The sequence below is a fragment of the Glandiceps talaboti genome, chromosome 16 (assembly GCF_964340395.1).
Source record: "Glandiceps talaboti chromosome 16, keGlaTala1.1, whole genome shotgun sequence".
NCBI classification, from domain to species: domain Eukaryota; kingdom Metazoa; phylum Hemichordata; class Enteropneusta; family Spengelidae; genus Glandiceps; species Glandiceps talaboti.
This window is the reverse complement of record NC_135564.1, coordinates 2,056,894-2,110,099: the sequence shown is the minus strand read 5'-3', so window position 1 is coordinate 2,110,099 and position 53,206 is coordinate 2,056,894. Positions and strand designations below refer to the sequence as shown.

Here is a 53,206-nt window from a genome sequence, read left to right as displayed (position 1 = left end):
TATTTAAGAAGTCTGAGAAATAAAGATAAGTCCCTTCTCAAGCACACAGTACACTATATCACATTGCAATGCCAGCAAGAATTGTTCCAGGCTTTTTAGGAAACAATCAAATATATAATATACCCTGAAACTGCAACATACATCAACACAAACATCACACAAACAAAGACTTTATGTCTTTATATCTTACATACTCTCTGATATCAGAACTGTGTTTGTATAACCTTACAAGTCAGGTTTTGCAGGTTATCTATATATGGAAGATTACCACAAGCAACTGCAAGTCGTGTATGTTCCTGTTTTGTAACTGATCAATTCTCAATACCTTCAATAGAATTCTACCACCTAGGTTTGTCATAAAAATAACGACTATTCGATTTCTTGGTTGACACTATAACTTCCGCTCTGTGCGCTACACATGCAATTACTATAGGTGCACATGAGAATAAGTCAACCACCTTTTTCTATTTTGACCCTCTAGCATGAAGTAAAATGCTATTGCAGGTCCAGAGAATTGTTGTTTATGAAGTAATTCAATCGCCAATCAAGTACTGCAAGGGAATATTTTAGAAGTTAACGACATAATAAATATGAGAAATATGGATACCGCCGATGATCTTAGATATAGTATTATGCTCAATTCATCTAAAGAATATCATTTTTTATTCTGATGAGGATCGTCGACCAAGACTGATCAAAAACTCAATGCTAAAAACTTTGAACTGCTTGTGTGTTATAACCTTTGTAAATCATCAGTTTTAATTATGAACAAATATCCTTCAATTTATGAGGAAACAGTGAAATGTAGAGTGTAAAAATAATGATGATGAAACTCTATTGTCTTTATATCTATGTTACAATTACAAGTTATTCTAGACACAAAAGTATGTTAAATGAGTCAGAAGTGGCTTGGTAATTAAATATTAATTGAGATTATTGATTGTAAACGCAGATAAGTAACTAATTGGAAGTCTTTCCACATCAAGTTTGAATAACCCCTGGATTCACATACCTTTCAGTGACAAACCTATTTTAAATGCTGCAATATGTGCTAAGCAGTTTAGTATCCAAATATGTATATGTATGCATTATACTTACATGTAGGCATATGTATGTACTATCTGGGTGCCATCAAAATTTGGATGAACCCCATCACAAGAAACATTAAGCAACTATTCATATGTAAATACTTTGGAATACAACGTTTTCATTTCCATTTTAACAACATTATTTTCATTCAAGATAGTAAATAAACCCCTTTACAAATTTCTGTTGAAGAAACTTTAAAAAAAAAAGTTTTTCATGTTCAGAAAAATGGTCACCAAATCTTTGATAAAGATCACTAAATTTCATATTCTTTTTTGACAACATTCTGTTGCTATGTTTGGATGTTGCAAAATGACAAAAAGATGACAATTCTTAAAAGATACATGTAATTTTGGTGAGAAAATCACAACACTCAAGAGATTTCAGTTGCATCATCATCGAGATAGGTGATAAGATGGACTACATAGTAATCTGCTCATAGATTTAGTTTAAAAACCGACTAGTGATGCCAAAATTGAAAACATTTTGAAGGAAATAAACAAGGAAAACATAGCACTATTGAATGCTATCTGAGAAGGTTTGGATCAACTTATAGTTTTCTCTGTAATCAGAAAATTTCAGTATTTTTTTTAAGAGGGAGATTTTTTTTAGGTGACACTCTCCTATCTTTAACCTTGAATCAGAGATTGGCAGAGCTTTACAAATGGAATTGGAATACATTTTATACATTATAAAACAGAATGGCAAATATCTTGGTTCACATAATTTCAATATCTATGTTATAACTTAAATTGTATCAACTAGGAAAACTTGGATAATACATTAAATTTATCCTACAGCATATTGTGTTCAAAAGTTTTCACTAAATGCTGACTGTTGTGAAGACTTGACTCCACCCCCAACCTCTCCCCTCTCATCTGGTAGTTAGAGTTGGTTGATTCCAGACTTAAGTTTTGACCCTCATGCTCCATTCATTTCCTTGCAACATTTTTTTCCCAAATATTCAAAAACAAAGGAAAATATCAAACTTCATAATGCATGGATTTGTTTAACTTCATGTTATTCTCCTAAAACATTTTGGTAAGGAATTTGTTTGCCAGCAATTTTAGTAATGAATACTTACACCATGCCAATAAAATGGCTTGAATACAATAAGTGCTGCAGAATAAAACAGATTTGGATCTGTCCAATTTATTAGAGCTTCCATGTCTTCAAATATTGTCAGAGATACCTGAGAATAAAATAATAATAATATTTAAATAATATTATATAATAATAAACCATTTTTAAACTCAATAGCCTCATAGGTATAAATGCCTTTGTTTGTGAGGGTCGAGCTATTATTATCCCTTGCTAATACCTAAATCTATACCAGGTTCCCAATTATACAGCTGGGTTGACTGAGGCACAATCATGGTTCAAATCTTGCCAAAGGACTTTAGACATTCTGAAGCAAATGGCATCGACGGGGCTCGAACCTGCAATCCACAGATTCAAAGCCGGCAACTCTATTAGACTATCCACCCATCATAACTCCAAAAAGGGTAATGATTTCTCTTCACAAATAATGAACAACAAATTATCAGGACCTGAAATTTTCAATTTCACACGACTTCATATGAGACAGAAGGATGAAATCTATGTAAATTGTGTTATTTTTATCTATAAATTATTATGTAAGAATGATGCAAGTTTGGCTGAAGAACATACAATGGTACCCTTGCTTGTTATTTTCTTTGAATATTCAACTTGAAGCTTTTTCCATGCTTATATGAAAGGTTTAGTTCCACAGTTTATGTTTCCTATGCTTTTTTCAGCAGCTATATAATAATATTGGCATATTTCTCACAGGTATTGTTCAAACTTCAACTCAACTAAAATAAACTTGTCTATAAACAGCGCCCTCTGTAGTTTATAACCTGAATAGACAATAACAAACCTTTGTACATGTACTATGGTAGGCTATCACAAAATCCTTGAAAAGGAACAATACATTAGACAAAGATTAAAGTGCATCTCTTAATACCGAACTGTGAAGGAACGCACTTGCAGTGTTTGCAGCACACTAATCAAATGTCCCATGTATAAATATTGAATTAGTGATAAAGTTGAATGTTTGTTTTATGTAATTCAATGTAACATTAACAAAGTAAAGGTGGCCTAGTCTTGGTCTTCCTTTAAAAAATAAAATACAAAATAATCAAACACAATGAAAAGTGATTGTGAAGAGTTTGACTTGATGATGACCTCGATTAGAAGTAATATGCAGACAACCATTCTGGCCAATACTTTGAAATGTAAAATAAAATCGTATGTACTCACTGTACTGGTGCATGGTGTAATGTACACTATATGAAATGTGATTACTCCTTGAAATGTAACACTATGCCCCCCCCTAAGGAAATATCCCTGCAGACAATTGTATACTTATATACCCCTGCCCTGATTCAAACTATCTCTAAAAAGACTCTATCTTGGTTTATGTACTTCGTATACCAACAAACGCCACAGTGTACAAGATGTACCTCGTACCGTACGTAGTAGACGGATTTATCCTAGCTAAAAAAAATATGCAATGTTTTCACCTTGCTTAAATCCAAGCGATCAAGACCTTCACAGCAACCTAATCGCCAATCTGACATCGGCCAAAATGACGTACCAAATATCTCGTCAAAGTGCTTGATCACTTTCAATGGACAGCGCAGCACGTACTCGTAGCAGACGACTACTCAAAATGTCTATCACTTAAGAGGTGAAAGGTCACACATTACCCATAAGTCCCCTGGAGAAAAAGCGGATCAAGTCACGCACTTGCGCAGTTCCATGTTGTCAAGGTCGCATCACGAAAACGATACCCATGAAATCTATCCGCCAGGTGCCATGACGGAACTTTGTTTCCACAATAAATCCATTCATGTCATATGTAGCTGTATACGTTGATGGATATTTCATCGATTGGTTAGAATAGGTGTGTAATTTTGAACGACGGGTTTAAAAAGTGTTACTTTGAGAATATATTTGGCACTATATTTTTCCAACTCATAAAGAGAGAATGGTCCAATGAGTTAACAGGCAATATTACCTGAATCCAACATGGCGACTGTTGTCGTGGATTGAAGATTGTTTACAGAAGCAATTGCTGTGGCTCCGATCATCTAAGAGAAAAAAATCATCACCAGAATGAGTACCAAACTCAGCAGCAAACCATCAAAGAAAGATCGTCCCAAATCAACCGGTTAGTTTTTGTAAATTTAGCAAATTGTCCGCCTTATTATTTGAATGACTTGGGTTTGTAAACTGTTATGTTTATTTTTGACAGGTGTGATGCCTGAAGTTCTTGTTTTACACGTAAAATATACCAATTATAGTATTGTACCACTTGTAAACGGTATCCATTCGCATTTAACCATCACCCTGTAATGTTATTTGTCACTTTCACATGGTTTTAACATGGGGCCATCAGTGAATGTTGTCCACGACATCAATGCCATGGGCCGAAAATGTTAATCTTTACAACAGAGCTTGTAACAAGTTTTATTGAAAGAACGTAAATGACATGCTGTGATAGTTGTGACAACTGGTTATTTGATCATCATAATATTTCAATCAAGCACATATACTCCTAAACTCTTTTAAAATGTCACCAGTTTGATTTGATCCATGATCGTCAAATAGAATAGTTGTACACAGTACAGTATTGAATCACTGAACCAGTGTCTTGTATAAGTTGTAACTGTCACGGTACATGAAGTACGTTGCATTGTACATTTACAACAGTATATTCCTTCTCCATTCAAGAGTGTTCACTCCATTTCAGGCTATATATGAGAGTGCTGAATTACATCAAGTTGCACATTCATCTAAAGTTAATCACAAGGATATCTTTGAAACTTTACATAATACTTTCTGTAATAATTTCTTTTTCCAATTCATACATACGTGTTATGTTGTACACATCACCAGAATGTTTCATTTTCTTCACTTGTAAGATATTTATTTATTATAAGAAATTGACAAAGCTTCCTTTGGCGCCCAACCCTGTGAAATGGTAGAACAAAAATTAAGTCTACAAAAAGAAAATGGGACTAAAAGAACATGAACTCTCAAGGCATGTAGTGTGTGTTAGTGTTTCTTTTCAGATAACTAAATTTCTGGGAGCTCGGCAAATACTCAATCATGATCAGGTTGGTGGGGAGGGGGGAGGGCAAAGGGAAGTAATTGTTTGAGCACTTTATAATGCAGTTGTGTGTCAACATTATGATTTTTCCACATGCAGGGTGTGTTCAATTGGTTCTTTCAAGTTTCATGTTCTGTAATTTACTAAGACCCAATCATTTCTACCTGTGAAAGTCTTTGAAACAGTAAATATTCATGAGTACGTATATTTATCTGAACTGACAGTAATAAGAACTTAGGAGTCATCAATATTTATTGTTCATCCAATGCATATATCAGCATGTCTGCTGACTCCCATGAGGCAACACTGGACCACTGCTACAACAATGAATATAAAAACAAGTTTTATTTGTGTTTCTTAGCGATTGCATGAAATATTTGGGATGTGAAATCATGAAATTATTCTCAAGAACCCAAAGTTGACAAAAATGCCATAATGTCCTAAAGTACTGTTCCCCTTTAATTTTACATGTAGTTCATATGTGTAATTTCCCAAACGGTCTTCATTGTTGATCAACTTTCCCCAGAATTTGGCAGAAGAAATATACTGCTATTTCAAAGATTTCAGAATATCTAATTTTCATGTGATGTTATTCTTTCATATCCTATCATATTGGGTCTGTGACTCAATCATTTATTTTATTGTAACAATGTGGATAAACTTTCCCTTAAACAAGAATGCTGTTTCATAGATGGAGTATCTAATTGCTATATATGTGTCATCTACAGCCTTATCTATATCTCAAGACACAGGTTGTTGCCATAGCAATGGCTACACCTAATGAAGGCTGTGTTTGTAAACAGCGAATCAAAGACGGGATGTACTGGATATGACCTTTGACATAGGAAAACATAAAATCCCTATCTTGACACTTTCTTGTCCTATCTGAATACATCTATATTCAACTGAGATTCCATTCGTGACTGAGCGTTCAAATAATTTTCCACTTCTTGCAAAAAGGTCACTGCTGTCGAGTAACAACAAGCAGTTTAAGTCTATAGTGGAATTCCTTCAATACCAGCTGCTCAGTTGTGCAGTTGGGGTAATTTCATTTCTTTCACGTATATTTAATGTTGTTTGCATTTCTTTACATCCATTGTCAGTAATCTCTAAGCTGTGGCAAGCTACACATGTATAATGCATCAAATCACTTAAAGTCACTTATGAAATGTTTGATGGTCACATGGTGTATGCTATGACCTCTGACCCCATTAAGTTGTAATTGTCATGACGTCCATGTCTTTATTTCCTTTCTATGCAAGACAACCTCCAAACATATCTAACATCATCATCAATATTCTTACCTTGTACAATTGTGAATGTCAAGAGGTCCAAAGTTCCGGGGTTTCTGCAGAAACCGAACTCAACACAGAACATGCTACATTGGTTGCTAACAAACGACTAGACTATTTGATTTGCAATAAATACTCCTCCCTTCATACTTCTATGCTCGGGGAACTGAGTAAATGATTTGTGAACAACAAGTGTGACCTGAATGGGAGGTATAACTATTTGACAAACATCGCCAATACTCATGAGCTATTCAGAGATCTTAAGTAAACAGTTCATTAAATCAGTCACAAAAGCCAGATACACATATAAACGCACATCATTACTGCTGTAACTAGGATGGACACGGGTCGCCGTCGAAGCTCTCTCACTGGACTAAAGGATATACATAAATTTAGAGAACTAAATCAAAAGAGACGAAAAAGTATACTACCTTTGGATATTATCCAAGAAGGTAAGGTTTTCATGATAGACAGACCAATATCGTATATTTTAGCTATCAATGTTTTGTCTTACCTTAGATTTTTGACTGTTGGCAACAGAAGGTTGATGAGTAGACTGTCATAGGTTGAGTGGTGTTGTGGGCAAAGATCTTGTTTTTCACAGACTTGGTTATAAAAATAGTTGAGAAACAAGAGCACTTGTTTTGTGGTGCCATGGTGGTGTATTATCACCTGTAAGTGATATCATTTTCTCAGTTCAAGTGGTATCCGTTCCGTTCAAACTTTTTCACCAGAACAGGTGAAGCATGACATGCTGGTAATCTGACTAGTCGTATACTAGAGAGTAAGACAAGTGTTCTCTAGTGTAGAATTCTTGAGGTTGCTATTGGTTACCGTAAAAACACACAGGTACAAGGAACCAGGTATTCTGTGATACTAAACTAATCTAGCATCATGTCTTTGGCTGCTCTCAAGCTGAAATCTGCCATTGCTGCAGTAGCTGAAATTGGTAAAACACAGGCTCTCATTAGTAAGTGTCTTTGAAAGATTTGTGACTCTTATAAGTTTGTTATCTTTATTGGAATTCTTTTGACAACATGGTCACTGTTACTGCTGTAGTATAAACAAAGTTTTCACACTCAGCGGAAAACACGCAAGAAAATTGTACTTGAATATTCACAATCTTGTAAAAGAAATTGTCTGAAAACTTAACTATTTGTTAAATTAGTTCTTGATTTAATTTAAGACTGTTTTTTAGTAGAGGTTTACGATTTAATTCTCAAACTACATATGTTTACCATTATTTTATAAAACTTTAACCACCTCAGAATATTACATAGCTGAGTTGAATGGACACCTTTTTTTGTTGGCAAGGCCACTTATTTGAATTGTATTTATAATACTTAGTTTCTGTAGTACTAAAGTGTGTGAACTGAATTGAAATAGTGTTATATTAGTATTAAATAAATGTGCATGCCTGTCTACATGAGTTGGTAGGTAAGATGTGTAGTTTGACTTGATGTGATTTAGGATTTATTGTATGATTTGAAGGACTTAGGTTAATCCTATCCTGAGAGCCCAAATTGTTTGTTAACTATTACAATGTCATGACAATGGCATTATGAAACGATTCATAGCAACATTTTGTTTTTTGTTTTTGATACAGTATAATCTAAATTTCATTTCTCATATATGTGATAACAAATTTTGTCAGGTTTGTATCCAGGAATAAATCTTTTTTCATTAATCACAATTTTTGTCAGTATAGTTTTCGCAGATTTAATTCCACAGGTGTTCACAATTGTTGATTAAATACACATTGTAATCACATTTTATTAGTGGTAGCCAAGTACAAAGTTTTATGAGTTATTGTGTACTGGCTTGAGACTTCAATTGAAAAAATAGTTTTGGAAAGTGGAGTGTCAGACTGTCCTTAGAGAGTTTACTCTCTGTTTTTGATATATAACACTAAACTTATGGCAATCTTCAGGCCTTTTTGTGGCCGTTGTACTAAACTAGTAACTATGTGTGCTAATATCCCTCCATAGAGAAAGAGAGAGAGATCATAGAAAATGACCGCATATAATTACTAGACTAAAATTATACAACATGGCATCTCTATTTTGTTGTCATTTCACCAAAAAAATATGCTCTGTCGTGTGAGAATTGCCAATTCAAATAAAACTTTTGATGTTCATATTTTGAAAGTCTGTTAATTATACTTCACCTAAACTTAATTGTACTTGGAGACCTTCTCTTCCGTCCCACCCCATGGTTTATGAATAGTACAAGTACTACAACTGTATACTTGTAGAGTGGTGAAACATTCACAGAATCACATGTGCTGTTGTGTGTCCAAGCATGGATATACGAACTTGTTTATTTTATATGAAAGGACTTCTGTAAACTTTTGAAAAGCAACAGTAAATACACTAATTGTGCACTGCAAATACATTGTGTCTTATATCAACTGAAGGCTTGCAGCATATACATGTGATGTTTGTTGTGAAGTGAGGGCTTGCTATCAAAATATAATTAGTATGGAAAGCCTTGAAAAGAATGCAAAACAGTTATACTTTATTTCTGATGACCTGTTGGTGAATGTTAATTAGTGAATGACATTGTGTGTATGTATGGGTTTTACATGTTCCTGGTATTCTGCTTTTGCAGACTTTCAATTTGACAGGGGGACCAGAAACTTCGGTTTCTAAGGATTGGAATTTTATTAGTTTGAATTTTTTTCTTGCTTTAATAGGTACGAAATTAGTCAGAAATTCTAGCCAGTTTTGTCTTTTCAGTTGCCAGAGTTTGTTTCGTATAAAGACACAAGTAAAACAGGGTTCTGACCACCCAAAATTTTGTTTGATTTTGCTACCTCAGTTCGCCAAACAATTACATGTTAAAAGTCTCCGTACACTGTGACTCTGTCTGGGCTATTATGTGCACAACTTTACTTATAGACTCAAATTTGCCTGGGTAGAGAAAGATTTAGAACTGATGGCGAACTTAAGTTGTAAGTATCACATTGATTTCTAGAGGATATGAGACAAGTATGGACAGGTTTAGTTTGATCATGTTCACTGTTTGATTTGTGTTCATTTATGTGTGTATTGTTGATAATTTAGACAAGACAATGTCATATATGAAGTTGTTAGTTAGTGTAGTACATAGTAACCAGTATAGATCAAAGTTTTTAGTGATTTATTGTGTTTGATATATTGACCAGGTCATGTGACTCCATGATATGAAATTGTAATATAGTAATACAATAAGAAACGTATTTGTAAACAGCGCCCTCGTGAGACCATGTACTATCTTCATAATGAATCTTTGCTTGCTTCTCTCTCATGGCAGTAATGTACGACAGACATGTGTAGACCATGTGAGTCAGATTGTGATACAGAGGTGTGATAAGAAACCTCTTTGTAAATAGCGCCCTCACAGACATGTACTGTACTGACTCTTTGAAGTGAATATTTGTGTGTGTTTTTCATGGCAATCATTTGTATGTAGACCATGTCGACTTTAACGAAGTGGAAATCTGTCTGTCTACTTAAAAGCTAAATGGGATTACTGTTTTGTCGTAATTGGTTCTCCAGTATCTGTGCTGTTAAGAATTAACGGAAAAGAAAATCTATTCTGTGCTGTAAGTTTGAGGATGCTATTGGTAGTCAAACAGTTTAATACTGATTCATGCAAACATGTCATATATTGTGATAATACTATACAGTCACCCAGTCATATAGTTGTTTCTTTAGGGATAATCGCTCAATGTCGCACAAGCTCAAAAAACGAACTTTGTTCATGTAAGCCAAAAGCCCCTTCCCCTAAACGAACGTTCACAAGTGCGACATTGACATATGATGTAAACCATGGTGAAAACTGTATCGTACCACTGCTACATTCGATACAATGTAGAAATATGGTATACACATTAAAATACAAACCAGAAACCCAGCCCTGTATATCACATTAGCAATAAATTCTAATCAATGTATCATCTCAGTAGTAAATACAGAAAGTTTTCTTATTGAAAGTGTGAAAGTTTTGGTTAGAAGTGCAACAATGAAGTTCAGCAAACACAGTGCCACAAGATCCCCTCCACTAAACGAACGAAGTTCAGTTATTGAGCGTAAATGAAATTGTGCGATTGTCCTGTTGTCTTATTAAAAATGCTTACAAAATTTAATTTAATTTTATAATATGTTAAATATACATGTATGTAATACTATACTGCAAAATTATATGGTGTCTAAGACTGTCTTTCAGTTCTTGAATTGAGATACCCCTCCTATGTCTTCATCCCTTGCACTGAATGGTTTCATCCTAAACTTTTCATTAATAATTCATCAGTCAGCCAATAATCTAAAAAAAGTCCAAGTAATGAAGAGCAGTTCTCCATCATTCCATTTGAAGAATGCTCATTAACTTAAAGTGCTATCTCTCTCAGACTCGGCATACTTCATGGTTACCATAGCAACTTGACAACTATAATTATAATCTAGTCTATGAGATGATACACCCAACTTGAATAGACAACATAAAAGTGTGTTACCGGTAGTAACTAACTGTTTCTTCAGAGATAAGATAATATTACAAGTCTATTTACTGTAATTCACAGCCATTCACTTTTGTTGTTTGTGTGATAAATAACAACATTAGATGTTTTAAGATAATTTGGAAAAGAAAATCATTTCGTTAATATTGATGCTAGAAAGAGTTATTTTAGCAATAAATCTTTTGGAAAAAGCAGTCCCATTTTGTTTTTCTATGTGGATATAATTTGCCAGGTAAAATAAATGAAATTCTTACTTTGCTATAAAAAAGTGCTTCCTTTTCATGACAACGAAAAGTAACAGTCGATGTAGTACAACAGTGTCTTATGTTACCCTGGCCTAAATACATAACATCATTGATTTATACAAAATGAACATGTACCGTTATTGACATTTGAAACTTTATAAAACTTCAGGAGAAATAGAAAGTATGCAATGAACACTATCTGTATGTATCATTTTACTAATTCTAGTCGTATTACAATTTACATATATGTCTGAGTACTTTATGTCAAATTTGACAAAGTGTCCCTCAGGTCGAGTCCCTATCACTAGTATTATTAATGCATGTATATTAGTGCTTCTGTGTACACTTTAATACCAGGTATATAAATACAATAGCTTACCGCAAAGAAATTGACATTTTCTGTTCCATTTCATTATGTTAGATATTTTTATCCCAATCGTCATTATTTCTGGGTCAACATCATGTCACTTTATTTCGTAAAATGTCATACATGTTTGAATAGTGTCAATGCCTGTATTTTCTCAGCTATTTGGACTCCATGAAGCAAAAGATAACATAATATGTAGAGATAACCTATTGGCTACATGTATGTATGATTCGCTCTGCTGTGACTTATAGTTCGATAAAATTGCGTTTGGAAAGCAAAACCTAAAGTATTAATTTTATACAAGTAAATTATTACACTACTTTACATAAAATTGTATCTTATGATAAACAAATTGAAAAGAATTATTTAGCTGCATACATGACTAACATGTACCATGTCAGGATTTTATTTCACACATTCTTTTACTAATTTAGCATAAATTTTATTGAGTTACAACATAAAGATAATTGTGACATCCTACAAATGTAGTTTATCTGTTAAATGACATGCAGACAGGGAAGGATAGACAGACATACAGACAGAAACAAACAAACAAACAAACAAACAAACAAACAGAAAGACAAGGACAGACCTACTGACAGACAAACAAACAAACAAACAAACAAACAAACAAACAGAAAGAAAGACAAGGACAGACAGACAGACAGACAGACAGACCAACAGACAAAGACTGATGAGCAGATAGACAGACAGACAGACGGGAACAAAAAGACAGACAGACTGCAAAGTGTACATTTATGTGAGCATGAATATTCATAGACATGAACACCTTATTTGTCAAATGATGTGGAAACATATATGTCTGGTACGTGCTTGAACCAAATCATTTCCAACAATAAAAATGATAGAAATAGAATGTTCGCCTCATTTCCAGGAAATGAGGTCATTTATATTGATCCATCAAAGTAATAAAGGATATTTTGAAGTGAAATGAACATTCACAAAATTGCATTTTCTTCATAAAAAATTGTTCAGTGAGTTAGAAGATTATTTTTCTCTTGAATTTCTAGACAAATACTTTCACATAAAGTAACACCAAAGTCATCATCTGTTTGATATATTTTTTATGTATGCCATTCGCCATGGATAAATGTTCTTACCTTTATGGTCCATGCATGCTTTATTCCTCTGCTGAGAAATTTCTTTCAGTGTTTTTCATTGCTCCCTGAATTTTATCTGCTCCGGTGCTTTAGTTCTGTTGCCATGACGATGTCACAATCATTTCGTTTGATTTGCCGACATCTTCCTTCAAATCTGACAAGTGTTCGTCAGTAGGGCTATCCCTTCAGGGTGTAGACAAGTTAAGATTTCTTTAGATTACAGTAATCCAGTGTTGACATTTGGTCTTACTTTATCATTACCATGACAACATTAATCTAATCCTCTCCATCAATACTGTCTCTCTCTGATATTTGTAAGTTCTACAGTATATGCTATTCATTGAAGGATTAAAACATAATCAGAAATACAGAAATGAATACAAATTAATATCTAGCCCTAGTTGAGATGTCAGAATGACAAATAGATTGTCATATTTTGTTTTCAAGAAACTCTTTCATCACATGATTTCATATACAGAAATACAGAAATGAAAATGACAATCAATTTTTTCTCATTGATTTGTTATGGTAAGAAGCACATTTTTTTTTCAATTATTTCAAAGAACTCGTATCATATGATCAAAATTGTAATTTAAAAAAATTGGAAAGAAAAGAACGCTTGGGGCAGTACTCTGTGTGTATATTTCTTTGAAATTTGATTAATTTTAGTCGATGAGAGTATAATATTGGTTCTGCTTTGTCACTACATGTGTCATCATCATCTATACCTGATTATTACCAGAATATTATCATTGAATTTGACATCTCGCATGCTATACTACCATAGCAGTTCAATCAGTTTTTGACTCATTTACCTTAAAATGCATAGATTTGGGTCAAATGTTATATCAATACCTTCCACCTTTCATCATCATCATAGTCATCGTCACTGTCGTTGTCGTGGTCATCATCATCATTGTTATTGTCATTGTCATCATCATTCTTCTTCACATACAATTTCAAGTTACTATAGCTTGATTGAAGACTACAATATTTCACAAGGAGAATTCTACTCACTCTACATCAAACACAAAAAAATTGAGAATTCTTCTACCTCCTGTACATTTCCTTTTCATTGAAATTGTACTTGCTGATCAATATCACTCTTTCAGGTGAAATAAAATCATCATTATCCAAGCAGGTGTACATGTACCTTCTACATACCTTGTAAACCGTGTCCCAAATACATCATTCTTTAGAAATCCTCTATTATTCAAACCACACCATTGCTGCTAGTTGTTGTATTCATATATGTATGATCACCCTATACAGTATTTCCATCACAGGTTGTCATTTTAATCTAGCAGAGTATACAAATCTATGAATTAGTTCTTTGCATTGTATGAAATAGATTGGCTTGACTAGTGATGTGTGAAACTTGACACTTCATAAAATGGAAAAAGTGGCATTTCAAAGTAAATATTATAGCCATAAATATTGTAATGAGCCAAATACCATACTGTACATCATAGTGTAATATAAATATATGATGAATGGAAATTGCAGTTTGAAATTATAAAACATGTTGTGTGTGTAGATCATTATCTTGACATATTTTACATCTTTTGCATCATTATTGCATAAATGTTAGTTATTATTTATGGGATGATATAAAATGGAAATTAATGAGAAAATATATTATGTTTATCTAGTTGATTTATCATTAGTGTGTCTGTCTGTCAACAGCCCATTTATCTACAGTTTATGATCACCAGCCTTTGAAAATATCAGAATACCACACTTACATGTACTGTATGTTTCTGCAGTGACTCAATAATCTTCTTCAAAAGTTTCATCAATAGACAATTTACAGTGTAAGATATGTCATTTTGTTCAGCCCTATCAGTACTGGCTGATAGCGTGGCATGAATGTCTGTATCTTATAGAAGATTTAGTGTTTTCATGGAAAATAATTGTACATATCTTCTCATGTAGGGTTGAAATATTCCACTGATAGGACAATACTAGTGCAAGAATCTGGAATTGAAAATGAAACCCAGGCTTTTAACTTAAACTTTGGAGTTACAAAAACACAAATGAAATCTGAATACAAACAATGTAGTCTAAACTAAACTCAACTCTAAGGGTTTCCAAAAGCACTGACAAGCTTTCACCCAATAATAGAGCATCATGAAGCCAATTGAAAAATATACATTGATTAGCTACAGTTATGAAAGTATAACAATTCAAAACATATTTGATAATATAATACTCATAATATTATCAGATTGACAGGTGATATTGGTGTACCAGATGTATATAATTACTATATACAAGTTTTACTATTTATCACACAGCAGCCATTCCTAACAAGCTGACTACTAATCTTCATCGTTCCAATTTCCCTCCTATCATTATGCAGACAATAGATGATAATACAACAACTGGTACTTGTAAATGACAAATAATATGATTTCACCTAAATCATCTCCTATGGTGTGTTATTACATAGTTTGTATGTATAAATTGAATGATTGCCTGGGCTTGCATACCAGTGGTGTAATTTGCACTCACTGCATGCATAACCCAAATCAATTACTATACCACATACCTGTATGCAGCTGAGTGTATGATCATTCCATGTACATGAAACTACATGAACACACAGTTGCACTTTTTATGAAATGCTGTTTTTGATAATACATGTATGTGATAAAAACAGAACCCCATCACATCGAAGTACCAGAGTGGGGAATTGAGGTATTGCTCTTGTGCTTGCTGTGTTTTCTGCAGCACTTTCACTCACTATGCTCATGAAAGTACAACCACAGAAAACACTATGGGCACTCCTGCAAACACCTGTGTATGCCATACTGGCACTCACACTTCATGATTTTCTGTCATAATATGTGCCTAATGTTAATATTACCATTATCAATACATATCCAGGGGCTATAAACTGGATCATCAAGCCACTCACATGCATGTAGTTTTCCTTCAAGCATGTTACATTTATTGTCCAAAACGTTTCGCTTAATGGTACAGTCACTATTAACACAGATCAATATTTCATTTTTATTACGAATAACAAGGGATTAGAAATAATATTTTTGTAACACCCTGTGTACACATATTAAATTCCATTAAATGTACATGTAGTGTCAGGTGACAAAACCCTACAGGTATTGATGCAGCCATCACATTTACTTTGCATAGTTGACTGTGTGATTCATAATATACCCTCAACAATTTTAATCAGGAAATAGGTGGACAATGTCACAAGTTACGAAACAGAAAATTCAATTCTTTGATAATGAAATGTTCATTAATACTGCAAAAACAAGTGCTATTTTGTTTTTTTAGTCAAATCTTGATATTTATGTTTCTCATTACTTTTTCATAGCAACTATGAGTCAGCCAGTCAATTTAAAGAAAAAGTAAAAAAATAAAAATCATCTTCTTCATATTTCTCTGCCTCTCCTTTTCCTCCTCTCTATCTTCTTTTTATTGGATTCCTGGTAACAAGACCTTTCCCAACTTCTCTACACAATGGCATATTCTCAGCCCCACTACTTGAATAACTTCCATCATGAAAGGAATGCTCTGTTCATGAACAAGTGTTGTTGTTACCGCCGTGACTGAAGAGTCACCCTAACTGTTTTCCTAACATTTCTAAATATATTTTTCTCATTAACAAATTGCCAAATTGTGATGCAATTCATTTGCAGTAATTTCTGGAGGAACAAATTAAGCTGTTTTGAAATTGATATTTTAATTTCTCTAGGGACAAAGCTAATCAAATTGAGTAGATAATGTGTGGTCAAATTCATAATAATGTTGATTGCTTGTAATTTGTGTTTTACCGGCAAATATAACATTACAAGTTCTAGCTACATTGTATATTTTGTTAACAGAAAGCTTAAGAATTGGGTAATGTCTAGTTGAACTGAGAATACTTTGAGAATGCTGGTACATTTTATTTGCTTACTGTACTCAATGCCCCAAATAACTAAAAAGATAATAAACAACAAATACAGACAAGCCACATTCACTACTTGAGCAGAAAAAATGTACCAGTTAATTATAATCCACAGATAATGCAATTAATTCAGACTCATCTATTTGAAGAAGGGTAGTATGCAGAGGTTTTCTGTCATTCCTTATTGTGCCAGAGATGCTGCTATCCCTATTATCAAAATAGAACGATCCATCTATTGTTGTCATAGTAATAATATGAAAAAGTGTCAGTTGTGAAAGGATGTGTGTCGCCAGGAAATTATAGCCCAAATCGGAGGAAATGTCACTGGGTGAAGAATGTGGATACGTACATGTTGTGTGATGTGAATATACTGTGAAGTGTTATCATCAGAATTTAGTTGTACTAAACTATACCAAGGCAGTACCTGTGATATTCCTCATGTTGTGAATATGTTCTACAGTGAGATGACACAATGTATTGTTATATACCTGTAAAACAAGATACTGTGTTCTAGGTATGTCACTGTATCAGATCGTGTGAAGTGTGTCGGACTCATTTAAACCCGTAACGTTAACTTTTTAAAGACTTTAAACCAACTCACACTGAATGCAAACATCTTCATAAACCACCTCTTTATGACAGCATTAAACAGACGTCGCATTGTTGCATCACTGGTAAAATGTGCCCTGGCTTGCGAGAATGGAACACAAAGTGATCATATGATTGATATGTGATGAGCATGTCTTCGAGGAAGGAGGAATGGATGATACTTTGTTGCCTAGCAACTTGCTGAAATATAAAACAAGGATGATGTGTCGATGTTTTTCTTCTTTGTGACACGGATCATGAATTATATATCTCTTTTGCCACATTACTTCATCACTTCTAAATTACATCAAGTATAACATTTAGAATCGACAAACTTAAAAAAATAGCAAAAATGTGGCGGGTACGTTTACAAATTCCTGGCACTGAAACTGACGATGATTCAAGCAATGATGACCCATCTGAAAAACAGCGTTCCGAAGAAAACAAGAACACTGCAGCACGTAAACCAAGTGCTAAATCGCCACCAAAATCACCTGGCAGTAAATCACCTAGGAGATTAAGCATGACTAGAAAAGCATCAATTTCAGAACGAAGCACTGGCAGCAGTCGTGGTTCTACACCTTGGAAAAAGATCCGTGGCATCACACTTCTTAGTATGTATTACACCTATTTTTCCTCACTCACATACTTTCTATGTGATGTTTATCAAATCCTAGATTGATCTCTGCTGACCAGCTTTTCTTTCTAATTTCCCCAAATCTAACTTATGAGAGAAACTCTATTTCCTTTTGTGTATTACATCCAGGGTTTTAATGAGCTTTTTCATAATAAATTTCCTTCCTTCTTTAATATAACATTTTATGTTCGTTTCTATAAGCACTAGTCTTGGCATATTCATTCCTTATTTTCATATACAGTAGCATAATTTTGCAATAGTCAAGTTCGTCATTAAAAGTCAAATTTTCATCACTTTACATTTGAAATATAGGCTCTCTCACTCTTTAAAATAAAATTCCCCCATTTAAAAACCTTAGTTTTACACAGCAAAGCATCAATTTGCATCAGTAAAGTTCATGGAGTCGTATTTTCTCATTACTTTGTACATGTGAAATGTCGGCGTTCTCGTAGTTTAAATTGCAATGTACAAAAATATACCTTAGATTTGCAGCATGCCACAGCAATTACTCACAGAGTCGTATTTTCTCATTATTTTGTACATATGAAATGTCAGCGTTCTCCTAGTTTAAACTGCAATGTACAAAAATATACCTTACAGTTTTGCAGCATGCGGTAGCAATTACTCACAGAGTTGTATTTTCTCATTTTGTACATTTGAAATGTGGGCGTTCTCACAGTGTAAAATACAAATTCACATTCATACCTTGTTTTACACAGTTAAGCAGCAATTTGTATTTATAGTCAAAAACTAATACATATGAATACATGTTCACTGAGTCGTATGTTCACATTATGTTGTAGTACATTTCAATTTTGAAATGTCGGCCTAGCTACTCATAGTTTGATAAAACACAAATCATTTGATTGGGACATGATTTACATGTATTCACACAGGAATTGTATTATTTCAAACCATACAATTTAATGTAATGAAAGTTTCCCATCAATATTATATCATAAAGTTTCAATGTATTTTTACATCAGTGTACCTTCTCAGCCAATTTGACATGTCACTGACCAGTGTACCTTCTCAGCCAATTTGACATGTCACTGACCAGTGTACCTTCTCAGCTAATTTGACATGTCACTGACCAGTGTACCTTCTCAGCCACTTTGACATGTCACTGACCAGTGTACCTTCTCAGCCAATTTGACATGTCACTGACCAGTGTAACTTCTCAGCCACTTTGACATGTCACTGACCAGTGTAACTTCTCAGCCACTTTGACATGTCACTGACCAGTGTATCTTTCCAGCCAATTTGACATGTCACTGACCAGTGTACCTTCTCAGCCACTTTGACATATCACTGACCAGTGTGCCTTCTCAGCCACTTTGACATGTCACTGACCAGTGTGCCCTCTCAGCCACTTTGACATATCACTGAGCAGTGTGCCTTCTCAGTCAATTTGACATGTTACTGACCAGTGTACCTTCTCAGCTAATTTGACATGTCACTGACCAGTGTACCTTCTCAGCCACTTTGACATGTCACTGACCAGTGTGCCTTCTCAGCCAATTTGACATGCCACTGACCAGTGTGCCCTCTCAGCCACTTTGACATATCACTGAGCAGTGTGCCTTCTCAGTCAATTTGACATGTTACTGACCAGTGTACCTTCTCAGCTAATTTGACATGTCACTGACCAGTGTACCTTCTCAGCCAATTTGACATGTTACTGACCAGTGTACCTTCTCAGCCAATTTGACATGTTACTGACCAGTGTACCTTCTCAGCCAATTTGACATATCACTGACCAGTGTGCCTTCTCAGCCAATTTGACATGTCACTGACCAGTGTACCTTCTCAACCACTTTGACATGTCACTGACCAGCGTGCCTTCTCAGCCACTTTGACATGTCACTGACCAGTGTACCTTCTCAGCCAATTTGACATGTCACTGACCAGTGTACCTTCTCAGCCACTTTGACATGTCACTGACCAGTGTACCTTCTCAGCCAATTTGACATGTCACTGACCAGTGTACCTTCTCAGCCAATTTGACATGTCACTGACCAGTGTACCTTCTCAGCCAATTTGACATGCCACTGACCAGTGTGCCTTCTCAGCCAATTTGACATGTCACTGACCAGTGTACCTTCTCAGCCAATTTGACATGCCACTGACCAGTGTGCCTTCTCAGCCAATTTGACATGTCACTGACCAGTGTACCTTCTCAACCACTTTGACATGTCACTGACCAGCGTGCCTTCTCAGCCACTTTGACATGTCACTGACCAGTGTAACTTCTCAGCCACTTTGACATGTCACTGACCAGTGTACCTTCTCAGCCAATTTGACATATCACTGACCAGTGTACCTTCTCAACCACTTTGACATGTCACTGACCAGCGTGCCTTCTCAGCCACTTTGACATGTCACTGACCAGTGTACCTTCTCAGCCAATTTGACATGTCACTGACCAGTGTACCTTCTCAGCCACTTTGACATGTCACTGACCAGTGTATCTTCTCAGCTACTTTGACATATCACTGACCAGTGTACCTTCTCAGCTACTTTGACATGTCACTGACCAGTGTACCTTCTCAGCCAATTTGACATGTCACTGACCAGTGTTCCTTCTCAGCCAATTTGACATGTCACTGACCAGTGTACCTTCTCAGCCACTTTGACATATCACTGACCAGTGTACCTTCTCAGCCAATTTGACATGTCACTGACCAGTGTACCTTCTCAGCCAATTTGACATGTCACTGACCAGTGTACCTTCTCAGCCAATTTGACATGTCACTGACCAGTGTACCTTCTCAACCACTTTGACATATCACTGACCAGTGTACCTTCTCAGCCACTTTGACATGTCACTGACCAGTGTACCTTCTCAACCACTTTGACATGCCACTGACCAGTGTGCCTTCTCAGCCACTTTGACATGCCACTGACCAGTGTACCTTCTCAGCCACTTTGACATGTCACTGACCAGTGTACCTTCTCAGCCAATTTGACATGTCACTGACCAGTGTACCTTCTCAGCTAATTTGACATGTCACTGACCAGTGTACCTTCTCAGCCAATTTGACATATCACTGACCAGTGTACCTTCTCAGCCACTTTGACATGTCACTGACCAGTGTGCCTTCTCAGCCACTTTGACATGTCACTGACCAGTGTGCCTTCTCAGCCACTTTGACATGTCACTGACCAGTGTACCTTCTCAGCCACTTTGACATGTCACTGACCAGTGTACCTTCTCAGTCACTTTGACATGTCACTGACCAGTGTACCTTCTCAGCCACTTCGACATATCACTGACCAGTGTGCCTCCTCAACCACTTTGACTTGTCACTGACGCACAACAATTTCATGCGATACACCAAAATTTGGTGATCTCTTACATACTATGGTGACTCAGAAGAATACCTAATTTTTTATCATTTTTACCTAAAGTATCAATGTTTATCTTTCATGAACTGAAGGCAAACTAATTTTCATCAATGTGTAAAAACGTGACATATCTCATGAATTGTAAATATACACATAGAATTTTCATTTAAAAACACATCATATTCATAAATCATGTCCTGTATATTAATTATTACTTGAAAAATGACAAGTCCTGACCCAAATTTATTTTTCAATTCAATTTTTTGTGTATGTCATAATGTGCATGTATTAGAAAATTGTATAGTACGTTTTAGTTTATGACTGTACTTCCATGTATTTTCACATTTTGAAGTATAAAAAATATATCATTATAATAATATTATAACAAACAGATTAATAATATACAATATTACAAATTGAATAAATATACAGCACAACACATACATGGCATTTTTCATGAATTGAAAAGTATATCTATGACTAACACAAAATACCGTATTAAAGCAGTCTTTGTGTGTTTTTCCAGATATGATCTGTTTATAAGTAAGTTTTAACCTCCCAAAAATGTACAAGTATGTCATTGGTTATACATCATTAGTGGTAGGAGACATCAGTGACGACTATTCAAAATTAACATATAAAATTCTCATGACCTGCAATAAAATTTTACCACCTAGCTGCATCTTAAAAATAACAATCGTTTGATTTCTTGGTCAACAACAAGACTTCTGCACCACACTCTACACATACACTATAATATCTACATGTTTGTGCTACATGTGAGATTAAGAAACCATTCTTCTATTTTGACCTTGGTTCTAGCATGAGATGAAATGCTATTACAGGTACCGACAATTGACAGTAGGAAAGTAAGAAGGAGTTATGAAAATACTGTAATAAATTAAACAGTCTAATCCTTAGTAGAAATGAAAATGATACAAAGCAATATGACGTCATCATGTTTATACATGTATGAACGCCATAGGGGGAGCACAGATATCTGTGCTCAAGCAAGGGGATTGACTAGACTGGGATTGTAGTACATTATATGGTCTCTGTCAGGACCTAGACTAACATGAGCCTTATACAGTGTCACCATAAGGATTACATAGGGTCACTGTTTTGTTCAGAACCATCTTTTTCTATACCTCTTTCAGTCAGTCTTTCCACACTCACATCTTTAATCTGACATCAATTGGCCTTTAAACGTATCAACAGTTGGTAATGTAAATAATCTGACCTAAATTATGTTCTTGTTATTTGAGTACAGTGTAGATTAATATTGCATGTACATGTACATTGTACATGTAGTGACAATCAATACATACATTGTACACATCTATCTCAGTTTTCCAGAATCACTTCTTATTTGACCCAATAAGTCACTCTGTGTATGTTGTTGGATTGAAACTAGAAAACTAAACTAGGCTCTTAATTCAATAACAGTTTCCAATCTGTAGAATAAATTGTACACTTTCAATAGTTAGACAAGATTGGATTTCTGCAGTGATAGAAAAGTCTACATTGTTAGTGTATAATAGGAGGGAGTGTGGCATTACTGGTGAATTGCAACTTGAGGGGTTCTGTATCTCTGTTCCAATTACAATTATGTATACACTTGTGTTTGCTTGTTGAATAGCACTTTAATAGATATATTGCCTAGAATACAGTTTTGGGCTCTCATCTTTCCCCTACCATGCCTGCCATATTGCTAGTGAACGTTTATTGAAACCTTAAATAACATTACAATAACAATTTCCCGCAGCAACAATTGAATCTGGTAATTGTGTTTACATTGTACAGCTCAACCCTTCCAGTTGGTTCTAATCATGTAGTGATGCTACTGATGTCATCTAACAACTGGGACAATTCACAACCCAATTGAGAGAATTTTTTTTTTACCTGATTTCTGGCCAAAAGCTTCATGAAAATAAATGGCTGCCAGCAAAATGCCAGGCATGGCAGGGGAAAGGTACATGATGAGAGCCAAAAATCCCCACATAATTGGATTCTAGGCTATAGTAGATAGTGTTATAGTAGTATTATGCTTGCCCAGTATTGAAAGACATGTCACATGTTCAGATAATCAAGTCACTTATTTGTACATCATACATGTAGATATGACAGCACAGATAGTATAGTTATACTTCCATGGTCATACATACATGTACATCTACGTCATACATGCAGATAGTGAAATAGCCTGTTTTCATTCATGTGTGTTGTGTGTATTAGACCTAGCAAAAGTTGTCCTCCACTGTGTCTGTATACACTGTTATACAGTCTTATAACTACAGTTTACAGATGCAGAAATTGTGCGATATCAACCACACGGATCACAGGTAGTAACAATGAAATAGTTGTGAACAAACACTTCAGCAAAACACATTGATTTGAGCAAAACTTCGGTTTCATAAAGAACCATGCAGTTACTAGAAAATGTCCTCAGAACTGAAAAGTATCAGATTTTTAATTTCATTAAAATTATATTTTATCAGCTTTCATAAATGCATATATATCCGTACAGTTTAGTATTGAAATCTTGTGAATTTGATTTGTATGGATCCCAAATCTTGTGAATTAGTAATGCAAGGAAAGTATTCCTATTTTGTGGACTGTTTTGTCATCTTTCTCAAATATCTATCTTTTGTGAAGTTATCATGTAGAAGATAGCTGCCCTCAATTATCACCATGAAATACTTTTGTTTTTATTCACTTAGTTGTAATGTGGTAGAGGGCGCTGTCTGTTACTAGGTTACTGTAGCTAACGTATACACAGACATTTCAGTTGTCAAGTAGGTCAATTTATTAGGCTAACTCAAATAACTGAATACATGTATGTACTTCCTTGCATGTCTGGATATACATGTATGTTCCTTTCAAGAGAAACCATCATGAATTAATTTAGGTATAATGACTACCACGGTAAAATAATACTATGTAGTGGACTTCATTTGTTATACATTTATATTCCATGCAATTTGAAGCTTTTACATTTTATGGAATTTTCATGAACCTATGTAAAGTTATAGTTTCTCATATAACATCCATATCTTGGGAACAAATTACAGAAAATGTCTGTTTAGTAACAGTGTATTATTTCCTCACTGAAAGAAAGCAACATGTTAAATTTACGGTTGACAAAACTCCATCTAATTTCTAAAGACACTTTTGTCATGGATAATCATATTATAGGAACATACCCTGTATCTCATTAGTTGCATACAAATTTCAGTCCACCACTCTGTTATAAATTGAGTTTCAAACTTAATTTTGTATGGCTGAATGGATTTGGTAGATTCTAAGCCATGAAGATCAATCAAAAGAAAAAAAAATACTGTATCTGTTTACATAAGGGCAGCACTCCTAATTTGGTGCAATAATTCATCTTACTCTGACATGTAGAGCTCTTTGTTTGTAATCAGTGTAGCTTTACATCGTCATAGCAACTATTAAATGTTTTGTTCAAGGCGATTTTAAAATGGTTTATTTGGACATGTGTAAATGATGTTGCGTCCCGTGTCCTGACCCCTGATAGCACAATATTAACCTTTTGGTCTTTAAGACTAGAATTATGAACTCCGTAGTCAATATTTTACCAATAGATTGTTGCTGACTGTCAGTGTGTGTGTGCTGTCAGTCTGGTGTATCCAAGTTTGGTTATTTTTGCAGACTTGAAACAATGTTACGGAGGACGCCTAGCACAGTCGAGTCAAGTCGCCATAGTCACAGTGGCTCTGACGGTAATTTTATGTCAATTTCTTACCAATTTGTTGTCAAGTTTCTAAGCTTCATTTTCTAGACATAAATCATTGTACTGACATGATTCTACAGTTTTACAGGAATTGTCTGATAACATATCAAAAGTCAAAACATTGGTTTCGTCAAAAGCCTTCATGATCTATAAAAAAAATTCCAGTTGAGAACGATACTTAGGCACCTCTACAAAGTATGACCCATTTTGTTTTGATGTTTGAACATTCTGTTTGATTTTGGGGGTCCCTGACAAATTCTTTTCAAAAATTTCTGAAAAGGAAAAACGTCAACACTGCTTGATCTCCAGCCAAACTAAACTTCATTGACATTCTATTGACATTCTTAAAATGATTTCATGTTAGTTTTTCAAGTAGGGCTTTTTAGTAAAGGGGAAATACTTTCCACCTGTTGGAATATGTTTAGATATGGCTTTTAAAATGAAAAGTACATGTACTAAATCATCAACAACTAAGTCAACTTGGTCCTTTGTGGCTGTTGTCATATCATCACGTACATAGATTTCAATACATTCTGATACAATAAGTGGTTGTCAGTGACTCACAAATTTTAATTCAAAGGATTCTTGTACAGCCTGTAATTTTTTTTTCCGTCTCAATTTCACTTCTTTCTAATCAGGTGTTCATTGTTCATTCACCCGTATCATTTCAGACTGTCTGATTTCTTGCCATGTTGCACACAAATGTTTCAGTGTTGTCGCCACACCTCACATGGCTTTGTTCTTTCTTGATGCATGACTACCACGCTTAATGGCTACACTTATTTCCCCTTTATACTTTTTAATTCATTGGTTAAAGACGAGGAACTGTTTGCAGTCTGTTGAAGTAGAGTCATGCCACAGCATGTCTGTATGAGTGTGCAAGCTTTCCTATGTCACGATACATGTAACTTCTCACTTTTATTACAAAAAAAACCAAAATGACACTTAGCTGTGAGTCACCAATAAAGTTATCACATAGGTTTACTCAGTTTTCAATCTTATGTTCACTTTCTGCTATAGAAAATGGAACCGATTCTTGTGTTTACTGGTGCATGTTGTTAACATACAATAGCTTTTTTACTAGTTTTATCAGTGAGTATTGTCTATTTATCATATCACGTACCATCTAAATACAACCTCTTGGGAACGTCAGACAACCCAAAATCAATATTGCACTTAGTACTGTAATGTTATCTGTCTGAGGCAAGAAGGAATTTGGTCAAATAAAATGTGTAAATTTATGATCAAAGGGTTTAAAATGTTTTTACAACTATGTACAACTTAAAAAGCCACAACTTAAACTGTTGATATTGTTCCTTGTGGTATAGTGACTGTGGATATCAGAGATTGTGTGTTTTAGTGACAGTTTTGTAACCACGCTATACATTTCCGTATGTACAGTGGTAATGTAAAGTTAAAATAAAAATTAATCTGTAGGAAATTTCATGAGAAGATCATTTGTTAGAATTTAGTCATGTAATTTAATGATTATTAGATTAAGATTTTTAATAATTGAAATCCTGGAGAAATTGAAGGAATATAGTGTTAACTTCTAGTCTGTGCATGGTAAAATTTTAATTGTGTACCTCAAAAACCAAAGAGTTTGAAAGTACTTGATTGGTTGCTATGAAACAAGTCTCTGGATGACAAAAATAGGGGTGGTAGGTCGAAAATGATGGGTTGTAGCCATGGTGGAAGAGTGGAAGAATCCATTACCTACAAGGAAAAGACACTGTCTTATCAGAGACCATATTGTATATATACATACCAACGTATAATGTTGCACTGTATCTATAATGTCACAATTTTCTCCTCTACATTTTCTCAAATTGTATTTTTCCTTCACTTAAATGAAATCCTACTCTACATGTACAGGTGATAGCTGCACCTATGCATCCATCCACCTGGCTAATAATTAACAACAAACCAGGTGACCTTTAACCTCTGGTAATCACTATTTTAGAACAAATGCTGTAATTGGTACATAACTCTACTTGAGACACAAGGAATAATGACCATAAATTATGACTAGTTACAACCAACTTGTCAAAATATACCTGGACATTAACACCAAGGTGTAAACAATCTGATAACAGATGAATACTTCATGGTGTAGAGACAGTTAGTCTGTACATACAGACATTCATGTCATGCTCAGCCTCAGCCAGCGCTCAAAGCCTGATAGGGATGAACACAACATACATCTTACAGGACAGTACAATATAGTTACTTTGGAACAATAAATTGGAGGTCTGTAGTAGACGGATCGAAACGTCGCATTTGTTTCCAATTTATCGTTCCAAAGTAACTATATTGTACTGTCCTATTGATTCTTGGAACCATGAACCATTCTTCATACATCTTACAGTTTAAGAGACAGTCTAACATGTATTAGTTTGGTTGCCAATGTGGTCTCTAAATCATGAAAGAGAGATATGAAAGATTCAATGAAGGTCAGCACTTGACTAAATATGCATCAGTGCATCGACTCTACTCTATGATCTACATCTATGTAGGGTCTATGATCAGTGTAAGGCTAGTTCACAGGGACACGTATTATTACAAATGTATCAATACATGTTATGTACTATAAGTCATTCTTTCTGTAGAAATAGAGTTAAAACATTATTATGTTTAGCCTATAGACAAGGAAAATAACCTAAGAAATACTACACATCCCTATGGGCTAGTGAGGGTCAGAGTTTCTCATACGACAGATTTGTTCAAATGTTCCGAGAACAGAAAACATATCTATGATTTAAGTCCATAGTTAAAGTGGCATAAGCAGAATTTTTACTCAAGGTTAAAATACTTCCATTAATAACCTCAATATTAAACTATTTTAAACTAGTTTCAATGTCAATGCAAGCTTTCTATAAAATTACAATTGTCTTCTGGCTTTGTTAGAACAGTTGACTGCATAGTAGGGATGTATTGAACATTTTTGATACATGTAATAAATTACGTCATCAGATTATATCAGGTTTGAGTTCAGTTAATTGCAAGTGATGGCTAAGTATGCTGCAGTAAGTACAATACTGTGAGTAACTTACAAATATGCATAATAAACTAGGCCCAAACATGTGTAAACTCATCCTGTGCTGAACAACAAGATAAATAGGGTCTATTTACATTGTATTGGAGTTTCATTGTCTTATGTCATTGCCAAACTCTAGCAAGTTAGCCCACAATATACACTAGTCTAGTTCCTATACAGTATCGTTACGATTTATACCTTCACTGTGGTTAGACCACAGCTGGCACCCAGACTATCTGGATACCAACGTGGTTTCTAACTAAACCACTGCAGCATAGGGACTAGAGTAACTCTACTATAGTCACCTTGGGATAATAGATCTAGCCAACAAATAACTTCTTCTGAGTGACTTCTACAGCGTAAGCTAAATGATCATGAAAATGTATGGCTGGTTCGCAGAAAACATATAAAAAAGAAAACGTTTTCTCAGAACATATCTTAATTGAAATAATTGTTGTCTTTGCCATATCACCATATCACTACAAATATAGTCTAGTTCCTATACGGTATCGTAACAATTTACACCTCCAAACCATGTTTGCATCCTAGTTAAGTTCCTATATGGTAATATCGTTACAATTTACACCTGTAGGCTGTAGACCAAGTTGACATCCTTGTCTAGTTCCTATACAGTATTGTTACAATTTAACACCTCCAGACCACATTGGCATCCTAGTTAAGTTCCTATACGGTATCGTAAGAATTTACACCTCCAAACCACGTTGGCATCCTAGTTAAGTTCCTATACAGTATTGTTACGATTTAACACCTCTAGACTCGGCACATTGGCATCCTAGTTAAGTTCCTATACAGTATTGTTACGATTTAACACCTCTAGACTCGGCATGTTGGCATCCTAGTTTAGTTCCTATACGGTATTGTTACGATTTAACACCTCCAAACCACGTTGGCATCCTAGTTAAGTTCCTATACAGTATTGTTACGATTTAACACCTCTAGACTCGGCACATTGGCATCCTAGTTAAGTTCCTATACAGTATTGTTACGATTTAACACCTCTAGACTCGGCATGTTGGCATCCTAGTTTAGTTCCTATACGGTATTGTTACGATTTAACACCTCTAGACTCGGCACGTTGGCATCCTAGTTTAGTTCCTATACGGTATTGTTACGATTTAACACCTCTAGACTCGGCACATTGGCATCCTAGTTAAGTTCCTATACAGTATTGTTACGATTTAACACCTCTAGACTCGGCACATTGGCATCCTAGTTAAGTTCCTATACAGTATTGTTACGATTTAACACCTCTAGACTCGGCACGTTGGCATCCTAGTTTAGTTCCTATACGGTATTGTTACGATTTAACACCTCTAGACTCGGCACGTTGGCATCCTAGTTTAGTTCCTATACGGTATTGTTACGATTTAACACCTCTAGACTCGGCACGTTGGCATCCTAGTTTAGTTCCCATACAGTATTGTTACGATTTAACACCTCTAGACCACGTTGACATCCTAGTCTAGTTCCCATACAGTATTGTTACGATTTACACCTCCAGACCACATTGGCATCTAGACTACTCCAAATGCCGCTATTTCTAAATACTACTGTAAGTCCTAAGAATAACACAATCTGTACAAACATGTCACATTATTATGTCAGATAAGTTGCATATTTGGTAAAGAAAAGAAAGAATAACATTTGTGGAATTTAAGTTATAACATCTGGTAAATATTTATCACTTCTGAACATCAACATTTTTATCAGGATTTAAATGTTCAACTCTACAGTTTCAAAAATAAGACATTTTAGGGTTTCTTGTACCTCTGAAATCTTTGGTTTTCTGTTAGTGAAATTATTTTTGTGTTTTTCCTGAAGTTTAAAGTAATTTCCAAGGTTTCAAGCTCAGCATATAAGATATCGCATTTGTAGATAAAATCTTAAATGCAAGTTTTTGTTACCAAGTCACTGTTTGGTTTATCGTTTCTATCAAATCCTAAATACTATTGATTACTGTATTAGTCCAATCATCTCGACCTTTACAATAACATACCTGTCTGTCAGGGATTTCTCCATGGTACAGCTGACTGGATAATAGATAGTCTATTCTGTACCACCCAATGTGTGCCATCACAAAAGTCACCACTGCTAAAGTCACTCACCTACCTCATAAATGACCAGATTACAACACTTGTACAAATAAAGGTGTAGTATTTCTAGTAAAGACACAATGACTTGGTAATGCATGGCAACTAGACTGTTGTATGTTGAACTAGGGTGGGTTCATCATTTAAGGGGGAGGGAAGGAAGGAGGAAAGGGGAGGGATTCATTTGAATTGGTATCCATTATTTGGTATTATAATGGCATTTCAGAAAAGATACTGTGAATATTTGGTGGTATTATCTATAAAATGTTTATTTCAAATAAGTTATTTTTTATGATTTCTGGAAACTTGATTACTTCATTTGAGTGATAATAACTTTTAGTTTTGTTGGGGAAATCAATGATATTAAGAGAGTAAAGTTATTTATTTAAAATCAAAAGTTTACAAAAAAATTATTCCTCAGCTTGTCTGGACAAGCATATCAAGTTTTATGACAAAAAAGTTTTGGTAGTCAGTTGTGGACTATTTCTGTTAACTGGAGAATCAGTTTGATTGATTAACAGAAGGCAAAGTCAAATGTTGAATTTTGAATTACTTTTTTTCCATGGTATATTTTTGAAATCCAGTGTACAGTGTACTTGTTTTCGTTATCTTCTGACTGATTCCAAATCCAGTGTACAGTCAGTGTACTTGTTTTCTTTGTCGACTTGCCAATTTCTTGTCTCATGTCTGGAGGCTTAGTCTCCATGGATTTGATTCTCCTTCCAAACCAAAACCACAGATAGCCTCTAGACTAACCAATTCTTTGATTCAAGAATAGTTATGGAGTCACAGATTCAACCAGTAAACCTGTATGTTTCTAGAATAGTTTTCAACATGTCATTTTTGGCATGAATTAAAAATTGTTCAAAGTACTGTATATATTGTTGACAGGTTGTTATTGGTTAAAAAAAAATAAGTAAAAAAAAATGTTTTGTCATGAATGTGTACGGTTGGGAAAATTACTCTTTGCATAGTTTTGCCATAATGTTTGTTGCATCCTAAGAGTTTGGTTGATTCCCATATCTGAAGGAAGTGATGTTGTTGTTTGGTTGTTATTGGTTACCACGATAGTTTTGGTATCAGACTTAGTAGAGTCCTGTAATCAGTACCAAGTTGACAGTAAGGATTCACTGGGTCTTTTACTCTGATAAGACTACAGGTAATACTCAGCTTCAGGTGTTTGCACACCCTTTTTTGTTGGCAAGTGTGGAACCACTCAATTCCTTGATGAAATGTACACAAACAAGTCACATGACGTAGAGCAGGTATTGTTCATGTCCAATTTACCTACAGCATAGTTATTCTATAGCAAGAATGGAGAGTAACAATAATATTTAATTTGACAACTTTTTCACCATCCACTCCAATTAACTGTAAAGCTGTTCCGATTGAGTGACACCATTCAAAGTGATTGAGAAATGTATGCTCCTAACATCACCGACATCTCTGGTTGATTGGAAAATTCATTGGTTGTTTTGTCTGTGTGTATATACCATGTAATAGTAAAACTATTTTTCCTGATATTGGAATTTTGTCAACCATATAACACATGGTGGCTAACAATTAGATTTAATCACTATACATTATCAACTTACCCAGCATTACTTGGTCAATATTTGATGTGTCTAATACGAATATTGATGTTAGTTACCAAGTTCACTTGATTTCGTAAGACAGCCCATTCAGAAATTAGGGGTGGTCATCATTCTTAAAACTTTTTCAAACCAACATACAGCAAAGAAAACTATTCTATGAAATGCAGACATTTATTGAAGCATGTTGGCAACAATTCATTTACTGTGTAATGCAAGAAAATAGTTTGTGCAAAATTGTTTTAAACAATTTAGAGAATTGATACCCCTCGGATTATAATGGAGTGGTCTCCTTCTAGTGTTTGGAGCCACTTTGGTCATCTGCATTTCAATCCAACGGGGAAGTCTTAGGGACAACTAATTTGCCAAATCCATTGGTGTTATGAAGAAGACCGGTTATTTACCTGGGATAACTGTGGTATTGTTGTTGGAGAAGGATAGTACAGAGGTGTGAAGAACATAGAGTGAAGGGTGACAATAGGATTTCTACATCTTGTTTGTAAACTGTTCAATTCATTGATGTTTATCGTTGTTACTACTTGATCAGGATTGGCAAAACCTACTACTAGTACTAGACACTTATTTCATGTGATTGACAGAAATTTACCTTGTGTTGAACTCCAATGATATATACATATTATCATTATTAATGAAGAAACCTATATCGGTTATTGCGTGGTTCAAGAAATGAACAACTCAGCTGTATGTGTGAATATTGTTTGTTTGCAAGCGTGACTATAGAATTAATCTATTGCAATAACCATGCGGAGATAGTCCTGTCTTTATTAACTAAGTGAAGTATATGAACTGGAGATAAAAAGTCAATTTATAACACCTCTCTGAGTCTAAAGAACAGATACATGGTATAAAACTGTTGGGAGACACTTATGTTGATTTTATATATGTTGCTGTGTATCAGTGACCAGATTATGCCGGAGATTTAGATTTCACATTTGACATAGAAATTTATCTGGATATGAAATGATACATGTGACGTACAAATAACTTGACTGGTGGAACACATAAAATTGAGATCCAGTAAAGAAGAATTGAACTTTGCGACTTTTTTTCTCCCGTTGGTTGAAGTATTAAGGCCGATCTTGTAGTTGTGTGTATCCCTACTTGACAGTCTCAGATATTTCACACATCTCCTGATCATATTTGCTGATAGTGAAAATCACCAAGTTCAAGTGTACTTCACATTCCTACTGGATATATCTACTGTGTAATAGACTACTAAACTATGCAAGACAGAACAAGTAAACCCAAGTCGCCAACTAGGAGACCATTGTCACAGTCCTCGGTGGTCTCAAGTACAAGTACTTCAAGAAGCTCCAAGAAATCCAAAGCCAGATTGAGTTCAGCTGTACGCGTCATATCATCAGCTAGTATGTATCACTTAAACTGAATTTTAATTCATAATGAGTTGTGTAACTCAAAAGATTCAAATTCCAGGTTTAGTCTGTATAAAGGTATGACATTTGTGCAGCGCTATCAACCAGCACTCACACTGCTGTCAACCAGTGGTTTAAAAGCCTGATAAGGTTGAACAACATGACATATCTTGTAGTCTATTCCAGACTCTATGTCCTATTCACAAAGTAGTGTTTCTGCTCTGGGAGGAAACTCACTGCATTTTGTCAGCAGGCCGTTAATTTGTAATAAATGGCCATTTATACCTGTATATACTGCATACATGTAGGGGGTATTTGAGACCACAGGTACAGGTATATAATGCATACATGTAGGGGCTATTTGAGACAACGGCCACAGGTACATGTACAACCAAAACTATTCAGAATCATGTTCAAATTGTGATGAAGTAACTTTGTGAAATTGTTCTTTTTCTTCCATATGCACCAACTTAAAATAACTTGGTGAATGATATTTTATTCTGATTGTGTTGGCCAAGTGGCCAAGATGTTCTATAGAGTGTCTTTAAATGGTGCATGCAGGTCTCAGGCCATGGTGACCATGGTGATGTAGCGTGTGTTATCCAGTTGATATACCAGACAGAATGTAAACCAATTTACTTTACCACATCATGTCATGCTATAAGTCAAATGATGTGTATGTTTAGAGAATACCATACCAATCAGAGAAGTATCCATGAACTATATACAGATGATATCCTAGTCTATATTCAGACACAGATTATATTTTGTTGTATTCCTAAAAAAACCTTCTGAAAATGAAATATGTTTTTGGGTGCAAATACATAACCTATAACATACAATCTAACAGTCAGCATGTACATGTACAATGCACATACAGAACGCATGCTACTAACTGAGGATTCAAACACATAAAATATAATCTAGTGTCTGTACTATTTCCTCAAACACCCCCAAGTGGTTAACCAGGCGTCCGAGTTAGATGTTCCATCATTGAGGGTACTCATGAATGTTCATAGAAATGAAAGTCCGGTAGGTTAGAACAGTCATCTTGACTTCATGGAACGTCCAACGTATACCATGTTATGTTCAATTCTATAATCTCAAAATGAGATTTCAAAATGATATCATAGACTAAGGGTCTTGGATGTGACTCTGAGAAATGGTGAAACAGTCACCATAGTAACTATGCTAAACAACTTTGAACTGCTTGTGTGTTACAGCCTTTGTAAATCATTTGATCTATCAAGCTGATGAAAATGTTTGGTCAGTCACCCTAGTAATACAGTAGTTATAACAAGTTTGTTTATAATAATTTCACTTTAATGTTTAAAATTGAAATTCTTAGATTTGAATTAAGAAACACATGTCTTACCTGAACTGGTGATGTTCAACAACATGTCTATCACTCTTTACATCTGGTAAGTGTATAGGGCTGTTTTACACAAACTGAAAAATTCATATCTTAGTCCAACACAAAGTAAGGATGTAATCTTCGATATACCACAGATCTCAATGGTACTCACGGAAATTAGCAGTCTTTGCATGAAAGATGTACTTTTCTTTGTGCTAGGTAAGAAGAGCACATGGGCGAGACGACTTCCATACACCCACTAGATAAAATGAGATGTACATTACCATTGTTTTCAACTCATTCAATTTAGTGTTTAGAAGATATCAAAGTAGTCAGAAGATTCCAGAAACCAGCAAACATGTACACATAGTAGCAAACAGTCTGAGTCAGCTTTCCATCCAGCTTGTGAACATCTCACAGCACATACATGTACACCAATAGTTCAAGACTTTGGTCAAATAATCCATGTGAAAACATCCAGTGGGACCTATGAAACCAGTACAGCATCATTTTCATCCTGAGTGATTCACAATTTGGGAAACAGAATTTCACCACCTACATGTACAAATGTATAGGCACTCAGTCATTCGACTTCTTGACACCATGACTTCCACTCCACAATATACTACACGTGCATTACATGTTATATGCACTTTGTCCATCTTCTTGTGCTATTTTGACCCTCTAGCATGTAAAATGATCACAAGTACCGAGAATTTAGCCCCAAAAGATATCAGCGTGAAAATATTTCAGTGTCAACTTTCTGACAATAGTAAAGACGCTTGTCTATTGTCGAGGCCACTTTGTAATGTCCACTTACAGCAAAGGATAAACGTCATTAACGTTCTGTGTCTAGTTCTCTCTTTTGCATTGTGTTCTGTCAGTGTCATGTAATGCAATTTAAAACACACCAGCTAATTCAACATGACCAATTGAAAGCAATAGCAAACAGTAGACAGAATGAAACAATGCACTGCTACAGCAACTATATCTAAGAAGGCAAATGTCATTTCATTTTGCCTTTGGCACACTGATCGTGTTTATGCGAGCCACTCTGGAAAAATTATTGTTATATGGGTTTGTCATCCAGAAATGTATCAATTTTAACCATAAAACAAGTCAGAATTCCTGATAAAAAAATCTAGACCCAAATGTGGTTAAGGAATACCAATACTGTAGTTCTACTTATGATAACTTAAAACACTGTTCACTTTTTCAATGGGTAAACTTTTGGAGGTTATCGCCATCCATACAACGAAAAATCAACATTGTATGGCCTATAGATTGAGATTTACTTCAAATAGCAACTGCTGTTTTTAAACAATCATCATTAGCATGGTAGTCATTCCAATCTGACACATTTCAGTGTAATTTGTCAATGCCAGTAATTCCAAGGATTTGCTGCCGTGCTTATCCCGGATTTCATACGTTTTGACAGAAGATGGGGTCAAAAAGTGTGGCTTTTGGTCTCACAATGAAGATGAAACTCATGTGTAAGATATGAAAGTCCCAAGTTGTTTTCATGGCATTTTGGTTTTTCCCTTCTAGAGTGAAATTCTATGGAGGTAACATGTTACACATTTTGTACCAACTCCAAAATCTTTGTATTCAAAATCATGTATTTATTTCAGAGAAAGTTGTAAATTCTCTATAAATCTTGTAAAAAGTTGACTATATGGAAAAAAGCCAAAGTTATAAACCAGTGTTGAATTGAGAACATCACAAGTTAACAAAAATATGTATAAAATACATGTAACTATAAGTATGATGTTTGAATTCTAGGATACATGTAGCTCATGTTATTCCACAAAAAACAACATATTGCTTTTATTGGACCCAATTGACTGTGAATGAGGACAGGTTACATAGATGTCAAGTTCTAAATCTAACATCTTTCTCTATTTCTCTATCTACAGACAAGTTGAAGGGTGGCAAGAAAAGAGATGGCACTCCAGAAAAGGCAACCAGTCCTAACTTATCTCAGTCTCAGCTGGAAGAAGAGCAGGCCCCTCCTCCAAAACAGGTGATTGATGGAGAAGACATCCAGGCATTGGCAATTGATGTTGAAAAACTCAAAGAGGTGAGTCCAAGTATTGTATAATCAGACAGTATATCTTTAGTGATTTAGTTAGCCCATAACATAGTCTCAGAAATCCCTTGTTGGCTTTGCCTAACTCTCCTTCAAATTTATGACAAGTAATAGTAAGTTATTCCTATAATGAACAAAGTGATCAGAAAGTCTGTTTAGTTGTGCTCCTGGCATGGTCGTTTTTAATGCCATTTTTTCATATTTTGTAATTCACCCAGAAGAAAATTAGCACCAGAGAACTTGAAATTTGTATTTCACCTATTAATGGATATTTTGTTTGGTGATTATCCACAACTGAGAGGGAATTGTCAGTCAATTAAAAGTATTAAAATGTTTGTTTTGGTCATAGTAAATGGTATAGTATATTTACTCTACACTTGATATTGTATATTTAGTAATAAGAATAAATATTGATTGGAAGAAGAGTAGCACAAATGAATTATTATGCAAAAGAAGCTTTCCTTCAAAATTTAGTAGAAATTTGACAATCCACTCATACTATGTATAGTTTTCAAATTTCCGTAATGTTTAAATTAATAAGGTATGATACACTGAAAACGTTAGATGTACAACTAATAGTCATGCAGTGTTTGGTCGGTTTACAGGGAAATTAATTTTATATCTATTGCTTTCATGTGTAGGACAGAATCCCTTAATAGTTTGTACTGCATTAAAACAAAAATTAAAACCAGTGTTTTCATTAATTGTTTACTTCATATAATAGATTCACCAGCCAAAGCCACCATCAGCTGAGAGAAGACGAACACCTGTCAAGAAACCTGTGATGGTGAGGAAAACAAAACCCATGACAGAAGTAGAGAAACCTAAAACTAAACGTATTACCATAGCTAAACCTGCACCACCTGATGCACCATTGAAACCTGTAGAATACCCAGGTAAGATACCAAAAAATGATGCATTCTTTGTCTGTCTGTCTGTCTGTCTGTCTGTCTGTCTGTCTATCAGTCAGTCAGTCTGTCCATGTCTGTCTTTCTGTCTGTCTGTCTGTCTGTTTGTCTGTGTGTCTATCAGTCAGTCTGTCCATGTCTGTCTGTCTGTCTCTGTCAGTCAACCTGTATGTCTGTCTGTCAGTCAGTCAGTCTGTCCATGTCTGTCTGTCTGTCTCTATCAGTCAGTCTGTATGTCTGTCTATCAGTCAGTCAGTCAGTCAGTAAGTCAGTCAGTCAGTCTGTCTGTCTGTCTGTCAGTCAGTCAGTCTGTATGTCTGTCTGTTTGTCTATCAGTCAGTCAGTCTGTCCATCTGTCTTTCTGTCTCTTGCATTGAAAGACATATTTTTTCCATTGCATCATATTGCTTTCTGAAGAAAAACTAGGAGTACATGTAATGTAACCCACCCTTGGCCAAACAGTGGTTATTAATATCTGTTACAAGATAACACACTGATGAAGAAGTAGATTTTTGAGTAGCAGCATTTGAAAGAAAAGAAATATATATGAACTCATTACCTTTAATTGTGTTCAATAGATGGCACAGGTCCAAGATTTGATTTCCGTGGTAACGTGGTACCACACAGTATCTTGGGCAGTGTGGAAGAATTTAGAACAGAAGCTATGAGACAAGGCCATACAGAGGTAAGTCTAAAAAGGAGAAAAAAATATATTTTTGAAATAAAAATATAACAAATGTGCCACGAAGATTACAAGATTATATAAATATGCTTATTAATGTGAGAATGTATTACACCCCCACCCCCACCCCCAACCCCCACCCCCACCCCCACAATGCTGATGAGGTGTCGGTGAAAATTTGGGATTCACTACCAAAAATGTGTTTGACTTTCTATGAGTAGAAATTGCATGCGTGTATTATAATGTCCAATATGCTTATGTGAAATGTATTTGTGCACTTCTGAAATAATGGACATTACTATGTATGCTGTATTTTATTGGAGGAGTAAAGTTTGGCATTTGAGTGTTCACAAAGTAATAAGGCAACTGATAGACAATTAGTATAGTATCTGTACAGTGTGATGTTTCTGTTAGTAATTTCTGTGAGAATGTGTCAATACTAACATTTTATCTTCCTTCCCAATTCATCAGACATATCCAGAACAAAAGGAGATTGATGTACGCCCAAAGACACCTAGTGTCAAGTTTGAGAAGAAACGTCCGTCTGCTATACCACCTCAAAACCCACTCCTGGATGAAAACAACGCCTTGAAGAACTGGCAGCAGAAAATGATTGACAGAAAGAAACAACAGGGTTATATATCAAGTAAGTTGAATAAAGTCTTTAAAGTATTCATATGAGTATGTCTTTTATAATAATTACTGTATTCATCATGTAAAACACGAGTTATCATAATGTACAATGATTCTGTTCATCCATCTTGTTACCAGAACTTCTACAGAGAGCACCAGAGCATTTAGTAATGAACCAGGCAGAGGATTACCGTAAGATACAAGAAGAAAGGTATTTGATTGACAGATCTATACCAGCTGTGGATTATGGCAAGGGATGTAAGTATCTCATTGAGTTGTGTCTTAATTCTGCCGTGCTTTGAAGACTAGATATAATGTGTACAGTATTTTGAAGCTTTTGATTTCCCAAGCAGTAGCCAAAGCTTGTCTTCATGTACTTAATATTTCTTTAGATAAGAAGACTAGATATGCTATTTCAGTTGTTACTATGTTAGGTTTCCAGAGCAGATGAAGAATTTTTAATTTGAAATCCAAAAGCTGATTTCAGTGAGATGTTGATATAAGTTTATATTTGCAATGAGTTCTAGACTTGACAATCTGATTACACAATCTCAATCTGATTCTGATCTCAGGGTCTGTTGTTGACAATACAGTGGAAATCCAACAATCTGATATGCAGTCAGGTAAAAAAAATCTAGTAATCTGATTATCAATCTGAATCTGATTCCAACCACAGATCGTGTTGGCAGTGAGTTCTGGAAGCAAGTGGAAAAGATAGGAGATGACCTCACTGGTGTACAAATGACCCTGAAACAGTCTGAGAGGGGCTACCCTCCTCCTATTGAACATGTAGGTAATCCTACCATCGTACAACAAGAGAAAGGTACAACTTGGCAGACTGGTAGATCCACACCTATCAACTATCCATGGAAACGATCTCAGTATCTACATCAGAGAAAACAACAGATCCAGGAAGTCATGGAGGAGTTGGACCCATATAAACCAGTAAGTGAAAATGAATTTCAAAGTTGTTTGTTTGTTTGTTTGTTGTTGTTGTTGTTGTTGTTGTTGTTGTTGTTGTTTGGGTTTTTTTGTGTTTTTAATATCAAAATTTGTACAAAGAGTTCTGTCAATTACAGATATTTCCATATACTGTGATAGTGTAAAAAAAATAATTCTTTTCAGAGGGGGTTTGATATTTACGTCGCAGTTTTAGAATTTTGAAACCATAACTTCTTGCCTAGAACAGTTAAATTTTACGACATATAAGGAAGTAAACAAATGTACAGTCACATGTTGGTAGTGCAAATTAATTTCAATAACTTGGAACATCAATATCTGAAGTCTCCAAGGGTTTTATAATAAGGTGTTAAGTATTGATTTGATGGCTTTGAAATTTCATCATTTTGAATCTGTAGTTCTAAGGTGTGAAATTTTAACCCACACAATATAGAAAACTACAGTATTTCTTTCAGGTTATATAGTTACCATGCCATGGAGGACGCTGTTGGTGACCCAAACTCTAGTGTCACTCTCTATCACTAGCGGGCGCTATCCACTAACAAGCTGTGTTTATCATAATCCCTGTCTTTTTTTCTTTGTCAGGATCTTGACTATCTGCAGATTGTTGGCAGTAACAAACCAGTGAGATCTGACAAAGATGATGAGAGAGAATCATTACAAGATGCTACTATACCTGAAGTACCAGACGATATTGATTCCTTGTAAGTTTGTCAGAATTCTTTATGTCCCAGTTACAGAATTGGTACAATTTGTAATACTTGTGGTTAAATAATTTGATTGATGGTAAAACTTACAGACACGTGTCAAATTAGGATTAATATTTTAGGTATGAAAAACAGTTGTCTGGCAGAGCTGTAGAAAAATTGGTCCTGAACAAAAGAATGCTCCTATGTAATCCTTATGGCTTCACTGTTAGATAAAATGAATGTAATAACCAGGGATTTAAATATAGCCTTTTAAAGGCACAGTTCAGATTAAGATTACAAATTTAGGTGTACAAAATAGTTGCCTTGCAGAACTGTAGAACATTTTGGTCCTAAAAGAAAGAATGAGGCTATCTAATCCTTTAAGGGGTGGCACTGATATTACAAGAGAATATAGGATTTAAAAATTTTGCTTTTATAAAGCATTTGTGTTTAGATGATGGCAAACTTTTCAAATTCATTATGATTACATAATTCGAAAGTATATGTTATACAAGAACATAAAATCATTTGTTTTCCTTAACCTATACTATAGTTACTTTATTGTGACAGTATACATCAAATCTAAATATTTTAATTGTTCCTAATCTTAAGTACAAAGTCAAAACTTTTGAACATATCAAAGATATTGCGGAAGATATTGTCACTAACTATGATCCATATACCATGTCTTTAAAAGGTAGTGTCTTCTTTTGACAAATGCATTTTTTTCAAATTTGTAGGGATCCATTCAAAGACCAGCCTGATATTCCACAACCTGTGATGGGTCCAGCTTTGTTATTTGATGGCCATCCTGCTAGATGGACTGGGGATAGTTACACTCATAAAAATGATATTGGACATTGTGCTAGGGTGACTTTTGAAGCTTTTGCTGGTGAAAGAACCACTTCATTCCTAGAGTTGGTTAATGATGGTACAACTACTATATACTATGATTGGAAAGTAAGTGAGACTATTATAACTGTGATGTCAATGTTTTACGGTTGTTGCTAATTTTTGTAATTGGAGCTGTTGTACAAAAATGGGAGATTATTCAATGTTGAGTCTGTCTGTCTGTCTGTCTGTCTGTTTACAGTATCCTTTTTGGCTCTTTCTTTACATGTAATTGTTTGACTTGCATTGTTTCAATGTCAATCAGTCTGTGTGCCTCTTTCTTTTTCTTTCTCTTAGTCACTCTCTTAATTTGTTTGTCTGTCTTTCTGTACATTTATCTGTTGAATTGTCTCCTCACTGTCTGTCTGTCTGTCCGTCTGTCCATTTACATTTCTCTGTGTAAGATATGAACATCATGTCTTGTTTCTAGAAGACCTGCTGTTAGTTGATTCATACATCTTAACACCAAGAGATTCTAATAAGTTTTTCATACTTTTTTTCAGTTGATTCCCAAGTCCAACCCATTGGAAACCATACTGAGTGGCAATGTACAGCGGTTCTATTTCAACACCAGCAGTGGTGTGTTACTACCAGGAGATACCCTTAAATTCCCCTTTGTCTTCAAGTCTCCCAATGCAGGTATCTTTACAGAAACCTGGCAGCTCATCACAAGACCTGCTTTGAATGGTGGCTCTGCCTTACAAGTCACTATGAGAGCAGTTGCACTGCAGGAAGATAAAAACAAGAAGATCAGAAATGAAATCGAGGTAAGAATTTGCTATTTCCATAACCTCTTTGAAATGAAATCGATGTGAGAATTGCCGGTAGTTGTTTTCATGACCTCTGTGAAATGAAATCGAGGCGAGAATTTGCTATTTCCACGACCTCTGTGTGCTCCACATACAGGCATGCCAAGAGGTACACATTAAAAAAAGATTAAAACAATCCAAACAAGAATTTTATATCTATCAATAACTTAGCTTGCCTTGAGACAAAAACTGCCAGTTTTTGAGATAAATTGACATTTTTTATCAACTTTTCTGTCGTTTTATATATATTTTTATATCAATTTATTGTTGTTGACATATGTAATATTCATATTGAACGTTGGTTTCAGCGTGAGTTGTCTCATAAACAAGCTGAGATGACAATTAGAAGAATTGTTGATGACTTGGTAGAAGGCATACGTACACCAGACAGGGCTAGATCTCCAGTGGATGCTTACATTACTGATGAAGAAGTGTTTGAAAGGTTGAACCCAGGGGTAAGTGTAGTCTATAGATCATTCTGATTGGCTGGAGAACAAAATTTGCATGTTGTTTGGCCAATAGTATTGATGGAGAAGTATTTGAATGGCTGCAGCCAGGTGTAAGTGTTGTCTATATGTGGATCATTCCGATTGGCTAGCGAACAAAATTTACATGTTGATTGGCCAATAGTATTAATGAAGAAATATTTGAATGGCTGCATTCGGGGTAAAAGTGTTGTCAATATGCCTTTGTACGCAGGTTTTACTGCACATATCGTTCACGCAATATTATTGTTTTGATCTGACAGATGCATTACACCAATGAGGTTGTATCTGAGCTAAGACAACTCTACCTGGAACAATTTGATGAAGAAGAACGTGAAGGCAAAGAGTGGGACCTGTCTATTGATAACATGAAGAAGGAGTTCTTGGAAGTTGAGGATGATGAAAAACGAGAGGATATCTTGATGAGAATGAACACAGCAGCCATGGCATTGAGATTCCCTCCTATGACTCCTGTACAACAACAAATGTATAAAGTGGCGTAAGTATAACATAATGTATTAAAACCTAGATATTTTCACTACTACGAAATTTGGCAATTTTATAGTCTTCAACTAGTTCTCAAAGACCAATTTCCTCTAATTACCAGACTGATACATTGTGTTCATGCGCAAGAAGACATTTTATTCATTACTTATTTTCATGTTTTTGTTTTCCAGTGAAATTCATGAAAATAAGTCTAATTTCAAGGTTTACAAGTACCATTTCTACACACTTGGACAAGTTAACATCAATTTATTGAAAGCAAACTTTTCTTTTCTTTTTACTACTGAATTCTGATTTTTTTCTTCAAACTCATAAAGTACACTATTGTTAAGGTGTTATCATATTGTTATATTACAATTAATGAAACTACATATTATTAAATTGCTAATTTTCAGTTACCAGTGTTGGCTAGAGTCAGTGGACTGTGTAGTTGGTCAGTCTATGCTATTACGTAATGCTTTAGGTATAGATGAAAAAGAAGATGTGTATCCAGAGACAGAAACAAGTAAGTTTACTTTCAATCCATGGCTGCCGTCACCCCTATCTCATGGTCCTTGTGGTGGTACTCTATATCCCTTGTTTGCATGCTGTTTGGTTTTTGGTTTTTGCACGACATTTATATATGTGTTTGTGGAGGATATTCACATAATGAATCTGCGGAATCTTTTTTTCTGATTATAAATGTGACTGCACCAGAAGGAAGTATGCAATGATAATGAAAATTGTTAAAGATAAAACGTAGTGAAAGTACTAAAGTCTTCAAAATTCAAGTTTAAAAAAAGTCTGAATGAATAGTTCAGATATAAAGTGAACATTGGTGGGGATCTAAAGATCTTTATGGTTATGACCTTCTGGGTATGTTGTATTTATAGCAGAACTGATGTCATTAAAACCAAAACTGATTAATTTTGATTAAACTACCTAAAATAATATGGTACTGCAAGTAGATTATTAATCAGATTTTGTTTTATCGTCATTTAAACGGAAATTATAGTTTGATTTTTAAAAAAAGGAAGAACAATGCATATCATTATGTAAGGAATATTGAAAATTATTGAATAAAAGGAAACTGAATGTACATGTAACTTACTAACTATGAAGGAAATCATTGAATTTTCAGAAAAACATCACAAGATAAAATAACTGTATGTTAATGTGACAGACACATTCTAGACTTTATGTCAATATCCTCTAATTTCTGCATGTTGTGTTTCATCTTTTTCATTAATTTTTGGGATTTTCTGTCCTTCATTCTTCAAAAGTTTCGAGAACATCCCTCCATGAACTTTGGTCCCAAACTTGTAAGATTAGCCCGACCCAATCCTTGACCCCAATCTCCCATGAATTGATTTCCCAGTGCAGTATCAAACATTTATAGTTTGATCACCTCCATGTTTATTGTGTTCCCAGAGTTATTTTTAGTTTAAGCCATAGCATGTTGGCTGATTTCATTACTTCATTGGTGATAGGTTAGTGTTTATTAGGTAACCGTTAGTAACCATTCCAATGTATTTATGTATTTATGTATTTTCTTTCTCCTCATAAAATCAATGTGTTACCCGTGCCATCAACAGTCTTGGCCGTATTAGAAGCCATGAGAGGTATAGTCATCAACAAAAGTTTCCACAAAAAAAATTGGTGCACTTCTCTAACTGTTATATGGAACTTTGGACTTCATCCTCGTTTTTCAACAAACAGCAGCATATCATAAAAAAAAACTAACGCATGGAGTTTAGATACTTGAGTTTGAGGTGTCGCATTGTAAAACTGACAATCATCATGAATTATCATTATTTACAGTTTAAACATCATTAAAATTGTAGTTTGAGGTGTTGCTTGGCAAATTTGTAAATATCACAGCCAGTGTGAAGCTATTAATCGAAATGCTTGCCGATAAACAAGTAATATTGCAAACTTATCTGGCAGCAAAGTGTTTTAATAAAATAATTGCAATAGCTAGAGTGAACCCTGCCTCCCTGCAGTGCTTTCCAGCATGTCACTAAGTTTTAGCTTGTAGTTTTCTAAATACCATTATTTCAAATCCCTGAACATTCCCATACTATCAACCCATCCATGCCTGTCAACCCAGTCTGTATATCCACTACTCACCCATGCCTATCAACACATCCGTGGTACCCATCCTATATCCATCTATCCCTATCAACCCAATCTGTACCCATGTGGCACCCATTCCTATCAACCCATCCGTTTACATGGTACCCATCCTATCCTATATCCATCTATACCCATTACCCCAATCTGTATATCCAGTACCCACCCATGCCTATCAACCCATCCATTTATATGGTACCCATCCTATATCCATCTATACCTATCAACCCCTATCTGTACCCATGTGTCACCCATGCCCATTAACCCAATCTGTATATCCAGTACTCACCCATGCCTACTATCAACCCATCCCTTTACCTGGTACCCATCCTACACATGTATATCCATCTATACCTATTAATCCAATTTGCATCATACCCAGTACCCATGCCCATCAACCCATGTGTATACCTGGTACCCATTTTTCTACTTGTCTGTCCCTTAAAAAATGAATTCATCAACCCACCCAATACCCATCCCACCTATTCAACAAATACCCCATGTAAACCTTCTGTATGAGTTAAATCCACCCTGATCTTTCACATGTCCACCTTTTAGGCCATTAGTGCCATTATTCAAACACCCTTCAAAAACTAAATAATCCAAGCTTCAATGCATTTCCATACCTAACCCCAAATCCAAGCTTTTTTTGCCTTAACAACCACTTTGTTTCCTACCACTATTTAATACAATTTTGCAACTGCACGTTTTTGCTTTTCTGTGTTTGTGTGCACGAATAACAATCATAACATGGCTGCGGTTTGGTTGAATTCAAGGACTCGTCCTCAGTGTCCATGTAACAGGTCTGCACAAAAATTTACTTGTACTCACAATGACTGACAATCTCAGCTAACCTTTTGTCTAATACCTAGAAACAATAGATCTGGTCAATCTCAGCTAACTTTTGGTCTAAGATCAACAGAATCTGATCTACTTGTTGAACAGTCTAACATTGGAATTGACTTGTACATACTGTATCTTATACAACCAACACTAATACTATAATATACTCAACTGTTGGCTAATGTTACTATGTTGCAGTACAGTGTGTTACAGTATGAATTCAGTGCTGCAGTACAGTGTGTTGCAGCATGAATTCAGTGTTACAGTATGAATTCAGTACTGCATTATACTGTGTTGCAGTATGTATGCCATGCTGCAGTGCAGTGTGTTGCAGTATGACTTCAGCGCTGCAGTGTATTATGTTGCTGTGTGAATTCAGTGCTGCGGTATTGAGTTTTTTGGACTCAGTGCTGCATCATGTATGTGAAATTGTGTCACATGACTGCAACAGATCACAAGAATGAGTTTATGATTGATGGTATCACAAAATTAGCACATCTTATCCTCACAATGTCAGTGTCAAACATGAAAATAACTAAACCTATTTTAGTAGTCATTATCTAAAAAAAAATTCAGACCATTATACGATACTGGTATCTGTCATCATTACATTCACCCATCCTGTCCACTGGAGAGAGTTGGGACAAATACTGATTAAAATATGCTATCTACATCTCATATCCTCCATATTTTGTCTACATGTTTTCAGAAAAGTTGGCAAAGTTTACAGACAGCATAGTACTATGTAGACTGAAAAATCCAGTCTTAGTTTCTGTTTATGTAATTCAAGCTCCAACTTGACCTTAAGGTAGATAAGCAGAAACAAGAACTTGAATCTTTCTGTCTAAGTGTTGAGTTGAAATGAAATGCAATGAATATGTTAATTTGTTTCTAAATTATTCAATGTTTGACCCTTGACATGCATGATTCTCTTCCAAGATAGACATAAAATATTCTAAACATTCTAATCTGTTAGTAGACTGGGAGATTGAAAGTCATTTAACATTCCTTAGAATGCCATGCAAGTGTAAGCCTGGAATGCGAATGGGGTTTTGAATTCGTCGTAGATGGGGAAATCAAAATCCAAATTCACCAGCATACTAGGCTATGCAAGTGTCGACACTACCTTGGCACTGCCAGCACAGGCACAAGGCAAGTGCAGGCACATTGCTAGTACATGCACAATTACAAGCATTTTTAACCAATGAATGAAATTTGTATATTTTCCTTTTATATCCTGGCCATTGTTTCGTAAAAGTTAAAGAATATGTTTATTTGGTGCACATTAAAAAAAAAGGTACACCTGATTCTCAAAATTGTGTAGAGATGCTAGGAACCTTGGCTTGTATATGTCGGGAGTGTTTTAGAAAATTACTAGGCATAAAGGTTGTTTAACTGTATGTGGTATTCTAAGGATGAAAGATGTTCAGTGTGTATAATGTATGTTTGGATGACTGTATGTATGACTTTCTTGTGACCAACTCACAATTAAACCAAACCATATTTCATTAATCTGCATCCTTTCATCATATCATATTTGTTCATATCATATATTTTAATACACATGACAACAATTTTGTGTTTGCTATAAGAAAATTATAAAATGGTTTGTTTTCAATTACAATTTAATTTCTTTGATACTACCCCATCGCATGCTATCTATTATAGGAAAGCGTCATCATGAACGAAGTAAGTCTGTGTGAAGTGATCCCCCGACCCCCCATCAACTACACTTGCATGATAAAGTCCCCTCTGCTTATGTTTTTGAACGGTCTCTTCTTAAGACTGTTTGTTTATATCATTTTATTCAATTTTGATTTTTAGTCTGAAAAAAGAAGTTTAGTTATTTTTTTGTATTTTTTACCAATTTCCAGTTTAATTTGAACATCAATAATTTTGTAGACTTTTTATTTTTATTACTATTATCTTTTCATTCATTTTTTTGATTCATTTCATTAGATTCTTTTACATGTCACTCCTAAAAATATCATTTCATTTGTAGTCATCTGATTCTAATGCATTTTTTGCCAAAGAAAGACTAAAAGTATCATTTCATTTGCAGTTGTCTGATTCTAATGCATTTTTCTTGCCAAAGAAAGACTAAAAGTATCATTTCATTTGCAGTTGTCTGATTCTATTGCATTTTTTTTTTAAAAAGACAAAAAGTATCAATTCATTTGTCGTTACCTGATTCTAATGCATTTTTCTTGCCAAAGAAAGACTAAAAATATCATTTCATTTGCAGTTGTCTGATTCTATTGCATTTAAAAAAAAAAAAATAAAAAAAAATATCAATTCATTTGCAGTTCCCCAATTCTAGTGCTTTTTTTCTTTGCCAAAAAAGACAGCCTCGGACTAATATAAATTGTCTGATTCTAATACAAGTTCATTTGCTAAAAAAGCCTTTAGCTATCATTCATTTGCAATAACTTATTTGGATACATTTTTTCTTGAAAAAAAAGCTTACAACTATCATATCATTTGCAGCTATCTGAAAATCTCATTTCAAGCTTCACTTTGCCTTTTTTTTCTCCTTCCCATCTCTTATCAATTTAGGAGTTGCATCTGGTAAACGTAGCGTGGACTCTGCAGGTTGAAAACATGTCACACTAGAAATGCTGTGATTTTATGTCATTTTTTGCCCCTTCTGTTGATAAAATGATTTGTTTGCATGAGTTTACTTGCACGTGAAGAAATTGCAGTTTGTGTCGTGTGCACACTGCTTGGTGATTGTGTCTGCATCCATCTACATCATGTTTGTCAAAATGTTTGTCAAAAACCAAAATTTTATGTTTGTTTTAATATTTCTTTGTGTTTTGTTTATCAGTGGTTTGAACTTTGCTTTATTTATGTTGAGTTGTAACTGTTTGATTTGATTCATAAAATCATCCCTATGAAATCATATATGATATAATACATTCATAATCAATAATGTTACTCTTGGTCTAAATCATAATGCAACCTAATAACACAGACCACTTCCTGCTACATACTGCTAATGAAAATTGAACAAAAAATGCAAAAAATTACCATCACAGTCTTTTAATTTGAGAAATATCGATATCCCCCCTCCCCAATCAGTTATGTTCAATCCATTTCACTCTATTCCAGTGATCACTACAACATATTTCAACCCATTCAATAGATCATTGCAACCTATTTCAAGTTTCAGTCCATTTAAAAACAATCACTGCAACCAATTCCAACACATTTAAGAGGCAATTACTGCAAGCTATTTCAACTCATTTAAGAGGCAATTACTGCAACCTATTTCAACTCATTTAAGAGGCAATTACTGCAACCTATTTCAACTCATTTAAAGATAACTGCAATCCATGTAAGCCTATTGAAGAGATCACTGCTACGTATTTTAATGAAGTAAAAAATACAGCTGCAACCTATTTCACCCATGCTACCCTTTAGCAATTAACCCATTATACCCACATTTTTTCATTTTCCATAGTCACATCCCAAACTAATCCACTAACCCATGTTCCTTTCATTTTCCGTTTTTATTTTCATCCTCTACACCACACCTAATATTGAACCAGGGGGTAAAAGTTCACAGAAAAGTAAGTCGGGTATCTGTGACACAAACCAGAACAGCTGTTAGAATCCAGCATACCATAGATCTCACCCCTGCAATCAGAAATTGGAATGATCCAACTAAAGAACATTATTTGGACCATTCCAAATTCTAGATGCCGTACAGTTCCTCAAGTTTATCATGTCTTCAAGAAAAGCCAACAAGATAAAAAGAAAATGTCATCATGTCCTATAAATTTCCAAATAAGAAACTGCTGTTGACACTTAAAACTGTTCATTCTAGAAGAAAGTCTAGCCCATAACTTAGAAAATGCAGGAGGGTGTGAAGAAACAGCCGTATTTAGTGCTGAGAAAGAGATTTGCATTTTTTTTCTCCATTACAGCTGTTCTGGCGTATGTTTGATGTGTGTGTGTGAATGTGTATGTATCTGGTTTACAACAAGCAACTCACAAACATATACATAAACCTGTAATAAAGTTAACTTACTCATTCTAATATTATCATGTGAATATTTCCCTGTTTTACATACATTTGCTAAATTATTTCTGTGATTGGTTTTTAGACATTAAAATACCAACTACAGTAATGTTTTAGTAACGTTCGTTATATAAATACATGATTTGTAACGTCAAGGAAATGTTTTCATAATCTACACTTTAATATTTAGTTTACCAAAAATGAGCAGTCTATAAACCTGGAAAGTAAATCGTAATAGAAACTAATAAAGATGTTACAATCTGTAGGTGAACCCAAGAAAAAGAAGAAAGAGCATAAAGAAGAAGATCCTAAAAAAGATAAGAAAGATGGCGGAAAGAAAGGAAAGAAAGATGTAAGAAAACAGTTATTTATTTACCTTTTTGATATCAGACACAAATTTATAAAATCTTGTACATACATTTAGATTTCAGTGTGTTTGTAACAATTTACTTGAATCAGAATAATGGGTAATCTTCCTGTACTGACCAGAACTTGATGCTTCCAACTGTGTTCACCCTTCCAGCTGTGTTCTGGATGGCCAGTACTGATATTTCTGACCTTGTTCTGGCCAGTACTAATACTTCCAACCGTGTTCTGGTCAATACTGATTCTTCCAACCGTGTTCTGGATGGTCAGTACTGATATTTCCAACCGTGTTCTGGTCAGTACTGATTCTTCCAACCGTGTTCTGGATGGTCAGTACTGATTCTTCCAACCGTGTTCTGGTCAATACTGATTCTTCCAACCGTGTTCTGGATGGTCAGTACTAATATTTCCAACCGTGTTCTGGTCAGTACTGATTCTTCCAACCGTGTTCTGGATGGTCAGTACTGATATTTCCAACCGTGTTCTGGTCAGTACTGATTCTTCCAACCGTGTTCTGGATGGTCAGTACTGATATTTCCAACCGTGTTCTGGTCAGTACTGATTCTTCCAACCGTGTTCTGGATGGCCAGTACTGATTCTTCCAACCATGTTCTGGATGGTCAGTACTGATATTTCCAACCGTGTTCTGGTCAGTACTGATTCTTCCAACCGTGTTCTGGATGGTCAGTACTGATTCTTCCAACCTTGTTCTGGATGGTCAGTACTGATATTTCCGACCACTGATACTCCCGACCGTGTTCTGGCCAGTACTAATACTTCCACCCATGTTGCTGTAAATTACATAGTTGCTTGTGAACCACAATTTACAAATTTTATCATGAAATAATCGACATTAAACTCAAGGACTATTAATATTAATGAATGAAATAATCTGTTATATTTTTTATATTTTTTCTTCCAGGAAAAGGAAAAAGATAGACCTAAAAGTAAAAGTAAAGGTGGAAAGCAGTCACGTACAGCACCAACACCCACACAGACAGCCAGTGTAAAGGAGTTAACAACACCAACCAGTGAAAGACAAGATTTAAGAAGTCCACTATTCCAAGCTGGTGGTGTGACTCCGTACTCAGAGAGTGGTGATCCTGTACTGGATAACAAATATAGAACTAAACTATACGTCCAAGTAAGTTTTATGGACATCACACAAGTCATGCTATTTGCCATATTTGGTCAATATAGATCACACAAGTCATGCTATTTGCCATATTTGGTTAGGTCAGTCACTCAAGCTATTTGCCATATTTGGTCAATATAGATCACACAAGTCATGCTATTTGCCATATTTGGTTAGGTTGGTCACTCAGGCTATTTGCTATATTGGGTCAATATAGATCACACAAGTCATGCTATTTGCCATATTTGGTTAGGTTGGTCACTCAGGCTATTTGCCATATTTGGTCAATATAGATCACACAAGTCATGCTATTTGCCATATTTGGTTAGGTCAGTCACTCAGGCTATTTGCCATATTTGGTCAATATAGATCACACAAGTCATGCTATCTGCCATATTTGGTTCTGCTACTTCCCATATTTGGTCAATATAGATAACTCATTTCATATTATTTGCCATATTTGGTCAAAATAGATAACTCATTTCATATTATTTGCCATATTTGGTCAACATGGATCACCCATTGTCAATTCTTGACATTTGGTAACTATTATCACTGCTAAATAATATTTATTTCTTTGAATTGTTCTTTCTAGGTGTATGGTTTACTGGGTGACATGGTCGAGAAAATGGTCTCCATCTTTGAAGACATAAAACATCATGAGGAAGAAAAAGCTTTAACAGGAAATAAATGACAAATATAAAAACACTTTTTAAAATTTTCGTTCCATGTTTATATAAATTTACTTGTTATATAATGTTATTATGAACTACAAGTCATAACCGTCCAATATATATTAACATAATAATATTATTTCTACATCTCTCCACCCATTTGAAATGTCATCTGTATATTTGACCTCTGTGACCTTTCATCTGTATATTTGAAATTTGACCTAATTATTTTGTAAATATCTAGCTTGATATTGATATGAATAACTCTTGAATTTAATTAAACTTTGTGAATGAGAATTGAAACTGCAAATTTCTGGGCATTTTCCTGTGCAATTTCCATAAAGACATTTAAAACTTTGAAAAATGGCAGAATTTGTAAACAATTTGTTCATCATTTTTACAAGCACTTTCAGGCAGGAACTCTTTTTCACCAGGACAGATTTACATGTTAATGTTTAATCTCTTTTGGACAGTGTCCCTTCATGCCATAAGACAGTTAACCTGTTATGCCACTAGAGGGCGCACTTTGACATATACCTTTCTTCAGTGCTGATGATGAAAGTTTCATAGGCTACGGGCTACTTCACAACTCGGTAGTTCTTTTATAATTGCAATTGTAATATGTCGTGGATCTTGTAATAAAACACACTCTTTTTATTGAATGTACACTGTGTTCTGCCTTCCAGCTTATTCTCTCTAAGAGTCTATCAATAACATGCTGTAAAGTCTACTCGTTGCACCTGGAACATTTCTAGAAACTGATTAGTTTATAGAATTCTCGCAAACCAGAGCTATTATTTCTTCAAAATAAGTAGGGACTGGCTCGTTAAGAACGGTACCATAAAACGGTCGTGGTTTGTGACGATGGTTTATAGATATAACGATTTTATTGTAATATCATACCGTGGCACCCTGAATCAC

General features: G+C 35.0%; 1 protein-coding gene across 6 annotated transcripts; it reads left to right on the top strand.

Annotated features, from left to right (window-relative positions):
- Positions 1–4,141: 4,141 nt before the first annotated feature.
- Positions 4,142–52,951, top strand: LOC144447061 (MYCBP-associated protein-like). Of its 6 annotated transcripts, XM_078136949.1 has the most exons (19): positions 16,943–17,868; positions 36,398–36,561; positions 37,295–37,466; positions 38,057–38,163; positions 38,632–38,806; positions 38,932–39,051; positions 39,470–39,738; positions 40,339–40,457; positions 41,183–41,402; positions 41,837–42,100; positions 42,451–42,597; positions 42,891–43,126; positions 43,527–43,636; positions 47,755–47,775; positions 48,643–48,678; positions 49,638–49,658; positions 50,377–50,462; positions 51,399–51,620; positions 52,207–52,951. In XM_078136949.1, exons 1-19 carry the CDS (start codon positions 17,607–17,609, stop codon positions 52,303–52,305), a joined length of 2,850 nt encoding a protein of 949 aa, XP_077993075.1. In that variant the 5' UTR covers positions 16,943–17,606; the 3' UTR covers positions 52,306–52,951. The 6 variants fall into 6 exon arrangements, with proteins under 6 accessions (XP_077993078.1, XP_077993077.1, XP_077993075.1 ...); XM_078136952.1 differs by lacking the exons at positions 16,943–17,868; positions 48,643–48,678; positions 49,638–49,658 and adding exons at positions 4,142–4,282; positions 44,706–44,732; XM_078136951.1 differs by lacking the exons at positions 16,943–17,868; positions 48,643–48,678; positions 49,638–49,658 and adding exons at positions 6,852–6,968; positions 44,706–44,732.
- The last annotated feature ends 255 nt before the right edge of the window (positions 52,952–53,206 follow it).

What these genes read in the sequence shown, in the direction of transcription:
- LOC144447061 (XM_078136949.1), top strand. Translation starts at nt 17,607, where the DNA reads ATGTGGCGGGTACGTTTACAAATTCCTGGCACTGAAACTGACGATGAT. An exon ending in CTATATACTATGATTGGAAA is followed by an intron (nt 41,403 to 41,836) that starts GTAAGTGAGACT and finishes ACTTTTTTTCAG; the next exon opens with TTGATTCCCAAGTCCAACCC. An exon ending in ACGTAGCGTGGACTCTGCAG is followed by an intron (nt 48,679 to 49,637) that starts GTTGAAAACATG and finishes ATATTGAACCAG; the next exon opens with GGGGTAAAAGTTCACAGAAA.